Here is a 56958-nt window from a genome sequence, read left to right on the forward strand (position 1 = left end):
ATTTTCTTTGCTTTGGTATTGTCCATCGTTTTATTTTTTGGTCCCACTTTCTGTGAGAATTCCTGAACTTTATCTTCTATTTATTTATTTATTTTTTTGATTTCTACAAGCTCCTTCTTGTTCTATTGCTCCTCTTACAATAATATTCTGTTCTTGTTTTATGGGCCCAACACTATCTTTTTTCTCTTAGAGGACATGAATTATAATTCTTTTTTTGTTTGTTTGTTTTTGGCTGTGCCATGCAGCTTGCGGGATATTAGTTCCCTGACCAGGGATTGAACCCACGCCCTCAGCAGTGAGAGCACCGAGTCCTAACCACTGGGTTATAATTCTTTTGACATTAATTCCCTGAATTTCCTGAATTATAATTCTTTGGATGTTAATTCACGCATTATTTTTATTCCTCCAACTTCTTTTCTTCTGTGTTTGTTTTGGTCCCTGCCTTCTGTATGAGATGATTTCCTGAAACATATGTTGACCCTTGTCTTTTTGTTCACATTTCAGAGCACAGTACCAAACTGTTGATTTGTGACTTTGTGTGCTTGTGCAGGACTTTTCTGCCAGTGGGATTGATCATGATGTAATCAGGCTGGGATTTTAGGCTCTCCACTTTTTTTGCTGGGGTCTCCTAAAAGTTAGAATCCAGAAATTTTTCTCTAGAGCCATTCAGATTTTCCAGAGAAGTGCCACTCTTATGCCTGGATGCAGGGCAGGGAGAAGGGATCTGGGGCTCATCCTTCAGAATGGAGACTTTAACTCTCCTGGTTTTATCTACTTGCCCCATCCCTACCCTTTGCCATGCTGGATGCCTCTAGATCCTGAGCTTTCCTAAGGTTCTGTGGCCTTTTATGACATTTATGTCTATGTTAATTTAGGCTGTAAACTTTCTCTACTGTTAGCCAGTTACTTACCTTCCATATGCTTTTTATCTATTGAAAATGTGATGACATTGCCCACCTGTTGTTGTCTTTTTTCCCCCTTTACTGTTGTTTTAAAGAGATGAAATAAAAATAATCACATGTTCTATCTGCTATGTTTAACCAGAAGTTTTAATAAGACTTATTTTTTATACAACATACTAGAAGATACTTCAGAATGCATATTTCTTTTCTTGAGGGATAGTCTACTTAGTTTAACCAAGCTGCCTTTGAATAGTGGAGAAGATAATTCTGAATATGGAAAAATACTTCTAGTTATGAATGAAAATTATTTCTCTGGAAGAGTCAAGCTGAGTAAATGTTGATCTTAATCTGGAACTTGGATAGAAGGCATTACGTATGAGTAGTGGTAAGAAATGTTGACCTAAAGCAAATAGACTGCTAGATATTTCTCCAGGAAAGATGAGTTTATTGGGGTCAGCAGAAAATGGCAATTCCGGGTCTGCAACCATGGCGAGCCATATGAAAGTCCCCACATGGCAAGGGAAGGAGAACACTTTTATACTGGGGAAAAGGAAGATGGGACGGCGATAGTAAAAAAAGAGTCCATGGCTTTTCATTGACTGAGTCCTTACCAGGAAAGAAGAGGAGTCTTTCTTCTTCCTGTTGGGCTCTGCTAAGGACAAGAGAGCTCCCCTTCCTGGTTTCCCAACTCTACTTAATTGAGGTTTCTATCTATTAATTTTTTCTTTTTATAGAAACATATGCAGAAGAGAAGGAAATTGGATGTGGACTCAAGTTCCAAAGTGGACTCTGGAGAACTGTCTCAATTACAGAGGTGTCAGGTAGTCAGATGACTACCATTCAAGAAGTTTGCCACTGTACTGCGGCTCTCTAACCATCAGAAAATACTTTACTTCTGGAGAGGACTGATTTGAGCAACTTTGTGCAAAAGCATTCAGAGGAGGGCTGAGCACCAATTAGAGGGGAAGTAACTATGTACAATTTAGATGAGGGACAAAAATTCAGTTCCATCCATCCATCTATCCATCCATCCTCCTATCCATCTTCAGTTGTTTGGTTGCTTGATTAATTCAACATGTATTTATTGAACCCTTATTTTGTACCAGATTTGAGCTAGATGCTGGGGAAATAATGGAGGCCAAAACAGATATGGTCTCTGTCTTTCTGGCACTTACACTCTAATGGATATGATAAAGGTTAATTAACTAATGGTTATAAATGTGTAATTACAAATTGTGAGAAGGGTTCTGAAGCAAAGGCACACAATACTATAAGAAAAAATAATAGGAGACTTGACCTAACCTGGGGAACAGGGCATCTCCCCTGATGAACAGGTGTTTCAGTTGTGTCCAGGTTGATGGGTTGAAATCACCATGGTGGGGGTGTTTATACTGTGAGAATCTACAATCACTACATTTTCTTTAGACATTTGCCAGCATCCCCTTGGGAGAAGGGGAAGGTGATGTATGCACTAATCACCTACTAGGACTCAGACACTATATATATATATATATATATATATATATATATATATATATATCTAGGAATATAGCTTAGGTAGCTTTATTCCTAGATATTTTATTCTTTTATTCATTTCTTTTTCATTTATTTCTGATCTGATTTTTATGATTTCTTTCCTTCTGCTAACTTTGGGGTTTTCTTGTTCTTTCTCTAATTGCTTTAGGTGAGAGGTTAGGTTGTTTATTCGAGATGTTTCCTGTTTCTTAAGGTAGGATTGTATTGCTATAAACTTCCCTCTTAGAACTGCTTTTGCTGCATACCATAGGTTTTGGGTCGTCATGTCTCCATTGTCATCTGTTTCTAGGTATTTTTAAATTTCCTCTTTGATTTCTTCAGTGATCACTTCGTTATTAAGTAGCGTATTGTTTAGCCTCCATGTGTTTGTATTTTTTACAGATTTTTTCCTGTAATTGATATCTAGTCTCATAGCGTTGTGGTCAGAAAAGATACCTGATACAATTTCAATTTTCTTAAATTTACCAAGGCTATATTTGTGACCCAAGATATGATCTATCCTCAAGATTTTTCCATGAGCACTTGAGAAAAATGTGTATTCTGTTGTTTTTGGATGGAATGTCCTATAAATATCAATTAAGTCCATCTTGTTTAATGTATCATTTAAATCTTGTGTTTCCTTATTTATTTTCATTTTGGATGATCTGTCCATTGGTGAACGTGGGGTGTTAAAGTCCCCTACTATGAATGTGTTACTGTCGATTTCCCCTTTTACGGCTGTTAGTATTTGCCTTATGTATTGAGGTGCTCCTATGTTGGGTGCATAAATATTTACAATTTTATATCTTCTTCTTGGATTGATCCCTTGATCATTATGTAGTGTCCTTCTTTGTCTCTTCTAATAGTCTTTATTTTAAAGTCTATTTTGTCTGATATGAGAATTGCTACTCCAGCTTTCTTTTGGTTTTCATTTGCATGAAATATCATTTTCCATCCCCTTACTTTCAGTCTGTATGTGTCTGTAGCTCTGAAGTGGGTCTCTTGCAGACAGCAAATATATGGGTCTTGTTTTTGTATCCATTTAGCCCATCTGTGTCTTTTGGTGGGAGCATTTAGTCCATTTACATTTAAGGTAATTATCGATATGTATGTTCCTATTCCCATTTTCTTAATTGTTTTGGGTTAGTTATTGTAGGTCTTTTCCTTCTCTTGTGTTTCTTGCCTAGAGAAGTTCCTTTAGCATTTGTTGTAAAGCTGGTTTGGTGGTGCTGAACTCTCTCAGCTTTTGCTTGTCTGTAAAGGTTTTAATTTCTCCATCAAATCTGAATGAAATCCTTGCTGGGTAGAGTAATCTTGGTGGCAGGTTTTTCTCCTTCATCACTTTAAATATGTCCTGCCAGTCCCTTCTGCCTTGCAGAGTTTCTGCTGAAAGATCAGCTGTTAACGTTATGGGGATTCCCTTGTGTGTTATTTGTTGTTTTTCCCTTGCTGCTTTTAATATGTTTTCTTTGTATTTAATTTTTGATAGTTTGATTAATATGTGTCTTGGCGTATTTCTCCTTGGATTTATCCTGTATGGGACTCTCTGTGCTTCCTGGACTTGATTAACTATTTCCTTTCCCATATTAGGGAAGTTTTCAACTATAATCTCTTCAAATATTTTCTCAGTCCCTTTCTTTTTCTCGAACCCCTATAATTCGAATGTTGGTGCATTTATTGTTGTCCCAGAGGTTTCTGAGACTGTCTTCAGTTCTTTTCATTCTTTTTTCTTTATTCTGCACTACAGTAGTTATTTCCACTATTTTATATTCCAGGTCACTTATCCGCTCTTCTGCCTCTGTTATTCTGCTATTGATCCCTTCTAGAGTATTTTTAATTTCATTTATTGTGTTGTTCATCATTGCTTGTTTCCTCTTTAGTTCTTCTAGGTCCTTGTTAAATGTTTCTTACATTTTGTCTATTCTATTTCCAAGATTTTGGATCATCTTTACCATCATTATTCTGAATTCTTTTTCAGGTAGACTGCCTATTTCCTCTTCATTTGTTAGGTGTGGTGGGTTTTTATCTTGCTCCTTCATCTGCTGTGTGTTTTTCTGTCTTCTCATTTTGCTTATCTTACTGTGTTTGGGGTCTCCTTTTTGTAGGCTGCAGGTTCGTAGTTCCCGTTGTTTTTGGTGTCTTTCCTCAGTGGCTAAGGTTGGTTCAGTGGGTTGTGTAGGCTTCCTGGTGGAGGGGACTAGTGCCTGTGTTCTGGTGGATGAGGCTGGATCTTGTCTTTCTGGTGGGCAGGTCCACGTCTGGTGGTGTGTTTTGGGGTGTCTGTGGACTTATCATGATTTTAGGCAGCCTCTCTGCTAATGGGTGGGGTTGTGTTCCTGTCTTGCTAGTTGTTTGGCATAGGGTGTCCAGCACTGTAGCTTGCTGGTCGTTGAGTGAAGCTGGGTGCTGGTGTTGAGATGGAGATCTCTGGGAGATTTTCGCCATTTGATATTATGTGCAGCTGGGAGGTGTCTTGTGGACCAGTGTCCTGAAGTTGGCTCTCCCAAGTCAGAGGCACAGCACTGACTCCTGGCTGCAGCACCAAGAGCCTTTCATGCACACGGCTCAGAATAAAAGGGAGAAAAAGTAGAAAGAAAGAATTATTAGAAGTAGAAAGAAAGAAAGAAAGAAAGGAGGGAGGGAGGGAGGGAGACAGGGAAGGAGGAAGGAAGGAAGGAAAAAAGAAAGAAAGAAGATAAAGTAAAATAAAATAAAGTAAGATAAAATATAATAAAGTTATTAAAATAAAAAATAATTATTAAGAGAAAAGAAAAAAATTAAAAAAACAAGAAAACAAAAAAACAACAACAAAAAATGGATGGATAGAACCCTAGGACAAATGGTGGAAGCAAAGCTATACAGACAAAATCTCACACAGAAGCATATACATACACACTCACAAAAAGAGGAAAAGGGGGAAAAAATCATATATCTTGCTCTCAAAGTCCACCACCTCAATTTGGGATGATTTTTTGTCTATTCATGTATTCCACAGATGCAGGGTGCATCAAGTTGATTGTGGAGCTTTAATCCGCTGCTTCTGAGGCTGCTGGGAGAGATCTCCCTTTCTCTTCTTTGTTCTCACAGCTCCCAGGGGCTCAGCTTTGGATTTGGCCCCGCCTCTGCGTGTAAGTCGCCAGAGGGCGTCTGTTCTTCGCTCAGACAGGACGGGGTTAAAGAAGCCGCTGATTCGGGGGCTCTGGCTCACTCAGGCCAGGGGGAGGGAGGGGCATGGAGTGCGGGGTGCGCCTGCGGCGGCCGGCGTGACATTGCACCAGCTTGAGGCGCACCGTGCGTTCTCCCTGGGGAGTTGCCCGTGGATCACAGGACCCTGGCAGTGGCGGGCTGCACAGGCTCCCCGGAAGGGGGGTGTGGATAGTGACCTGTGCTCGCACACAGGCTTCTTGGTGGCGGCAGCAGCAGCCTTAGCGTCTCATGCCTGTCTCTGGAGTCTGCGCTTTTAGCCGCGACTCGCGCCCGTCTCTGGAGCTCCTTTAAGCAGCGCTCTTAATCCCCTCTCCTCGTGCACCAGGAAACAAAGAGGGAAGAAAAAGTCTCTTGCCTCTTCGGCAGGTCCAGACTTTTCCCCGGACTCCCTCCCGGCTAGCCGCGGTGCACTAACGCCCTGCAGGCTGTGTTCACGCCGCCAACGCCAGTCCTCTCCCGGCGCTCCGACTGAAGCCCGAGCCTCAACTCCAGGCCCCGCCCGCCCTGGCGGGTGAGCAGACAAGCCTCTTGGGCTGGTGAGTGCCGGTCGGCCGTGATCCTGTGTGTGGGAATCTCTCGTCTTTGCCCTCCGCACCCCTGTTGCTGTGCTCTCCTCCACGGCTCCGAAGCTTTCCCCCTCCGCCACCCGCAGTCTCCGCCTGCGAAGGGGCTTCCTAGTGCGTGGAAAGCTTTCCTCCTTCACAGCTCCCTCCCGCTGGTGCAGGTCCCGTCCCTATCCTTTTGTCTCTGTTTATTCTTTTTTCTTTTGCCCTACTCAGGTACATGGGGAGTTTCTTGCCTTTTGGGAGGTCTGAGGGCTTCTGCCAGCGTTCAGTAGGTGTTCTGTAGGAGTTGTTCCACGTGTAGATGTATTTCTGGTGTATCTGTGGGGATGAAGATGATCTCCGCGTCTTACCCTTCCGCCATCTTCCCGGAAGCCCTCTTCCGCCATCTTCCCGGAAGCCCAATAATAATATTTATAAATGTTATAGGATTATGAATCATCCTTGGGACCTGTGTTTCACTCTCAACCGAGGAGAGACTCCTCGCCGCCCCTTCTGAGGGAGACTGTTTCAGCATCAGCTGCAACCATGACCATTTTAAAGGCCCAAGTCCGAGCCCTAGCTGGATTTTCCAACCTCTCCCATTGAACTGCAGCACAACAGGTCAGTCACTTGATTGGTCGTTCCTTCCCTGTGTGTGAGATCTGATCAGAAATACTTGATCGGGAATGGTCAGACTAGAGCTGGGCTGAGTTTCTTAAAGCAGATCCCAGTATCTCCACTATCAGGATTTGAGGATTCCTGAAATTAAATTCCATGTACACTGTTGTGAGAATGTATGAGGTGGAGGATGTTTTATTTGCTGTTATGTGAATTTTCAGATAATGAGGTAATTCCCATTCGTACAGAGTTGCAATTATAATTAAAATTTGGTTCAATAAGAGACAAAGCAAACATTTTCATAATCTGTTTCATTTCTCAAGTTGACATATTTTTCTTTTTTATAAATTTATTTATTTATTTTTGGCTACGTCGGGTCTTCGTTGCTGCGCGCAGGCTTTCTCTAGTTGCGGCGAGAGCGGGCTACTCTTCGTTGCGGTGCGCGGGCTTCTCATTGCGGTGGCTTCTCTTGTTGTGGAGCATGGGCTGTAGGCACGGGGACTTCAGTAGTTGTGGCACACGGACTCAGTAGTTGTGGCTCATGGACTCTAGAGTACAGGCTCAGTAGTTGTGGCACACAGGTTAAGTTGCTCTGCGGTATGTGGGATGTTCCCGGACCAGGGATTGAACCTGTGTCCCCTGCATTGGCAGGCGATTCCCAACCACTGTGCCACCAGAGAAGCCCCTCAAGTTGATATCTTGATAAAACCTGATATTTCCCCAACTATTTACCATGAAAATATGATTCCCAGTTAAAATGATTCCTATGCAGTAGCCTTTTCCTGGTATCACTTGTTCTTTGAGAACTGGGACAATGTTTAGAAGTATATTCAAGGTGTAGAGGAAGGAAAACAGCAGGAAGACAAAGGCTTCCTGAAGGAGGAGGTGTCCAGCTTTGGGCTTCGTCGACAAGCAAACTGAGGTGGCAAGAGGCAAATAGAGGAGTTGCTTCCCAAGGCAAGTAGCGAGGCAGCCTGGGCTTTAGTGTTACCTCTATGTGGGTTCAAATCCCTGTTCTGCCTCTACTTGCTGTGTGAATCAGGGCAAATTACTTAACTTCTGTGAGTCTTTGATTTCTCATCTAAAGATCACTACATGGAAAAAGATAGCAACACTAAAAATAATGAGGTAATAAAGACATCTAAGTTTTGTTTTCTCCTTCAAGAACTTGGGTATAGATAGCTTAAGTATGATACGTGTATGGCTGTTAGCCAGAACTGGTGTCATCTTGGGCCCTTACAATTTCTCCTGTCCTTTCACTGACCCTACCCAGGACTGTACTGTGCAGTGAATCACTTCTCTGTTGTCAAGGGCTTTGTAGTTAATAGATATTGTTTAATAATCACTAGGACCAGGTGGCCTCTATGCTCCGTTAGTCCCCAAACAATAAGGAAAACCTTCCCTGACATATTCTGGTGCTCATGAGACTAGTTAGCCTGTTCATAAATCTTAGCTTAGGAATGCATGTCCCTTATCTAAGCACGTACCCCCCTAAACCCTAGGTTAACTGTAAAATTGTTCCAAAGGCCCCTTGGTGGTATGGAGTGCAGCTGTGAATGCTTCCGGATCGTTGTCTGCCTGATTCAGATCCCACCCTGTGAGTAAGTTACCCCATAATAAACTGATCCATTGATTATACGGAGCCACCTGCCATATTTTTCAGTCTCAAGATGCCTTCTCAGTTTGGTGGGCACTGTTTCCTCCATCCTCCAGCAACACTGCTCCTGTTGGACAGCTTTAGCTTGTTTTGAAGATTTGGAATTAGGTGCTTCTCTGACTGGGGTTGTTGCCAATAAAAACCTAGAGACACATCAACAAGTTATATCAGGAGGTCCACTCTTTTTATTATTATTATTATTTTTTAACATCTTCATTAGAGTATAATTGCTTTACAGTGATGTGTCAGTTTCTGCTGTATAACAAAGTGAATCAGTTATACATATACATATGTTCCCATATCTCTTCCCTCTTGTGTCTCCCTCCCTCCCACCCTCCCTATCCCACCCCTCTAGGTGGACACAAAGCACCGAGCTGATCTCCCTGTGCTATGAGGCTGCTCCCTACTAGCTATCTATTTTACGTTTGGTAGTGTATATATGTCCATGCCACTCTCTCACTTTGTCCCAGTTTACCCTTCCCCCCTCCCCATATCCTCAAGTCCATGCTTTAGTAGGTCTGTGTCTTTATTCCCGTCTTGCCCCTAGGTTCTTCTGACAGGAGGTCCACTCTTGATGATTGAGAATAATTCTTCCTTTGCTATTATTTGCTTACTGCATCCTGGAAGGTCCATCTGAGAAGCTTGAGGGTGGTGCGGTGATAGTGGCAGCGATGGTGGTGGCAGCACACCTCAGGGTTTGGGTGGGGGTGGGGCACAAGGACAAAAGAGTAATGGTAGTTGGAAAGTGCTACCAGACAATCCACAGAGAGCAAAGGCCATACTCTCTGATTAGGCAACAGGCAATCATTTTCAAATCCTTTAATTCAGAGAATTAAAAATGTCTTCAGACTCCTCAGCTGTTAATAGGTAATTTACTGTGTAAGTAACACACTATATTGTTAAGTAAACTTAATGTTTACTTTTGAGGTAGGTGATACTATTCTTTTCTCCTCATTTTCCAGCTGAGGACTTGAGGCTCAGAGAGGCTAAGTAGTTCGGCCAAGGCCTTACAGCTAATGGAAGAGCTGGGATTATAATCCAGGTTGAATACTAGAGTTAGCACTTTGAACCAGTACACCTGGCTCCCAGTTATGGATTAGTTAGTTGTATTTACTCTGATTGCCACAAAGACTGTCTGTGAAATAGGTGTTGGTGGACTGTCATTGTTCATTTGCAGAGCTGAGGTAATCTGAGGTAATTTATCAAGTTGGCAGAAGAAAAGAATGTGGGTAGAAGAGGAGAGACAAGGAACGTCAGCCAGTGAGGTCACTGTTCAGTCATCAAATATTTATTTTGCAGTCTTTTTATCAGGCAGTGTTTTAGCTGAACATGGTTCCTCTCAAGAACTCACCATTCATTAGGAGACAGACAGAAAAAGAAAATTATACTATAGCAAGAACAGAACAATGACAGAGTAGTACATGAGGCACAATCATTACGAAGGGTCAGTCAACTCTGCTTTGGGGAATCAGGGAAGGCTTCACAGAGGGTGAAGATCAAGCTCTCTCTAGAAAGACAGTCAGGTATGGATTCGAGGGGCTGGAAGAGGCAACAGCTTGTGCCAAAGTGAGGGGGTACAGCACAGTCCGTAGTCTGGTAGTACTAGATGGCAGGGTTTGAAGTGGAGGGGTAGCTGCAGGACAGGATTCTGGTGACCTAGGCAAAGGGACTCAGGTCATGAAGAGTCTCCTCTTCCAGGCTAAGGAATTTATTATCTCTAATCAAGGGACAAACTTTGAAGGATTTTTACATTGGAAAGCAACGTGTCTGCTCTGGATCCTTTCTGGTTGCCCTTTCCTATACACTCCCCATCATCTTTGCTTTGCTCTGTGGCTTAGGAGGCTCACCTCCTAACACGTCAGTTGGTGTATTGGTAACCTAGGATTGCCATAGCAAAGTACCACAGAGTGGGTGGCTTATTCTTTCACAGTTCTGGAGGCTAGGAGTCCGGAATTGTTGGCAGGGTTGCTCCCTCTGGAGCTTTTGAGGGAGAATCTGATCTGTGCCTCTCTCTTACCTTCCAGTGTTTGCTTGCTTGGCGATCCTTAGATGCATCACTCCAATCTCTGCCTGTCTTCACGTGGCATTCTCCACTGTGACTGTGTCTCTGTGTGTCTTATCCTCTTTTTATAAGGATCCTCTTTTTATAGTGGATCTAGCTCACCCTACTTCAGTATGATCTCATCTTAACTTATATACATTTGCAAAGATCCTACTTCCAAGTAAGGTCACATTCACAGGTACCAGGGGTTACGACTTGAATATATCTTTTGGTGTGTGTGGGGGTGCAATTAAATCCACAATAGTCGGTAACCTTGCCCTCTAAATTTTGGTTGGGTTAGGCCACTGGGGAGCACGGGCAGCGGGATGGAAGAGCCTATGATTCGGCAATTAATTTCCCTAGTACTTTTGGAGTCACCATGGACTGCCTTCATTGGTCAGCTGGAGGTCATAGTTCTTGAGAGGCGGCCCTCTGTACATAATCTCTCTCTCTCTCATTCATAATTGTTTTCTCCCCTTTCCTCATTAGGCCTACGGACGGTAGAAGCACCTCATTGTTACTAGTGTGGCAGAATTTCATTCTACTTATGATTTCCCTACACTCTGCCCAAACCACTTGACATAATCTTTATATTAAATTACCTAATTTGAGTTCTATCTTATTCCTGCCAGGATCTTGATAGAAACAATGACAATATTTTTTATTTTAGAATAATTGCTTAGGTAGGAGGCAAAAAAAAGGGGATACTGAGACTAGAGAGAAAGATAGTACAATAATTCAGATAAGAGATGATTAGACCTAACCTTGGATGATAACAGTTATGATGGAGAAGAGAAGTGAAAAACACAAGATATTTGGGAATAGAATTAATATGACTTGGTACAACCCTCATAACCAAGCAGATTTATCCTCGCCAAATACTTATTAAGTAAGGAGAAATTCTGTCCCATAGTTTTTCTGGCACCAATTTCATAAAAAAGTGAAGATTTACAGATCAGTAGAAGGGAGGCGAGCAGGATAGGTGCCCCCCAAGCTTTCAAATAACGTGACATGGAGGCAGGCTTGGAGGAATCAGGAACTATTCGAGTTTTTAAGGGTTTCAGTGTCCTGTCCCACTGGGTCAGGATGGCATTTCTGGCTCCATCCCATTTTCCAGGGCCCATTAGGCGATACTGGTAAGGAGTACATGGTCCAAAGAAAACTTCCCAAGCTAGTCTGGGATCCTTGAGGAACAGAAGTGGGACATTGGGCTTCGTGCCTATGCAGGCAGCAAGTTCATCCATGTAGGAAATGTAGTCAAGTTTGTCTCCACTGGTATCTTTCATCAAACCCCTGATAGGAAAGAAGATGGATCACTTTTGATTTTCAAGTTATGAGTTACCCCACCTCCCACCATTTTGTTTCTTTCTATTGGAGTCAAACCATGTCAGGAATGTTTTTCTGTGTTGAAGAGAAAAAAATAAGAGGAGTTTATTTGCATAGGGTATTTGTGAGCATAATTAATTTTGTTAAAGGAGATGGTAGAAGGAGGCAATTGGAAGAGGAGATTTAAATAATGTTTTAGGTTCTTGAATTTGATAGGAGGATAAAATCAGATCAGTTAAAATATCTTATTTGTTGAATAAATAAACATGATAAGAAAGCATCACATATATAGCTACCTAAATTATTTTTATTGATGTTAATTGTGAGTTGAGAGGACCGTAATTGGCGTAGCAGTACTGAACATGATACAGATATAAGTACAGTTGACCCTTGAACAACGAGAGAGTTAGGGGCACCAACCCACCATGTAGTTGAAAATCCACATGAAACTTTTGATTCCCCTCAAACTTAACTACTAATAAATTATTAGTAGTTAACTGGAGGCCATACTGACAGCATAAACAGTAGATTAACACATACTTTGTATGTTGTATGATTCTACACTGTATTCTTATAATAGAGTGAGTAAGCTAGAGAAAAGAAAATGTTATTAAGAAAATCATAAGGAAGAGAAAATATATTTACAGTACTGTACTGTACTCATCAATACCATGAGTTTATGTCATCTGTTTATAAGATGAATTGTCAATTGGTAACTATATCAATATTGTCTTATATGATACAAAATACTGTAGATGTTGTTTGTATCCCAAACACTAGACATCATTTTCATTTTCATCAAAAATGAAAAGATAATGTGAAAAAGAAATTCATATTTATTTACAAGTATAATGAATCATACATTGATAATGAAAAAGCAGCAGCAATGTGATTATTTCATGGAACCCTAGCCTATATACTAATGAATGAATCATTATAAAATTTTTATGGTATACAGCATTACAGTCATATTCATAGTACAGTATTGGAAACATTGTTACATTAAAAAAACCCACTTACCTGTGATGATAGGCTGATAGACAGTTTCTCCAAATATGAGAGAAAGAGGCATACTGTACAGTAATGTAATTCTTTGAAAGCAAAGTTAGAAAATAGTAAGAAAACTAACACATTATTAATTTTATATTACTGTAAATATCACTCACTTTATACCTATGTAAGGATGGGCTATCCACTTTCAGTACAAGTCTTACACACGATGTTCTACATGACAGATACTTAAGCAACGATGACGATGATGACACAAAAACTTCTCATACAATTCTTGCCGTGCAGTTTTTAGATTTTCACATGAAGACAGACGCACAAACACAACAGATAAATCTATTGACAGTAAGGGCATGATGATTATTTACTATTCATTAAGGGGAAGTGGGTCATCATAAAGGTCTTCATCGTCATCTCCACATTGAGTGGGCTGAGGAGGCAGAGGAAGAGGAAGCTTGGTCCTGCTGTCTTGGGGGTGGCAGAGGCAGAAGAGGTGGAGGAGATGAAGGGGAGGCTGAAGAGGCAGGTACATGTAGTGTGACTTTATGGAAACACACTGTAATTTCTGTCTGACTTTTTTGCTTTTTCATTTCTCTAAAAATGTTTCTATAAGGTACCAATTCTTCTTCCATCATTTGCTTTGGTTTCAGTGCCTGTATCATAGAAGGGTCCATGTTATAAAATAAGTCAAAATCAGTCTTAAATAATTGGAGCCCTTCTGCCAGATTGTCTGATGTCACTTTGTTTTCTGGCACTGCTTCTTCTATGTCTTCTTCCTCATCATCTTGCACTGGTTCAGAAGCACTCATCTCCATCAAGTTGTCTTCTGTTAATTCCTCTGGTATGGTTTCTATTAGCTCTTTTGTGTGTGTGTGTGTGTGTGTGTGTGTGTGTGTGTGTGTGTGTGTGGCCGCGCTGTGCGTGACATGCAGGATCTTAGTTCCCAGACCAGGGATCGAACCCTTGCCCTCTGCAGTGGAAGCACAGAGTCCTAACCATTGGATGGCCAGGGAATTCCCTCTGTTAAGCTTTTTTTTTTTTTTGCCTGTGTTGGGTCTTCCTCTAGTTGCGGCGAGCGGGGGCTACTCTTCATTGCGGTGTGTAGGCTTCTCATTACGGTGGCTTCTCTTGTTGTGGAGCACGGGCTCTAGGTATGCGGGCTTCAGTAGTTGTGGCACGTGGGCTCAGTAGTTGTGGCTCGTGAGCTCTAGAGCGGAGGCTCAGTAGTTCTGGCAGACGGGTTTAGTTGCTCTGCAGCATGTGGGACCTTCCTGGACCAGGGCTCGAACCAGTGTCCCCTGCATTGGTGGTGGATTCTTAACCACTGTGCCACCGGCGAAGCCCTCTCTCTTAGCTCCTGAATTTCTCCAAGATCTTTATCTTGAAACCCTTCACCCCCTGCTTTTTATTTTTATTTTTTTTGCCATATCTACAATCTCTTTCATGGTTTTCTTAATTGGCTCTGTCATAAATCCTGTGAAGTCACGCGCAAGATCTGGACACAGTCTTCTCCAGCAGGAGTTTATTGTTTCAGACTTGATGGCTTTCACGGCTTTTCCTATAACAACAATGGCATCTTCAATGGTGTAATCCTTCCAGACTTTCCCGATGTTCTGTTTTCTTCCATAGCACTAACAATTCCTTCCATAGAGCACTTCAGCGCTTTGTGTTGAAATCATGGGTTCTGGGTGGCCAGGGGCATTATCCAATATCAAAAGAACTTTAAAAGACAGTCCCTTACTGGCAAGGAACTTCCTGATTTTAGGGACAAGGCATGGAAGGAACCAATCCAGAAAAAGGGTTCTCATTGTCCAGGCCTTCTTGTTGTACACCCAAAAGACTGGCAGCTGGTATTTATCTTTTCCATTCAAGGCTTGAGGTTAGCAGCTTTATAGATAAGGCAGTCCTAATCATAAACCTGACTGCATTTACACACAACAGTAGAGTTAGCCTACGCCTTCCTGCCTTAAATTCTGGTGCTTAGTTCTCTTCTTTACTAATAAATGTCCTTTGTGGCCTTTTTTTCCCCTCTAGAATAGGGCACTTTTGTTTGCATTAAACACCTGTTCAAGCAGGTATCCTTCTCTTAATGGTGTCTTGGAAATTTGTCTGCTGCCTCTTGGTCAGCAGAAGCTGCTCCTCCCATTATCTTGACATTAAAAAAAAATTAATCAATTAATTAATTAATTTTTGGCTCCATTGGGTCTTCGTTGCTGCGCACGGGCTTTCTCTAGTTAACGGTGAGTGGGGGCTACTCTTCATTGTGCTGTGCGGGCTTCTTATTGCAGTGGTTTCTCTTGTTGCAGAGCACAGGCCCTAGGCGCGCAGGCTTCAGTAGTTGTGGCACGTGGGCTCAGTAGTTGTGGCTCGCGGGCTCTAGAGCACAGGCTCAGTAGTTGTGGCGCGTGGGCTTAGTAGCTCCGTGGTATGTGGGATCTTCCCGGACCAGGGCTTGAACCCGTGTCCCCTGCATTGGCAGGTGGATTCTTAACTACTGCGCCATGAGAGGAGTCCCTATCTTGACGTTTTAAAAGACAAATCTCTTTCTAAAGTTATCAAACCATCCTTCTCTGGCATTACAATCTTCCTCACTTTTCTTTTGCTTTAAGTTGTTGTGTAATGACTTCACTTTTTCTCAAGCCATGTTAGTCTATAACTATGCCTTTCTTACAGTAATTCTGCACACATATAAAAGCTGCATTTTCAATACAAGATTAAAAGGTATTTCACAAAAAGTGCAAGGTTTTCATGCCTGCTGGCATAGCTACAGCGAATGCTTCACAAATTTTCTTTTTTAAAATAACAGTCCTTATGCTGGATTCATTTATCTTGAAAAGACAGGCAACTGCAGCTAGCAAACCTCAATCTATTGTACATATCAACTTTTTCTTGTAATGTCATGACTTTTTTCTCCTCCTTGGGAGCATTTCTAGCATCACTAGTGACACTTTTGTATGGGTCCTGTGGTATTATTCAAGGTTTACTAAACACGATGGAAAATACGTGATAACTGCAAGAGATCACTTTTTACTGAGACACGAAATTTACTGGAGAGATGAACTGCTCTTGCAGAGATGATTAGCATCACATGACATATTAAGCTGATAGTTGAAACACCTGAGCTGATCACAATAGCAATAGGAGGTGGCTATGAAGTTATTGCAGTAGTACAGTATATACTACAGTTAAGTTTCTGCTGTTATGATTTAATACTGCATCTTTACATTTATTTACATTTCTCTTGATTGTGAATGGTGCCATGCATGGTCTGTGTTTATGTGTGCAAGTTTTGATAAATTTTAAAATAGATTTTTGTATATTTGATGGTAGTAAATAATAAAATAGACTAGTATTTACATATATTTTGCGCATTCATAACATACCTAAATTTTCTTAATTTTTTCAGTATTTCTAGGCTTTGTGATTCATCTGTGAGTTTTTTCAAATTGTCACAAACCTCCCCCAATTTTTCCAATATATTGAAAAAATTCTACACGTAAGTGGACCCACGCAGTTCAAACCTGTGTTGTTCAAGGGTCAACTGTATAGTGTATATGAAGGCTCTGTTCCCACTTATTTCTGTTGTTAGTAAACCTTCATGATGTGCCAATGTCATTCTTTCAATTATTCATTCTTTCCTTCAATTAATCAATCAGTCTTAAGTGTGTATCACATGACAGGCACCATCCTAGGTGCTGGGAGTTCAACAGTGAGTAAAACAAAGTCCTTGCTATCAAGGAACTTACATTCTAACAGGGAAAATCATCAGGCTGTAGAAAAAAAACCCCAGCCAAATAGATATAGAATATATCAAGCGGTAATAGGAATTATGAAGAAATATAAAGGAGGGTAAAGGGGAAGAGGCAATGATGAGACTGAGTGGTTTGCCATTTTATACAGTGTTCTCAGCGAAGGCTTCTCTCTTATGAGGTGATATTTGAGCAGAGTGAACCTACAGGTACGGGGTGGGGGCAGAACATTCCAGGCAGAGGGAACAGTAAGTGCAAAGGTTCTGAGGGGTCTATGCTTGGCATGTTGGAAGAGCAGGGAGCTGTCTGGAGTGACTGGAGCAGTATGGGTGAGGTGGGAGAACGGGAGGCCATGAGGGCATAGAGGTAGCTGGTTGCCTATAGGGGTGCAGAGCTGCAGGGAAGTTTCTGGGACTGAAATGGGAAGCAGTCAGAGGGTTTTCAACAGAAGAGCAATGTTAGCATTGGTCACTCTTGTGCAACGTCAAGGTTAGACTGTAGAATAGCAGACGGGAGGTACAGAGACCAGATAAGAGGTGACAGCAAGTGTCCTGGTGAGAGATGATAGTGGCCTGTTCTGGGGTGGTAGCAGCCAGGGTCGTGAGAAGGGTCTGGATTCTGAATTTATTTGAAGGTAAGAGTTGACAGTATTTGCTGAGGATGTGAGAGAAAGAGAGGAAAAAAGATCATTCCAAAGTTTTTGACTGTTCAACTGGAATAAGTAGCCATTGACTGAGAAGGGGAAAGTCTCAGAGCAGCCCACGTGCAGGTGGAGGTCGAGGGTTAGTTTTTAGACATATTAAATTTCAAACACCTATTACATATCTAAGTGGAGCTATCTAGAGGGAGTTGGATTAAGAGTTGGAGTTCCGAGGAGAGATTTGGGCTAGAGATCCAAGTTTGGGAGCCATGAGTGTATGATGGCATTTAAAGCCACAGGCCTGGTGAGGCCACTTAGGAGTGAGTGTTAATAGAAGTGAGAAGAGGTCTGAGGATTAAGGCTGGGATTCACCATTTTTCAGGAGTGAGGAAGAGGAGACACCTGTAAATGCCTAGAAAGAGCAGCCTGAGAAGTAGGAGGAGAACAAAGAGAACAGGGCTTTGGGGGCAAGTGAACAAAGGGTTGCCATCTGTCCTGGGCCAGACTCAGTGGAGTGACCTGGTCCCTCCATTGGACACATCTAAGGCCACAAATCTAGTTGGTGGAAAAGTAGGGACTGAAAACATATTCTTCTGACTCATAATGCAATTATTTCCATCCTACCACATTGCTTCTCTAGGAATGGCTTTTATATTGAAAATCTTTTTTTTTTTTGTAATGGAATATATTGGTAGCAGGCTATATTTCATACCTTTCTATGAGCTGCTCCTTTTTCGTAGCCTCAGCCATCAATTTTTGAGATGGAGGTATCTTACAGAGTCCTGTAAGGAAAGTCAGAAACAACAGTAAAGTCACATGTGCCTCTTCCGTTGAGTTCTCCTCCCCCTGATTTCTGGCCCCCCACTGCTCCAACCTCAAAACATGTGGTCATCAAAGCTTAGAATGGAATTAGAGTGCAGAGGGTAATTTTTTGGAGGTAAATTCCCCCTCTGAATTCACTTAAGCAGGGTACTGTACTGCTGGAATTGTGAGGACAGATGCCCCGTGGCTGAGCCTGCACTGCACTGGTCATCAGGACCTGCCCCTCTTCATCTGCTTGCACTTTACATATATTGACATATAATATTATTTACATTATATTGTATATATACCTCCACATTATATTTGTGTGTATGCATTAAAACTATTAGCTGGTTAACTGTAAACACTTAAAATGACCCCATTCTTATAACCCTGCTTTGGTATGTCTTCATTTTGTTACATGGGGAGGCTCAGGCATGGAAGGGGCCAGGCAGTCTCTCAATCTCACAAAGGCTCTGTCTGCTTGAGCTGTTGTGAGGATGTGCTTGTTCTCAATAATCCACCTAGACACGGACAGTCTCTCTTTTCTGGCCAGTCCTGCCCTTGTCAGTTGCCAAGTTGCTGACCCCAGGGTGTGGGGTTACTAACCTACATGAGAAAGGTCTGACTTAGCTCTGTAGTATACTTGCCACTAGGATCATTTTATCCTGTATAAAGCTGGAAAGACTTCACTTGGTGGTTCCCAGACTGCCTCTTGGAGGCTTTCTGGAGAGGCTTGCAATCACTGCTATGGTGTGATCTAATCAAGTTTTGTTTTCTCAGCTCTGTCATTCCTTTTTTTTTTTTTCTGAACGGGGGAGGGGGAAGGGCTGAGCTCTGTCATTCTGATAAGCATTTTTGAGCTCATTATAAAATACCTAAAAAATCCAGGTACTTAAGAGTCTTCTGTGTTGTTTTTGTTTTGGGATTGTCTTTTTTTTTTATTGAACATAACATGAGATCTGCCCTCTTAACAAAATTTCTGGTGTGTAATACAGTATTGTTAAGTATAGTCACTGTGCTGTACAGCAGATCTGTAGAGCATATTCATCTAGCATAACTGAAACTTTATACTCATCAAACAACAACTCCCCATTCCCCTTCCCGCAGTCCCTGCTAACCACCTTTCTAATCTCTGCTTCTATGAGCTTGACTATTTCAGATTCCTCATATAAGTGGGATCATGCAGCATTTGTCCTTCTGTGACTTATTTCATTTAGCATAATGTTCTCCAGATTCATCTATGTTGTCACAGATGGCAGGATTTTTTTTTTTAAGGTTGAGTAATATTTCATTGTCTGTATATTCTTTACCCATTTATTCACTGATGGACAGTTAAGTTGTTTCCATATCTTGACTATTGGGAACAATGCTTCCATGAATATGGCAGTGCAGATATCTCCTTATGATGCTGACTTCAATTCTTTTGGATATATACCCAGGAGTGAGACGGCTGGGTCATATGGTACTTCTAATTTTAATTTCTTAGCCACCTCCATACTATATTCCATAGTGGCTGCACTATTGCATTCCCACAAATAGTGTAGAAGGGTTCCAATTTTTCCACATTCTTGTCAACACAGGTTATCTTTTGTTTTTTTGATAATAGCCATTCTTATAGGTATGAGGCGATATTTCATTGTGGCTTTTTTAAAAAATTAGTTACCTATTTCATACATATTAATGTATATATGTCAATCTCAGTCTCCCAATTCATCCTACCCCCTGCCCCCACTTTCTCCCCTTGGTGTCCATAAGTTTGTTCTCTACATCTGTGTCTCAATTTCTGCCTTGCAAACTGGTTCATCTGTACCATTTTTCTAGGTTTCACATATATGCGTTAATATACAATATTTGTTTTTCTCTTTCTGACTTACTTCACTCTGTATGACAGTCTCTAGATTCATCCACGTCTCTACAAATGATCCAATTTCGTTCCGTTTTATGACTAATATTCCATTGTATATATGTACCACATCTTCTTTATCTATTCTTCTGTCGCCAGGTATTTAGGTTGCTTCCATGACCTGGCTATTGTAAATAGTGCTGCAATGAACATTGGGGTGCATGTGTCTTTTTGAAATATGGTTTTCTCTGGGTATATGCCCAGTAGTGGGATTACTGGGTCATATGGTAATTCTATTTTTAGTTTTTTAAGGAACCTCCATACTGTTCTCCATGGAGGCTGTATCAATTTACATTCCCACCAACAGTGCAAGAGGGTTCCTTTTCTCCACACCCTCTCTAGCATTTGTTGTTCGTAGATTTTCTGATGATGCCCATTCTGACTGGTGTGAGGTGATATACCTCATTGTAATTTTGATTTGCATTTCTCTAATAATTAGTGATGTTGAGCAGCTTTTCATGTACCTCTTGGCCATCTGTATGTCTTCTTTGGAGACATGTCTATTTAGGTCTTCTGCCCGTTTTTTGATTGGGTGCATGAGCACTCCAAGTTTATATATCTTGGAGATTAATCCTTTGTTGATTTGTTTGCAAATATTTTCTCCCATTCTGAGGGTTGTCTTTTCATCTTGTTTGTAGTTTCCTTTGCTGTGCGAAAAGTTTTAAGTTTCATTAGGTCCCATTTGTTTATTTTTGTTTTTATTTCCATTACTCTAGGAGGTGGGTCAGAAAAGATCTTGCTGTGATTTATGTCACAGAGTGTTCTTCCTGTTTTCCTCTAAGATTTGTATAGTGTCTGGTCTTACATTTAGGTCTCTAATCCATTTTGAGTTTGCTTTTGTGTATGGTGTTAGGGAGTGTTCTAATTTCATTCTTTTCCATGTAGCTGTCCAGTTTTCCCAGCACCACTTATTGAAGAGACTGTCTTTTCTCCATTGTATATCCTTGCCTCCTTTGTCATAGATTAGTTGACCACAGGTGCATGGCTTTATCTCTGGGCTTTCTATCCTGTTCCATTGATCTACATTTCTGTTTTTGTGCCAGTACCATTTTGTCTTGATTACTGTAGCTTTGTAGTATAGTCTGAAGTCAGGGAGTCTGATTCCTCCAGCTCCGTTTTTTTCCCTCAAGACTGCTTTGGCTATTCGGGGTCCTTTGTGTCACCGTACAAATTTTAAGATTTTTTGTTCTAGTTCTCTAAAAGATGCCCCTGGTAATTTAATAGGGATTGCATTGAATCTGTAGATTGCATTGAGTAGTATAGCCATTTTCAAAATATTGATTCTTCCAATCCAAGAATGTGGTATATCTCTCCATCTGTTTGTGTCATCTTTGATTTCTTTAATCAGTGTCTTATAGTTTTCTGAGTACAGGGCTTTTACGTCCTTAGGTAGGTTTATTCATAGGTAGTTCATTCTTTTTGTTGCAATGGTGAATGGGATTGTTTCCTTAATTTCTATTTCTGGTATTTCGTTGTTAGTGTATAGGAATGCAAGACATTTCTGTGCATTAATTTTGTATCCTGCAACTTTACCAGATTCATTGATTAGCTCTAGTAGTTTTCTGGTGGCATCTTTAGGATTCTCTATGTATAGTATCATGTCATCTGCAAACAGTGACAGTTTTACTTCTTCTTTTCCAATTTGTATTCCTTTTATTTCTTTTTCTTCTCTGATTGCCATGGCTAGGACTTCCAAAACTATGTTGAATAAGAGTGGTGAGGGTGGACATCCTTGTCTTGTTCCTGATCTTAGAGGAAATGTTTTCAGCTTTTCACCATTGAGAATGATGTTTGCTGTGGGTTTGTCATACATGGCCTTTATTATGTTGAGGTAGGTTCCCTCTATGCCCACTTTCTGGAGAGTTTTTATCATAAATGGGTGTTGAATTTTGTCAAAAGCTTTTTCTGCATCTATTGAGATGATCATGTTGTTTTTATTCTTCAATTTGTTAATATGGTGTATCACATTGATTGATTGGCGTATATTGAAGAATCCTTGCATCCCTGGGATTAATCCCACTTGATCATGGTGTATGATCCTTGTAATGTGTTGTTGGATTCTGTTTGCTAGTATTTTGTTGAGGATTTTTGCATCTATATTCATCATTGATATTGGTCTGTAATTTTCTTTTTTTGTAGTATCTTTGTCTGGTTTTGGTATCAGGGTGATGGTGGCCTCGCAGAGTGAGTTTGGGAGTGCTCCTTCCTCTGCAATTTTTGGGAAGAGTTTGAGAAGGATGGGTGTTAGCTCTTCTCTAAATGTTTGATAGAATTCACCTGTGTAGCCATCGGGTCCTGGACTTTTGTTTGTTGGAAGATTTTTAATCACAGTTTCAATTTCATTACTTGGGATTGGTCTGTTCATATTTTCTATTTCTTCCTGGTTCAGTCTTGGAAGGTTATACCTTTCTAAGAATTTGTCCATTTCTTCCAGGTTGTCCATTTTATTGGTATAGTGTTGCTTGTAGTAATCTCTTATGATGCTTTGTATTTCTGCGGTGTCCGTTGTAACTTTTCCTTTTTCACTTCTAATTTTACTGATTTGAGTCCTCTCCCTCTTTTTCTTGATGAGCCTGGCTAATAGTTTATCAATTTTGTTTATCTTCTCAAAGAACCAGCTTTTAGTTTTATTGATCTTTGCTATTGTTTTAATATAATTGGAAAATGCTGTGAAAGCACTTTAATTAGCCTTAAGTAAACATTTGTAATAATTTAATCACAAATGCCATGGCATTTTTTCTGTAATACAAATAAATGAGATTTCCTAATCACCTTCTCCTCCCCTCCACTCCTCACCCTCCCAGTTAAAATATCATGTTTGTCAATTTAGGAGAACATTTTAAAGTATGGTTGATATCTAATACATTTTTACAGTGTGACAGAAATCAATATTACCTAATATTGTGTTATATGCTATTTATTAATTATTGGTGATTGTTTCTATTCATTAAGGGTATAATTCTGCTAAAGGACAGCTGGTTGGCTCAACTGTGATTGCTGTTTATATTTTTACAAATGCAATAATACAGTTACAAATGGAATTCTTTAAAATGCTTATGAATCTAAAACTTGCCCTACTTTACAGAGGTATGATAATAATAGCAATAGTAAGAACAACAGCTATAAGTTAATGAGCATTTACTCTGTGCCAAGAACTGTGCTAATTGCTTTGTAGACGTTATTCATTTTACAAAACCTTTGTGAAACAGGTTTTATTCTCATTTTACAGAAAAAGGGACTGAGATTTAAAGAGGTCCTTGCAAAGCTAATGAGTTGGGATTGGACCCCAGTAGCCCTGACTCTATCACCTCTGCTCTTACAGTAATAACTGATAGCAATCTGTGTCCAGTGTCTACAGTGTTTTTATGGGCATTGCTTAAAAGTCACTATCTCCTTAGACCTCAACTTTATTCACAGCGTGTATTATTTCAGTGTCTTTCTTAGGAAGCGATATAAAACTCTACTGATAGTCATAAATGGAAAGACTTAGGAGTAAATGGACTAAACTAGACTTGATTTGACTAGAGTAGTATAAAACAGGATCCTGAAGCTTCTAATATTTTCAGTTACTCTGAGAAATGTGATTTTATTTTGTTGTCCAAATTTATTCTATCCACAGAGTCAAAGCCTCTTTTTCCACTCAGTCACATTAATGACATAAGCACACCCACCATAATATAACACATATATAAAATTAATTCTTCACTAAAATTTTTTTGGATGTTTTATGTTACTTTAACTCACATTTGTTTGATTTTAGCTAAATCTCAGGGGACTGGTTTCAAGACTCATTTGTTCACATAGGGCTTTAAATAGAGTCCAGGTACCTTTGAATACTCTTGTGGCCCATCGTGCTTGGAGCTCCGTGCCTGCTAAGATGGATCCTGTAAGGCTGATGAAGCCAATCATAGCCAGTGTTGTCCTCTCTAGGTTTGAGGGAAAGACCAGCTTATACAGGAATGTCTTCTTTGTACAAAGGCTTTTGAGAGGTTCTTCCAGAAAGGGAAAAGAAAAGGTGTATCCTGTAGTGAAGATCACAACATCGATGTTTTCTTCCACTGTCCCGTCTTCAAAGAGAGCAGAGGTTTCTGTAAACTCCTTCACGCTGGTTTTCATAGTGACTGTCCCACAGAGGATACAGGTTGGCAGCTCATCATTCACAATTGTTTTTGGTTTTTTCCTTTGACACAGAGGAGAAAATTATTCACTGTGGTTATATTTATAAGACACTCAGCAAATGATTTATTTAGTCAATTCAAAATATCTGCCACGTCAAGGGAGTAAATTGACCAATGTCTAATTCAGAGCTGTCTATCTGACTTACTGTTTCTATAACATCTTTTGTTTTCCTGCTCCCGGTAGAAGGCATGTAGAAAATGACTAAACCTACTCTTTCCTGTGGGGTTTAAAATTCTCTGTCTCTTGGGTCTAATTTCTGGAGCAATGTCAGGATCAAGTACACAACAATCCATTTGATAGTCAGTTTTGGGTCCACATCACCCAGGCCTCAAAGGATTGGCATTTGGCAAAGAGGAAATTACAAAAAAATTTTTGGATTAAAAAAATTGAATCTACTGATAGATTTTCATAATAAATATTTTCATTATGAACATCATTCTACCTAATTGCAGCAGACATAATGTCTATAAAATTTACATATTGAATCATTCGTTGTTATTAATTTTCTTCGTAAGTTGAAAGCCATCTTACCCAAGAAAAAATATTTGGGTCATGCATATAATAAAAATCACATTTAATGACTTTACATGCATTTCAGTTTTCCTTTTCCTTGCCAATGTGTAGCTCTATATAGATGTGTATTAAAATATATAACTCTAGGAATTTCTATTGGAAATTCATACCTCTAATCATTCAGGCAGAGTAGACATTTATTAAAGGTTAGTGAGAGCTGGCCATCTGCACTCACTGTTGCTGCAAATATTCTATTTGTGGATGGCAGCCATCCTGTGAACCCTCAAGGCCAATTTAAATTTCGTAATTTTCAAACTGGAAATAAAGTTTCCATCCTTCATTTTCTTCTAGCCTCATCAGTTACTATTTTGCTACCAGACAGAGAGTACTCCTGTTTCAAGAACTTCTGTGGTACTGATAGACATTGTCTTAAAAGAATAAGCTTGGATAAACAAAGGCAATGTCACAATTATTGAACATTTTGAGTTCTGAATAAAATAGAATGAGAAATATTGATTAAATAACTTTACCATTAAATAAAAATATAAGTACCCCTTAGTAATATTTAGTCCATAATTCGTATGATCAAATCTTTTATTCAAGCCCCTCTCTCGACTCCACTTTAGTACACATGAAGGCAGAACTTGTGCAGTAAAATTGTGGCGTCTTGTATCCATCATATTAAATGGGTAGCCCCCATTTGAAGAGCGGCTGACGACCCAGGTACCCGTTCTAGTACTGAGAAGAACCTAAAAAGTAAGGCAAGAAGGATAAATACATGTGCATCATTTTTGTAGTATTTTTCTTCAATATGTTTCAAACGATTTATAACATTCTGGTCTTATAACAACAGAGGACTGGTGAAGTTGTACCTAGATCTCCAAATGACTAGGTGTTCCCCCGCTGTCATTATTTTCATAAATCACTTTGACCTGACCTATGTATCGGTTAAGTATTTTCATCATGTTTAAAGTAAAGAATTATAGTACTAGCAGACATGTGCTATTGAGCTGGCAATGTTTTACATGTAAATAATATAGGATTTAAAGTGAGGTTTTGAGCAAGCAATTTTTGAGTTAGCAATTTTAACTAAATTAAATAAAAATCTATTATTTCTAAATCTAATCATTGTCCTATAATTTATGATAAAGTGGAATAGATTTCTAATTTGTGGATCTATGCTTGGAATTTCTAAAATCATTATGCATACTTCTTGGGCAAAGTAACGGGTGCTTTTACCTCAAAACGAAGTACAAATCTGACTCCTAATTGAAAACTTGGAGATGTTCAGAAAACAACCTCCCCTTTCTCTTTTTACATGGATTTTCTTTCCAGAATTACAGAGAGAGAGTGTGAAAGAAAGACAGTTGGCATGGGTAGAACAATTTGCTCATTTGATCTTGTTCCAGGGGTACCTCTGAAAAATACTTAGTGGTCTGGCATTCACACAATTTTCTTAGACCCTTCTTGGACATCTCTTGGACATCTTTTCAGTTCTGTAAAGCGTGTGTTATGAGAGGCTTTAGGGATTTTCAAGATTTTTTTTTCACTTACCCTGTGTCCACATAATTTAGCGATTGGCCGGTGTGTTTTATAATCTTGAATACCACTCTCCAGATACCAGAAATGATGCTGGGGGTGGGAGTGCAGATTCAGAGATGGTGTACCTGAGCTGCGGTTCGACTGAGCTCCACTGCAATGTCCCCTCCAGTGTTCCCAAGACCGATCACTAAGACGCGTTTGTCCTGAAAGCCTGTTGGGATCTTGTACTCTTGACTGTGCAGGATCTGGCCTTTAAACTTATGGATTCCTGAAGGGACAGAGGGATCAGAAATATCTAGAGTTGTAACTCCTTCGTTGGCAGGCACAGGGTCTGTGGGAAAAGGCAAGTCCCAGAAATATGGCAGCCCTTTGTTCTTGCTCCCAATTGCAGGCAGTAGAACCAGCATATCATCCCCTATCCCACTGGATGCTGTAAGCTCAGATACTGATTTAGTATAACATGCCTTGTTAAAAACATAGGAGAACTTATATTTCATGCATGTTCCGTTTTAAAGCAATTACTTAGGGAAATCAAGCTTACTGCAGACAATAATAAGAAACATCTCATGCATGACCTGAACATCCTAGACAAGAAGTAGCCTGTTGATGCATGTTATTTTACCCAATAGATATATTCTATCAGAATGTGATTTATGTATATAACATGTTTACAAATTGAATTAAGAAATTTTCTTTTTTACAAAAAGAAATTGTGTGGCATGTTCTCATGTAAATAATTATTCTTGTGATTTAGGCTTGTTACTTCATGCTTATTTTACTTTGTGTCTTATTATACGCTTAATGTCTTATTATACTGTATGCTTATTTATACTTTATTCTTTTGTTATTTATATTTGTATTTCTGACTGATCTTTCAAGCTCCTAACACTCTGTCAATGGAAGTATCACTATTACGATATTGATATACTATATATGAAAAGGGCTACCAAATATTTCTCCTCTTGATTTTGTTTTTGGTAATTATCTCCTTGGCATATATAACAGACATAAACCATGGATTCGTATAAACTAGGAATGGTAGTAACAGTGGAAGCAGAGCTATTTACAGTGGTGGCTGTGTCACTGGCAAAGTCCATTAACAATTCCCTGGAAATAAAAGTAGAAACTGGGTAATAAAGTCTAACCTTTTTCTTTTCCTTTGTACTTAGTCTAGTTTCACCTGCTCATAGGATACCATGTGAAGAGGCCTTGTACCCAGCATTTCAGACCAGAGTTCCTAGTGTGAAATGGCTGTGCCTGACACTTCAGCTCAGCAGACCGTGTGCAGAAGTGCATTCAGGAAATGCCTCTGAATCTATACTACCACCCACCCTGAGTCATTGGGAGGGAGTGCCAGATAGATGAAGAATGATGGGGCCAGGGGGCTGCTAAGCTGGCACACCAATTGACCCCTAGGAGCCCCAGCTAATATTGGACATGGGGGGAAAGCCTGTTGAATTCTTAGTTGACACTCATGCCACTTACTCAGTTCTGAACACCAGATCAGGTAAACTCAGTCACAAGAGTTGTAAAATTATGGGGGTCTCAGGGAAGGTCCAAGAACGAGCATTCATAGAACCATCAGAATGTAAACTGGACAAACATAGGCTCACCCATTCCTTCCTGCATGTTCCCGAGTGCCCCGTACCTCTGCTAGGAAGAGATATCTTGGGAGCTACTATACACCTAATGGGAGACAAATTGGAGACTGGTGTCCCCTTAGACAAAGGGCACAAGATGATAATGTTAATGGCTGAGGACAAACCTCCCCAGACAGAGCAAGTTGATCTCCCTGGAATAAATGCCAAGGTCTGGGCCCAGGGATGGATGGGATGAGCTGTAGGAGCCAGTCCCATGATAGTCCATCTAAAATCTGTACATACATGGCCCAATAGAAAACAGTACCCACTCTGCTGGGAGGTCTTGTTGGGAACTGCCCGTGTCACAGGGCCTAACTGACCAGGGCCTTATTAGACCATGTCAGTCAGCCTGTAATACCTCCATTCCCCCTGTAAAGAAACCCAATGGGAAATACCAAATGGTACAGGACCTCAGGGCAGTCAATGAAGCCACTGAAGATATACACCCAGTAGTGTCTAATCCTACACCCTGCTGGCCGCTCTACTGTCCACCAGGACCTGGGACTCTGTATCAGATTTAAAAGATGTCTTCCTCTGTATTCCATTAACCACAGAGCCACAAGAAAGTTTTGCTTTTGCGTGGCAGGACCCAAACATGCAACAAAAACAACAATACTGCTGGACAGTCCTGCCTCAAGGGTTCAAAAATTCTCCCACCATCTTTGGGGAAACTTTAGCTAAAGACCTAAAAGATCTACATCTGGAGGAGGGAACCCTCCTCAAGTATGTAGACGAAATTCTGATTGCCAGCCTTACTAAGGAGGCCTCTGACAAAAATACTATAACCACCCTGAACAACCTAGCAGATAAAGGATATACGGTATCCAAGAAAAAGGTTCAAACACCACAAACTAGGGTGACCTACCTAGGCTTCGTTCTCACAGAAGGCAAGAGAAGCATACCCCAGGAAAGGAAAGAAGTCATTTGCTGCCTTACCCCTCCTGAAACTAAAAGACCGCTTAGGGGTTTCCTGGGGATGGCCAGGTTTTGCCACATCTGGATCCCTAACTATGGTTTAATAGCTGGGACTCTGTATGAAAAGTTGAAAAGAAAAGATAATGATCCTTTTGAATGGAATTCAGAATGTGAAGGGGCCTTTGAAGAACTGAAAAAGCAGTTACTTCAGACTCCTCTCCTGGCCCTCCAAAATTTAGCTAAACCCTTTGACCTTTATATTCATAAAAGAAAGGGAATCGCCCTTGGGGTATTAGCTCAAAAAATGGGACCCCTTACTCAGGTGGTTGCTTATTTCTCCAAACAATTAGATCAAACTACTAAGGGATGGCCTTCTTGTCTAACAGCAATAGCAGTTACTACAACCCTGCTAAAGGAGGCTGAAAAGTTAACATTTGGTCAGCCAATCACTATACGGACTCCACACCGGGTTCAGGCTTCAGTTAAGTTGTAAGGGAACAGAATGGCTAACCTCCAGAAAGTCGATTCAAGTTCAGGCTATGCCTTTAGACAACCCAGTTGTTACCATAAAAAAACTGTCACAGGCTAAATCCTGCTACCCTGCTACCCACAGAAATAGGGCCCTTGGAGCATGATTATATAGAAGCCATAGACACGATCTATTCCAGTCGCCTTGACCTAGGAAGTGACCTCTCCCAAACACTGAAGAGGAATGATTCACAGATGGGAGCAGTTTTATGAGAGAAGGAAAAAGGCTGGCAGGATAGGCAGTGACCTCCCAGACCTAAGTCATGGAAGCAAGAAGCCTACCCCCAGGGACTTCTGTCCAAAAGGCCTAGTTGATAGTCTTCACCTGAGTCTTAGACAGGGAAGATTTTACACAGATATTTACACAGATTCCCAGGATATGCCATCCTTCACACACAGGGCTACCTGGAAGGAAAGAAGTATGCCTGCTGTGGAGAATAAACAGGTGAAACATGGCTTAAAAATACTGAAGCTCTTAGAAGCAGTACAGCTTCCAAAAAAGGTGAGTGATTCATTGTAGGGGTCACCAAGAGAAGGATGCAGAGGTAATAAAGGGAAATGACAAGGCCAATGCAACTGCTGAAAGGGCAGCCCTAGAACCAGTAACTTGGCAACTACCCCTCATACCTCAAAGGCCAGATCCATCCAATTGTTCCTCAATCTGCACAGAGGAAGAATTAAACAGAGCCTGAAAATGGGGCTTCGACAGAGATCTAGGAGGCCATGGGTGGCTAGTTAGTGAACACGGGCAATACTTCTTCACCCAAACTGCAGCTTGTCAAGCCATCAGGGAGGCTCATCAAGGAACTCACTACAGGTATATAATTGGCTAGTTGAGGTCATGGTAACTCCTGGCATGAAAAGTATAATCAGTCGGATAGTTGAGACATGCCCCATCTGCACAATGAACAACTCCAACACCAGACCCCCTAGAGGCCCCCAGGTGAGGCCCATTCAGACCAGAGGGACATATCCTGGGGAAGATTAGCAGACATTTTACTGGCATGGCGAGAGTACCTGGCAATTTCAGGTATCTCTTGGTGCTAGTTAACTCTTTTTCTGGGTGTATAGAAACGTTACTAAAAGAAATAATTCCCAGGTTTGGGCTTCCAGGGTCCCTACAAAGTAATAATGGTCCAGCATTTGTGTCTCAAGTGATGAAGGGGATAACGGGCACTGTGGGTGGACTTTGCACTCAGCCTAGAGACCTCAGTTGTTGGGGAGAGTAGAAAGCTCCAATCAGACTTTGAAATGGGCCTTAGCCAAGCTATGTCCAGAAACTCAAGAAGACTGGATGAAGTTGCTTCCAGTTGCCCTGCTCCGCATGTGATTAGCCCCAAGGGATAAGTGAAAGTTAAGTGCATTTGAACTCATCTATGGTACAGCCACTACCTGAGCCCGAGAGAAGGGACGCCTTAACTTGAAATGGAACAACTCAAGTGTGCCCTCCAGGGAAGAGAAACTATGAAAGCTTTCATGGAATATGGTAACCAGGTGCTGCCTGCATCCACCAACCTGGCCCTCCACCCATTCTGGCCAGGAGACTGGGGACACCTAAAAACCTGGAAAACCAGCAGCCTGCAAGACCAGCTCAGTCCTAAGAGGAACGGACCCCACTCAGTGACCCTAACCACCTACTCTGCCCTGACGTTGCAGGGATCGCTCTGTGGGCACATCACCCTTGAGTGAAGAGGACCCTAAACACTACCTCTGGAGAGACAACCTGGGGCCATGGACCCCCCCTGACTCATGTGAACCTCTCTCTGACCTGAAGCTTTTCTTCCAAAAAAACAACAAAGTGTGACCAGGGATACTTAGGCCACTGCAGTGAGCCTCCATATCAGGGCACGTTTGCCTACAGGCAAAAGACCTAGATACCTGCATTTTTAGGAAAAACTTGCTCTTGCTAATATTTGGACCATGTATCTTAAATTATCTGGTGTCCTTTGTCTCCAAAGGGTTAGATAAATGATGGTAGCTCAGCAATACGAACAGTTAGTGTTGAGGCCTGGTGACCATCAAACGCATCTAAAAGGCATCTGGGAAGAAGTCTGGTCCTCTTCCAGGGGGGTACAAAAGATGGACCTGCGCCCCCTAGCGCCCCTCAAGAATGAGGAGAAGGACAAAAGAGAGGAGGGATTTGTCACCAGCAGAGCCTAGTCTGGGTAATAAGATAAAGTTTAACCTTTTTGTCTTTTCCTTTGTGCTTAGTCTAGTGTCACTTGCTCACAGGGTTCTGCGTGCAGAGGCCTCGCTTCTGGCCCTTCAGACCTGAGTTCCTAGTGTGAAACGGCTGCGCTGATGCCTCAGCTCAGGGGAGTGTGCAGAAGCGCAGTACGTGACCCTCAGTTGAAGGTGGTGGCGGTGATGGGCTGTGTGCAGAGTCTCTGGGTCCAAACTTCGATCTGGAGTGTGAGCCTGTGCCTGTCTCTGCCCCCTCCCTGCTGACAGAACCCTGCAAAGCAGCCCCACCACGTCCTGGGGGTCGCCTGCTCTAGAGCCAGGTCTCGCACCTGTCCACTCTCTGATCAAAGAATAAAGCTTTCCTCTGCTTCTGAACCAAATTTGGCCTCTTGGCTCGAACAGCACCGGGCAGGAGGACCCTCGTTGGGGACCAGCTCGAAAGGGTCGGTGGTAACAGCTTCAGCAATGAGAGGTGGCAGAGGAAATAAACAGCGATGGGGCCAGCCACCTTCAGACCCCGTGACCTGTGAGATGAAGCACTGACAATGAATCGGAAAGGGAGGCGCTTCACTTTAGAGGGTTCCTCAGCCTCTCACCCCAATGCTTCAAGTACTTTTGCAATTTTAATGTAAAAAGATGAAACTGTCTCCTGGAACCTATCATTCTCCTACCAGACAGTCACTGATTCATTCATTTACTCAATAACATTTATTGAAGAGCTACTATGTATAACACAATGTTTTAATAGGAGTCTTTGCCTGCTGAGGCCCCCAAAGCTGAAAACTAAATGCACTAAATATGGCAACAAATAGTTGCCACATTCCTAGGGAGGTGCTAAACCCACTAGGCAGAATTTGCAAAGAAGGTGTATGCAGACCGGTTTTGTGATCCTTTGCCTCTCACTTTCAGGGATTGAAGTCAAAGTGGCCAGAGGTTGGAAATTGGAGACTTTCAGGAAAGGATTTTAAAGTGCTGTTGCATTTTTTGTCTCCTTGACACGAAGCAATATTCAAGGGGCTTCTGGGAGACCCCTGCGAGACCTCGACCCTTGGAGTCTATGGAGCACAGAGACTGGTGTGTGACCCACGCTTGAAAGGCTGTGACTGGAACTGCCTGCAAGGCGTGGCTGCACCAGTAGCAAGTTTTTCATCTATTACTGCTGACAGTGTGGAATACATGTCTCATGTGGACCAGATGAAAGCCATGTAGGAGAGAGCCTGTCTGATGCCAATTTAAAGGCACTTTGCACAAGGTAGCCATCTGGACTGGCAACGAGACCTTAATAGATAGTCTATGGAAATGACCTGGGGAGGAGCTAGGGTTTAGGGACTTGTAAAGTGGCCAGTCTGAGAGTGCTTGGTCTGTAGCAACAGGGGCTGCACGGAACGATCCCTAGTCATGGGGCGTCTCTCTGGAGGAGAGCCTAGGAAAGCACCCCCCAAAGCATGGATCTTAAACACCCCCAAGGCCTGAGAGAACTAGCACCTGGTTGGTGCCAGTGAAGAAAGACTTTTCCTGCCCCCTTACTTCTTCTTGTCCTTGCCCTGACTCCAATTCTGGAAGGGCCAGAGACTGCAGCTGGTGAGTGAAAGGTTTGGAGGAGGAACTGGCAGAGGAAGAGAGCAGCCAAGCGCACCATCTCTTCTCACTGCTGCTGTCAGCACAAAGCAGGAGCCGGCTGGGGGAGGGGAGAAGCTTCATCATTACAGGTAATTGCCAGTTTTTACTATTACACGAGACAGAACATTTCAGCTATAAAAATGAGAAGTTGGGGGACTTCCCTGGCAGTCCGGACAGTGGTTAGGACTCTCTGCTTCCACTGCAGGGGGCACGGGTTCCATCCCTGGTCAGGGAACTAAGATCCTACATGCTGCATGGCGTGGCCAAAAAAAAAAAAAAAAAAGATGACAGAGGGGGACTTTTCATTATTTGAGAGTGAGCAGAAAAGCGGTGGGAATGGCCTGAAATTGCAACCAAGGGCAGGAGAAGGACAAGCCCCACAGATGAGACCTGCAGGGACATTACAAGAAAAAGTACAGTTGGTTAATAACTCTATATTACATGACCTGCACTTTCAACATTGTATAGCCCAAGGCACTGTTTCAGGTTTTAGGTTTAGGAGATGTGAGAATAAAAGGCAGTCTCTACCCTTAAAGAGTTCATCCTCGAGTGAGAAATAGGTAATCAGACAAGAGCTAACTAACGCTTATTCAGACCTTACTAGCAAGTCCTAGACATTCTTCTAAGGATTTTATACATATTAATTAATTTAAACCTCACAACAACCCCATAGGGTGAACAATATTATGATGCAATTTTACTAATGCTGAGAGTGGAGGCACAGAGAGATTAAGCAACTTGCCCAAGCCCATACAGTAAGTAGCAGAGCCAGACGGGAAGTCAGGTCATCTGACTCTGGGCTCAGCTGTCAAGCATGATACTATGCTGCCCCCCAGAACAGGAGGTGTTACGATGCCTTCAGTGGGGCATCAGCCTAGACTGAGTCAAGGAAGTCATCCTGGAGGAGGTGATTTTTTTTTTTCCAAAGAATGACATTAGAAAGATGATTAGGAATTTGAAAAGCGAAGCCCTAAGAGGGTTTCAAGAAGGGGGAAGAACACGTGCCTCGAATGCATTAGAGAGTGGGGCTTCAACCTATTCACTGAGGTTTGGCTGGAGAGAAGCTTCCTGAGGGCTCAACCTTGGTTCATAGATTTTGTATGTAGCTAACACAATGCTTTTCAAATAATAGGTTCTCCATAATTGCATATTTGAGCAGGGGACCCAAGAAAAAGTATGGAATGCATAGGTAGTTCTGAATCAATGATACGTCAATAATGCCTTGCCCCCTCCCCTGCCCCAAAGGAATCTATTTGGTAAATCAAAACTACTAATTCAGAAAAAAAAAACGGTCTGCTAGGAGGCACAGGGCCTAGTTTGCCTTGTCAGCAAATATCTCTGGAATAGTTTGCTATTGTGGTTTCTTCATCTTATACTTATTCCCCTACTGTTATGTGTTGAAAAATGCTTAGCAACTACCTTAGGAGAAGGAAGACCAGAAGCTTGAAGTCCATGCACAACGCTCACAGAGTTTAAGAACATTTGTTAATAATTGATCAAATATAATTAGGCATTTGCGACCACTAATCTGTAACTAATGATTACAACTGATGTGTGTTTAGAGAGTCACGTTTACACAACTTCTTGGTGTGGGAGAGAGAAGAATCAAGAGGGGTGACCTGCAGAACTGCACTTTGTGCCACCCATCCCGTGATTCCTGTATGGGCTCTGGGGGGATCCAGCACTGAGATGGAATGGCTGCTGAGGCTTATAACTGGGGTTATAACTTAACTAAGAGGGAGAAATACTTCTTCGTCTGGGGGACGCATCTGCTTCTTAGGAAGCAGGTTCTTCCAAGCAATTCTCAGCTGGTGGATAATAGCTTACTAAAGGTCACGATTCATAACAGTAGTAGCTATTGTTTATAGAGTGCTTACTGTGTGCTCTGTACTATACTAAGTATTTTACATGATGATCTCATTTAATCCTCATCACTACTCTGAGATGGGAACTTATATTTCCACTTTGCTGAGGCTTAGAGAGGTTATGTTCATCCAAGATTAAGCAACTAGCACAGGGTCTGGATCCAGAGCTTTGTTCATAACCATTATGCTAAATGCTACTTATCCAGGGCCATTGCCTGCAGGGAACTGTAGCAGACCAGAACTTCTGGAAAGTTTACATCGTATCCACTCACCAAGATACCTCACTCTGGAAACACAGAGGAAATTGGGATTATCTGTACTGCTGTCCCCCATAACGGATTCTTCTAAAGTCTGGTCATAAACCAAGACCCCCTCAGGGGGAGCCTCTAAAATCTACGTGTGTGGGTTTCTTCCTTCTCCAATATCTGGGTTTTAGGGCAAAAGAAAGCGGCACCTCAATATTTCTACTACAGTTATTCCTCCCCCACCTCCCTGAGGTCATTAAAGTATGTAGAAATGTCTGCTCTCAAGATGATCCAAAACTATGTTGCTACTCTATGTTTAGCCAGTCTCTTTCCTTGGGCCCACTTCTGCCAGTCTGGACACTGCATGCTGCCACAAAGATCATCACCTCTCAGCCCCTGATTGCTCTTCTGCAGCAGTGTTCTTTAGTTATAGTCGCAGTGGGACTGAAGGTAGTTAGGAGTAAAGGATTAGCCACCTCAAACCTGACAAGACACTTAATTCCCAAAGCATCTCTTATTTGACACTTGTGACACATTTCCTCATAGAAACATTGTTATAGAGGCAGTTATATATTCCTTTGGTACTATGTGATTATGTATTTAGCCCATAGACTAGCAGCAAGCCTGAAGCTGACCCACCATTTACAATATTGCTTCTTTGTAAAATTATGTACTGAATTCTCCCTTGGTCCCTAACACATTTTGAAAATAGAATATTTTGTTAATTTGAGATTACGTTTTAAGATTTATATTTCATTTTTTATTGTCTAAGGTTTGCAGACTTTCTTCTTCACATCTTCGTTTCTTAAAGGTTCTTTTAATTCCTAAAAGAAGTTTCAAAACTTCATACTCAATTGCCTTTAGGGCCACTTATGAGTAACGGAAGAAGAGTAGCTTCACTACATTTTAGTAATCCTCACTTGACTTCAAAAGATGGAGATTTGCCAATTGTGAGTATATTAAAAAGAATGTGCCATTGGATCCAAAGCATTTCCAAAGGGGAATTTCTAAAACTCCTTTGTGTGGATAGCCCTGCTTTAAGAGGTGGATGGATTATTATTGTGATGACTATTTTGAAGGGTGACAATATTTCTTTGTATGTATAATTTCTGGTCTATTTCTTAAAAAAAATCCTGTCAAGTTTCCTTGTATTCTCACTTCCTTTAAGTTATTGAATTACAGGTCACTCCTGATTCAAATGACCTGTAATTTAATGACGAAATTCAAAGCCTATATTTTTTCATGACCGATCTGATAGTTTTGAGCCTTCTGTGATCACTGAGCTTGAATCAGACAGGCATGATAAAACTTAAATGATAACGTCAGCATTTATATTAATAAGTAAATAATAAAATCTGACACCTCTATAGTGTTTTATAACTTTCAAAGTTATTTTGTACATATTATTTCTGAGGGTAAACATAAAGTTGTCTATAATCACGAGGAAGTATTTCCAATTACAAATCAGTAACTTCTAGAAGAACCCAGAAGAGTAGGCATGGTTTTAGGCAGAAATGACTCACCAGGAAATGACTCCAAAGGTAAACGGGGATTCAGGAAGTGTCCAGTGCAAACCATGACAGCATCAAAGATAGCTCTGTCCAGCTCCCCCTCTGTCTCTGTGACAACATCCCACTGACCAGTTTCGGAGAAGTCAGGACGCTTTGTTACGCTGCACACTGTGGTCTGAAAGCAAAAGACAAACACTCGCTTTCCATCAGTCATCTTGGGACCTCATACAATGACCGTACGGTAACCATGTCTGTTATTTCAAGTGGGCCAAGTCAGTCCCACGATAGGAGGTCTGTTAACATTGGCTTATCTTTTCCCTAGAGAAGTTAAATAACTTGTGCCAAGTCTCAAAAGTGGTCATATAGATTAGGACCCAAAACATCTGAATGCCTTCACTGCAAGGAAGAAACATTCAGTTTTTATTCCTGGTGAGAAGGAGATGAATTAAAACACCGAATGTTGAAAAAATTTAGGAAAATGAGTTTTGACCCATTCTAATATCTGTGGTTCAGACTTCTAGTCATTTCTTCCCAATGGGTTTCATGAACTAAATCCATTTTTCCTTTCCTCTCAAAAACATTCTAAATTTTATTCTGAATGAGAGTCTGGATTTAGAGGAAGAACCAGCAAATTCAGTATTTTAGTGACTTATTTGAGTAAAACATGACCAGCAGGATTATTATCTGCCTTATTCATATAGAGAGAAAGTCAAGAAGAAGTTTACTTAAGTATCCCATTTCCATCAGATTGGTGAATGGGCCAGCCCCTACTCATTAACCTTCCATAACCCAAGGTATCTTACTCTAAACCGAATGTATTTCAGAAGGTCAAAGTGCTCAGCAAACTCTTGGAGGTAGTCCCAAAATTTTTCTTGCTTCATGAAATTGGGATAATCTTCTTGGAAGGGGAAGTCGCTGTAACATGACATTTCTTTGCAGACGTTTGTCACTAATGACTTGTAGACCCTGGTCATCCCATCTTCAGAAGTTTCCTGTGGTGAAAGCACAGTTAGCTTGATGGGGTGGTGGGGGGATAGGAGGAAGAGAACAGAGACCATCAGCAGTTAGCGTTCCACTTGTAATTCCAAAGAGTTCCTGGAAAAGTTAGCATTGGGTCCCCATGCTATAGTTATCAGAAATCATTGGTGGGGTTGGAATTGTTAAATACTATATCTTTCTCAATCTACAAAGAAGCTAACAACATTTAATAGGGCTCTCCAAGAATGACACTGCCCTTAAAATATTCCATGAACACAGGCCCACGGTCTATCTTGCTTATCTTCTTCTTCCCTTGCCATGATTATTCCGTCCACTCATGCTCTGCACCTCTTCCTCTTGCCTTTGTTTAAGGAACTCCTCACTAATTTTTCTATTTATTGTCTATGGATATTTTCAACCGCTCTCTTTTTATTGGCTCCTTCCCATCCACACTTAAAATACTGAAGACTCAAATTTTCAAAACAAAACAAAACTCCCTTTCAACCTGTATCCCCTTCCAGCCTTGTCTCTCTCTGTCTTATCTCAGTCGTCATGAAAGAATCATCACATACTGGCAGCCTGTGTTTTCTCCTGGACTCCTCAACTTGTTGTCTTGTCTCGATCTCTGTCACTCAAAAACAAAACAACAAAACAAAAAGATCTATATTAAAGGCACCGGTGAACTTCTCGTGGCCGAAGTTTTCTTCTTCAAGTCTCTTCCTTCACCATCATGTTCTCTAAGAAGCCTTCCATGACCCAACAGATCTTCACAAGGTAGCTATTGTGCCCTGCCCCAGCACACTGTACTTTGAGCACAGAACCAATCACACTGCATTGTAGTGATCTGTTTACTGTTTCTGTTCCCCACCAGACAGTAAGGAGGGCTGGGTCCTTGTCCATCTTGTTTCCCATAGGTCCTGGTAGAGGGACAACACGAGTACTTGTTGAATGGATGAAAATGAATACTACAATTGCATTTTTGAAAAAAAAAGTATTTGTATGACTGGAAAAAATTACATCAAAATTTTGTTAGTGCTGCTGACTCATGAGAATTGATATTATATTTAATTTGTATTTTTCTTTTGTTTAACTCAGTACTGTTTTCTAAAATTAATCTGTATCACTTTACAATAGGAGAAGGAAACCAAACGAACCATGGGGTCAAACAGCAGACCTAATACTTTCTTCCACATTGACATTTGGTGGCTTGAAGAGGCCCATAGTACACCAGAAAAAAATTATTTTTCCCCAGTATGCTATAATCCTAGGGTTGTGATCATTTACATGTATTTGCTTATTCTGTTTTCTTCACCATCCATCAAAGACTGGCAAATGCTGCCTACTCCAAGAAGGCTTCCCTCATTCATACCAGTTTGAAGCACCCTCCCCAACCTTGAGCTCCCACTAAAGGCTGCTCTTCTCTCCCCAACCAAAGCATTTAGTACTTGGGCCTCCCATCTTCTGACACCTTATACCCTACCACTGGGGCAGGTCCCTTTATTCCCTCTGAAGGCCCTGCTATTCCCAGTAACCAGGACCAATTTTGGCCAGAGGCAGGGGGTATTTAGTCATTTCCAGCCCCACTTCCTGATGCTCAAGTCACCTAATAGCTGGCCTAGCCTTGAGCATACCCCACTAGGCTGCATATTACACTCCTAAGAAGGGTGGATTAGTGCCTGTGTTCTTTTTCTTCTGATAATGTGAAAAATACCCCCTAGACCTTTCAAGGTCTGGATTCTTGCCTCACCCTTGCCAATTCTCTTCCCAAAGACCTGAACAATGCCTGGGGGCTGGGGCTCCACTCCCTGATGCCAGCTTCTGTCCTTCCTAAAGTGTCATCTGCTCCATATTCACCAATGCCATTCAGCTACCCAATGTGACATGCTGCTACTTTGTCTTACAATGTCCCTGCTCCGGAAATCATTGTAACTTCCAATACTATGTTTGTGTATTAGACTTAACTCTTTCTTCCTCTCTCCTCCAACTGTCTCTTGTCCCTACCCTGCCAGTTGTCCAAGTTCATCCTATCAGACTGCATCCTGCCTGGGGTCAGCACAACACCATAACAAACTTGTGCTGCTGCAGTGAGCTGCTCCCGTAATGATCACCAAGGTAGGCTAAAGCGACCATGCCTCGGCAGGGACAAAGCAAACGGCCAGATTATGATTGGTGGAAGTGGGAGGGTATGAACTACGCACGGTAAACTTCCACAGTCCCCCGATGTCATTACTTCTTTCAAAGCAGGTAGGCTCCAGGTCTTCATCCAAGCAGCATTTGATGGAGGACAGGCCACTCACACCAGCTCCAATCACTGCAACTCGCTTGGCCATGGTGTGTTCTGTATGAGATAGGTTGAGCAGAGCATCTTTATATGACAAAGCTAGAAGGGAACCCTTGTCATAGAAGTCAACTTTTACAGTGATCCTTTCATCTTTGAGCTGAGGCAGAATCACATTTTGTTTAAAGATGAGGACTCTGAAATCATACTGGTTTGGTTTGAATCCTCGCTTCATTTATTTACAGTATGACCTTAGGCTAGTTGTTTATCCTCTCTGTGCCTCAGTTTTCTCATCAGCACAATGGGAGTGGAAATAATAATACCAATTTAAAATATTTGTTATGAAATTAAATGACTGAGATATGTTGGAAGGGTGATAGAAGTGTGTCTGCTACATAGTAAGTGCTCAATTAAATTTTGCTCTTATTATTAGCTAGTGTAGCCAGGACCTTGATCCCCTTAAGACTTTAGATCCTCTCAGTATTAAAAGGACTCTTTGCTAACACCTAGTCCCTCTGAAATGCTAGGAATTGCAACAAGCAAAAATGTTAGTTTTTATTCAAAGCTTCTAAAGTTCTAAAGAATAGCTAGTCATGGACCATGTTCTGCCAGCAAAAAAGATATTACATGCATTTAGGGGAGGTTCTTAACTTTGCACAGAGAAAGGTTGACTCACCATAATACAGAACTGTGGTCATATGGTCATATGGAAATGGGGATGCCATGTTGTCAGGAAAGATTGGAGGAAGTGTGAATGTGTCATGGGGATTTATAACCAGTTTTTCTTGATTTTATGTTTTGGGCTTCTGCAAACATCAACATAGCTTTTGCTTTGATCAGATGGGCTAACCACCGAGTTGATTTCAGCAAATCAGGTTTATGTCACACGGAAGACTTTGAAGTGTCAGGTGTCCTCACTCTCAAGTGCTACCTTTCCCTCAACCCTCGTGGCCAGTCTGAGAAACACACAAAGAGTAGTTGAGACCTCAAAGTATTTGCTTTATAAAATATACTTAACTGATTTGACTTTGCCTATGAAGACAAGGTACTTTTTGAGGAGAGGTCTTGCTGTATAACTCTTATGTGACTTTTGTAGTGTCATGACACTTACCATAGTGGTGTTTGCCTTGAGGAACCTAGGGAGAACATATTTATTGAGCCCTGAATACCAGTAAATGGGAAAACATATAGCATCATCACTGAACACGACTTAAGGCCACTCTGCTAATAAGAGGTTGAGTCTGGAGAGACTTTGGGTATCTGAGTATGAGCCTGGATGTGCACATCTCATTGGTCTGAAAGCCTGAAGTGTCCTGTGATTCCTGCTACTAAGCCTCTTCCCTCACCTGAGCTCAGGTTTGCTGCCACACCTTCTGGTTGGGCTTGGGGGATTTTGTCCTTTTGGTTTTGTAGTTTGCCTCCTAGCCAGATCAGAACCCCCAGGCACAAAACCAAAGTGAAGTTACTGACTTTACAGAGGGCAGAAGATGACTGCTGAGCCCTTGGACCCTTCGGACTCACCTGGTTCCAGAGGAGGATCTAGGCAGGGACTTGCAACAAGGATCAGAGGGATTTCTCAGAGCTGCCTGTTTCCAAATCTTACCTGCCACTCTACCCTTTGTAAGGTTGAGACCTTCATGCCTGGCTTCATTATTTATAGCAAAATTTACACTTTTCCCCCTGAGACTTTTTGTTTATTTAGAAGTCTCTTTTGATTTGGAAGAGTTGGGCAGGCTGCAATAAGAATGGACTTTGGAGGCAGCAGAACTGGGTTTGAACTCTGTCTCTGCCACTGACTAGGCATGTGACCCCAAACAACCCGCTTACACACCTTAAGATTTACTGTTTGCAAATAAGAAAAATAGCCATATTGAAGGATTGTTTGGGTCTTAAACAGTGATAATAATTACACAGAACTGCCTAGCACCAAATATTTACTCAGCATTCATTTCCCACCTCCCTAACTGACTCCCTCCTCTCCTCTCTTCCCGGAAAAGACAGCTCATGCAGATAAAATTTATCAACAAGTTTGGAAACATATAGGCAAACATACCTATGACTTCCTTTGGATTGAGTAAAAGGTTTAGGTGGCTTTTAATCAGAAATAAATGGCCTCCACCAATAAGAACACTTAAACTTCCAGGGCACTAGGTAGAGGTCTGGAATTGGCAGATCCCTCTGTGCTGTGTTTTTGCAATAATAATATGAAAGAAATAGTTGTTAATTGACCTGGTTAAAATGCAAAATGTGCTGCAGTGAATAGACTGGCAGCAAATTAATTCACTCAACAGATGCACCCTGTGTACCTCTACGGGCAGGTACTGAGCCAAGCGTGGGGACCCCCAAGATGATTAAGAGCCAGTGACTTAAATAATAGTAATAAATATAGACCCAGTGACTGTCCACAGGAAGATGCCACTATATGGAGAGAGGCTGACACACATGATATCATGTGGTACGTCCTGTAATAGCAGTGTGCTCTGGGTACAAATGCTTGTAGACACTCTTGGGCTGCTTAGCTATGCCTGGAGATCTAGTTAGAGACACATAGTAGGCTGTATTTTTCCTGGGCAAAAACACCTTGTCCTTTACAGACTGACTTAGAGACTGTTTAAGTGCCAAATAATTGGTGTCCAAAGTAGATGTGAATTGAAAGGCAGGAGAGAAGACTGCAGGCTTGAAGGGGCGGGAGGACATAAGGTGTGTTAAGCTCTTTGTAAACTGTAAAGTGGGCTATAAACATAAGGTCCATTGTAGGTCAAAAGGTTGCTGACATTTAGTTCCTTAATCGAAAGAAGCTCTAAACTACTGAACTGGACTTTTTTTTTTTTTTTTTTGCATTACGTGGGCCTTTCACTGTTGTGGCCTCTCCTGTTGCGGAGCACAGGCTCCAGACGCACAGGCTCAGCGGCCATGGCTCACGGGCCCAGCCGCTCCGCGGCATGTGGGATCCTCCCGACCGGGGCACGAACCCGTGTCCCCCGCATCGGCAGGCGGACTCTCAACCACTGCGCCACCAGGGAAGCCCTGAACTGCACTTTTGAACAACATGAAAACCCCATCCCATACCTGACAGACCAGAAAATGCAGGAATCATTTTTGAGACATGGAGAGACTTGGATGATTAGCAAATTATGTAGCTGATTATGATTTATATTAGTTTGGACTTGGATCTATTTATATTTCTTATTATCACTCTACCAGTGCTCTTCCTTTGCTATGGTATTTCCTAGCATAACACTTGTGGAGTATTTTGTGTTTCCCAGTGCCTCACAATTCCATCTCATCCAAAAGATGAAATCAGAAGTGAGCCTGGAATCACAGACAGTCCCATGATTCTGTTATTCTCACCCACACCTTCCTTCAGGGTGGTTTTCCCCTACAACATAAATTTGTTTCCTTAGCACGTTCCTTTGCTTCCTGGTTTTCTCTTATTCTGCTGCTTTAACCCTAATCAAGAGGCTCTCGAAGAAGATCACATTCATTTTTAAGGAGTGTACTCACCATGGAAAGTATTCATCCTCTGTGAAAGCAGCTTCTGGAAACATTTCCTCATAAAAAAAAAAAAAAAAAAAATCCAGGACACTTACCTTGTTGGCATAGAGCAGATATTTTGACAAATTATTTCTCACAGCCCAAAGCCAAAGATAGTGTTTGTCTTAAAAAAAAAAATTCCAAACACAAACTCCTTGTTCTAAAAGAAAAATAAAAAATAAACTAATGCTGACTTTAATCAAAGTACTCTCGGTTTAAAACAAAAACCATCCGTTTTTCCTGTCATGCTAGTGACAGCAGAAAGTATACTCACCGAGGAAAAAAAAGTTGTGTAGGGCACCAGCTTGATACTTCCGTGTTCTCGAAGGAGGGCTAAATGACGAGTTAGAATAAAGCCGTCAGATTCGAAGGCCACAAACGACTTCTGCCCCTTCCCCCACCCTCCTAAACGTCACAGTTCCGACGGAGCCCTAAACTTAAAGGGGAGCACTTGGTAAGCGACTGCTCTTCTCATTGTAGCCTTTAGAGGGCGCCAAGTCACTCCAAACCACGATCCCCAGTGAAACAGACGTTCTACGTACTAAATTCTGACTCTTGAATTAGTCCCTTGAACCATCATAGGAACTGTCCATAGGAGAAAGTCAATTAGGTGACTATCACGTCATCAAGTTCTCCCAAGTCTAGAGTTCCCTAACCCCAGAAGTGTGATTTCAAAATTCAGAACTTATAAGGAATTTAAGCTGTTTCATCCTTTTGGAAAGGGTTAGCAGAGGGAGCTGGTAAAACCTGTTTGAAAACCTGTTTGAAAAAGCGTAAAATTGGTTTTAGGTATTAGCCTAGGGCTAATATCTCAGAAGAGGAATAATTACAGAAGTAAGCACTGGGAATAATAATAATAGGCAACATCTTTTTTTTTTTTTTTTTCTTCTCCATTGAGTGCTTGGAAACAAGCATAAAATACCGTCTTAAGCTCATTAAACAGTTTCCAGACCAGGGGATCAAATGCAGATGCCCACAGGGGTCATGAAGGTAACCCAAATGAGGGAAGAGGGCCGAGATAAGATCTGACTGGAAAGCACATCCCCCACCTATTAGGTTCAGCTAAATGGTGTAATTTGAGAGCATAAGCCCCAAATTGCAAGGTTTTAGGCTCCTTTCAATAGAAACTGCAAATTCAGATTTTTATATAAAATCTTCTATTGGCAACAAATTAATTTTTCTTTTGAAAAATATTAAGCCCACAGAAAAGTTGAAAGAACAATTTTATTAATGCACACTAATGTATCCTTCACCCATTTCATCAACTAGCAACCACTTAACACATTGAAATTGTCTTCCCCCTCTCTTTCTTCCTCCACACGTACAGACACACACACACACACACACACACACACACACACCCCTGTACACACACATCTGAAAGTAGTTTTCAAACATCAGGATGCCATCAGGATAGTTCAGCACATATTTCACAAGAGTAAGGGCATTCTCCCTTTCTATACTAAGAAAGTCAGTATAAATTCAATAACATCATCCAACATACAGTCCAAATTTCTCCAATTGTCCCCAAAATGTTCTTATCTAGTGGTGTACTGGAGCTGGCTTGCAGAGTGAGAATATGCATCTCTTCCAAGTTCAGTGATAGCTTGGCATTACACACAGTAATGCTCTACACAATAGCTTGACATTGTTCATGGTGGGGGTATTTACATCATGGAAACAGGCAAACACTACAAATCTGTGATCTCCCCACACCCCCAGCCATTTTTTTTTTTTTTTTTTGTGGTACGCGGGCCTCTCACTGTTGTGGCCTCTCCCATTGCAGAGCACAGGCTCCGGACGCGCAGGCTCAGCGGCCATGGCTCACGGGCCCAGCCGCTCTGCAGCATGTGGGATCTTCCCGGACTGGGGCACGAACCCGTGTCCCCTGCACCGGCAGGCGGACTCTCAACCACTGTGCCACCAGGGAAGCCCTCCCCACCCATTTTTAAAACATTTATCTGTATACCAGTCATTTTAGGTTCAATGGCTTTATTGAGGTATAATTGATATACAAAAAATCTGCATATATTTAATGTATATAATCTAATGAGCTAGGACATATTCATACATCTGTGAAACCATCACCCCTCAAGGTAATAGACACATTCATTACCTCCAAAAGTTTCCTCATGCCCCTTTGTTTTTGGTAAGAATACTTGACATGAGATATACCCTCTTAATAAATTTTTAAAATGCACAAGATATTGTTAACTACTGGTACTACGTTGAACCGCAGATCTCTAGAATTTATTCATCTTGAATAACTGAAACTTTATATCCATTGAACAAGGACTCTCCCTTTCCCTCTCCCCCCGGTCTCTGGCAACCACCATTCTACTGTCTGCTTCTATGAGTTTAACAATTTTGAATACCTCATATAAATAGAATAATACAGATTTGTATTTTTGTGACTGTCTTATTTCACTTACAGTAATGTCTCTAGGTTCATCAATGTTGTCACCCATGGCAGGATTTCCTTTTTTTTTAAGGCTGAATGATATTTCATTGTATGTATATAACACATTTTCTTTATTCATTCATCATGGACATTTAGGTTGTTTCCATATCTTGGCTATTGTCAATAATGCTGTGATGAACCTGGTAGTGCAAATATCTTCTTGAGATCCTGATTCAATTCTTTTGTACAAATACCCAGAATTAGGATTGCTGGATGATATGGTAGTTCTAGTTTTAATTGAAAAAAAAATTTTATTTGCAGTATAGTTGATTTACAATGTTGTGTTAGTTTCAGGTGTACAGCAAAGTGAATCAGTTATATATATACATATATCCACTCTTTTTTTTAAAAGTTTCTTTTCCATATAGGCCATTACAGAGTATTGAGTAGAGTTCTCTGTGCTATATACAGCAGGTTCTTATTATATATATAGTAGTGTGTATATGTCAGTCCCAATCTCCCAATTTATCACTCCCCCCCATCCCCTGGTAACCATAGGTTTATTTTCTACATCCGTGACTCTACTTCTGTTTTGTAAGTAAGTTCATTTGTACCCTTTTTTTAGATTCCACATATAAGCGATATCATATTAGTTTTAATTTTTTGAGGAACCTCCATACTATTTTCTACAGCAGCTGTACTATTTTACATTCCCACCAACAGAGTAGAAGGGTTCTAATTTCTTCATATCCTCTCTAATATCTTTTATTTTGCTTTTGATAATAGCCATCTTAATAGGTGTGAGGTGATAATCTCATTGTGGTCTTGATTCACATTTCCTTCATAATTAGTGAAACTGAGTACTTTTTAGTATACCTGTTGGCCATTTGTATGTCTTCTTTAGAGAAATGTCCATTCAAGTTCTTTGCGCATTTTTAAATTGGGTTATTTGTTTTTTGCTATTGAGTTGTAGGAGTCCCTTTTGTATTTTGGTTGTTAACCCCTAATCAGATGTATGGTTTGCAAACATTTTCCCTTTCTGTAGGTTGCCTTTTCATTCTGTTGTTTCCTTTGCTGTGCAGAAGCCTTTTAGTTTGATGAAATCCCACTTGTCTATTTTTGTTTATGTTGCCTGTGCCTTTGGTGTCATATTCAAGAAATCATTGCTAAGAACAATGTCAAGGAACCTCCATACTGTTCTCCATAGTGGCTGTATCAATTTACATTCCCACCAACAGTGCAAGAGGGTTTCCTTTTCTCCACACCCTCTCCAGCATTTATTGTTTGTAGATTTTTTGATGATGACCATTCAGACTGGTGTGAGGTGATATCTCATTGTAGTTTTGATTTGCATTTCTCTAATGATAAGTGATGTTGAGCATCCTTTCATGTGTTTGTTGGCAATCTGTATATCTTCTTTGGAGAAATGTCTATTTAGGTCTTCTGCCCATTTTTGGATTGGGTTGTTTGTTTTTTTGATATTGAGCTGCATGAGCTGCTTAAAAAACTAAAAATAGAACTACCATACGACCCAGCAATCCCACGACTGGGCATATACTCTGAGAAAACCATAATTCAAAAAGAGTCATGTACCACAATGTTCATTACAGCTCTATTTACAATAGCCAGGACATGGAAGCAACCTAAGTGTCCATCAACAGATGAATGGATAAAGAAGATGTGGCACATATATACAATGGAATAGTACTCAGCCATAGAAAGAAATGAAATTGAGTTATTTGTAGTGAGGTGGATGAACCTAGAGTCTGTCATACAGAGAGAAGTAAGTCAGAAAGAGAAAAACAACTACCTTATGCTAACACAAATATATGGAATCTAAAAAAAAAAAAGGTTCTGAAGAACCTAGGGGCAGGACAGGAATAAAGACACAGACATAGAGAATGGACTTGAGGACACAGGGAGGGGGAAGGGTAAGGTGGGACGAAGTGAGAGAGTGGCATGGACATATATACACTACCAAATGTAAAATAGATAGCTAGTAGGAAGCAGCCGCATAGCACAGGGAGATCAGCTTGGTGCTTTGTGACCACCTAGAAGGGTGGGATAGGGAGGGTGGGAGGGAGGGAGGTGTAATAGGGAAGAGATATGGGGACATATGTATAGGTACAGGTGATTCACGTTGTTATAAAGCAGAAACTAACACACCATTGTAAAGCAATTATACTCTAATAAAGATGTTAAAAAAAATTAAGCTGATTTTAAGGAACCGATTTCAAGTTGCATTCTCCTAACAGGGCATTTTAAACATTATTTTCTTCCCTAATTTAACAAGGTTAGCATTAAAAGCAGGTGAAAAAAAAAAAGAACAATGTCAAAAAGCTTCTCCAATATGTTATTTCTTGGGAGTTTTATAGTTGCAGTTCTTAAATTTAAGACTTTAATATATTTTGAGTTGATTTTTTGGCATGGTATAAGAAAAGGGTCCAGTTTTATTACTTTGCATGTGGATATCTGATTTTCCCAACACCATTTGTTGAAGAGACTCTCTTTACCCTCTTGTGTGATCTTGGCAGTTTTGTCAAATATCAACTGACTGTATATGTGTGCGTTTAATTCTGGACTGTCTATTCTGTTACATTGGTCTCTATGTCTGTCTTTATGCCAGTACCATACTGTTCTAAAACACCATAGCTGTTTATTCGTTCTAACTTCGTTTTGTGTGTGGCGTCTTTAAGGTTTTCTATATGTAATTCATGTCATTTGCAAACAGATAATTTTACTTCTTCCTTTCTGATTTTAATACTTTCATTTCTTTTTGTAGCCTAATTACTCTGGCTAGAACTTTTAGTACTATATTGAATATAAGTAGCAAGAGTGAACATTCTTGTCTTCTTCCTCATCCTAGAGGAAAAACTTTCAGTTTTTCACAATTGAGTATGATGTTAGCTGTGGGCTTGCCATATATAACCTTTATTATGTTGAAGTAAATTCCATCTACATCTAGTTTGTTGAGAGTTTTAATCATGAAACTGTTGAATTTTGTCAGATGATTTTTCTGCATCTATTGAGATGATCATGTGATTTTTATCCTTTATTTTGTTAGTGTGGTGTATCACATTAATTGATTTGCATACATTGAACCACACGCCACTTTTTATGGTTATATTTCTCCTGATTAAAGAGCCAATTGAGGGACTTCCCTGGTGGTGCAGTGGTTAAGACTCTGCGCTTCCAATGCAGGGGGTCTGAGTTCAATCCCTGGTCAGGGAACTAGATCCCACATGAATGCTGCAACTAAAAGTTCGCATGCCTCAACTAAGGAGCCAGTGGACCACAACTAAGAAGCCCACATGTCACAACTAAGGAGCCCTCATGCTGCAACTAAGGAGCTGGTGAACCACAACTAAGGAGCCCGCAAGCCTCAACCTAGGAGCCCGCCTGCTGCAACTAAGACCCAGAGCAACTAACTAACTAACTAACTAAATAAATAAATAAACATTAAAAAAATAGCCAATCAAAGTTTATAAATTGCATTTAGCTGTTAGGTCTCTTTAGCTTGTCCTATTCTGTGATAGTTTTCCAGCCTCCAAAGGGTCCTGTTTTAAGAATGATCAACATTATTGAGTTTACTACTGCTGGAACTAGTGTCCTGAAATAGCCTTTTAATTAGGTTTCTTACTTGCATTTTCTCCCCTATAATCCATTCTCCAGAACTATCTTTCTAAATCATAAATCAGATCATGTTACTCTGATGTATAAAAGCGTTTGCTGAAAGAGATGTGTGGTTTGGGAGGGTTTTTAAAAAACAGGAATAGTAAGGCATTTTTATGTACTGTGGAGAATGACCCAGTAGAAAGGGAAAACTCAACAATTTGGGAGAGAAGTTGGTGGAAATCTGTCAAAGTTATCTGCTAATTGCTACTATTTTCTCATCTGAGAGAGAGGTGAGAAGGAAATGGTAGAGGTTTGTAGTGAGAAGGGATGATATAGAATAGTCATCTTGGAGATGAGATTGAGGTGTGAAGGAAGTAGAAAAATCTAGCAGGATTTGGGGGGCAGTAGGGTAAGCATGAGTTGAAGAGTGATCAGTTAGGGTGCTGAGCATTTTTCCTCTACTTAAGGTTAAGTGCTCAGGTGGAGTTTGAAGTAGGTGGAGAGTTGGATTTTGGCTAGAGTTGGAGTCCTGCCTTCCAAGTGTGAATGAATGGAGTTGAGAGTGTATGCAAATGTGATGTTATAAGATCATGAACTCTAAGCTGGGCAATGAGGGAGATGAGAAATAAAGGAAGGTGGGACAGTGAAAGATGATAGAGTGTTTGGATTGCAAGTCCCAGGAGTTTGAAGAGAATATTGCATTGGAAGAGTTATCTGGAAGAATATGATGATGTTGGTGGAGAGTAGGATGTTTGTAATTCAGATCGTGGAGAATTACACTTGTTGAGAATAACACAGTCAAGATCTGCACTGTCTAATGCAATAGCCACTAGCCATATGTAGCTTTTTAAAATTAGATTTAAATTACTTAATGTTAAATAAAGTTAAAAATTCATTTCTTCTTTGGCACTAGTCACATTTCAAGTGCTTGACAGCCACACGTGGCTAGTGACTACTGCATTGGAGACTGAAGATCGGATGTTTCCATGATGGCAGAAGGTTCTATGGGGCAGCACTGGTCTAGCATATGAACGTAGTAGTAGGTGGATGAGACAGGTGGAGGATAAGATTGTGTGAGAGAGAGAGGGCTAAGGAGCTGAGAGGACATGGCATGGAAGGATTGTATTGTTGATTTTGAAATCACTGAGAATTGGGTTTCCCTGGTGACGCAGTGGTTAAGAATCTGCCTGCCAATGCAGCGGACACAGGTTCGAGCCCTGGTCCGGGAAGATCCCACATGCTGTGGAGCAACTAAACCCTGCGCCGCCACTACTGAGAGCCTGCGAGCCACAACTACTGAAGCCTGCATACCTAGAGCCTGTGCTCCACAACAAGAGAAGCCACCACAATGAGAAGCCGATGCACCGCAACAAAGAGTAGCCCCTGCTCGCCTCAACTAGAGAAAGCCTGTGTGCAGCAACGAAGACCCAATGCAGCCAAAAATAAATAAATAAAATTAAAAAATAAATAAAATCTATCTTAAAAAAAAAAGAAACCACTGAGAATTATGACAGGAGTAATGGGGAAGAGAGAGAAATTGAGTTAGAGGTCGATTCATGCCTTCTCCATGCAGCTCTGAGCCTCTCAGAGACAGCTGACCCCAACCCCAGCTCCATGTGTGGGTCTTTTGGTCAAAGGAGAATCCCAACCCCCTAGCACATGATTGCCTTAGAAGCAGGCTTTGATTCAATTTATATATGAGGACTTGAGACACGAGGGGAGATTCACTGGAGATTTTAAGATATTTCTATTAGCGTAAAAGGGAAGCTGATGTGACAGAGATGCCTAAATACAGTGGAATAAATAAGACAAAATTTTATTTCTCTGTCGTGCAACAATTTGACCACTCTAGGCTGGTAAGGAAGCTTTCTTGCCTGGGTCTCTCATAGAACCTTGTTGCTTCTATCTTGTTACTCTGTTATCTCTGAGGACTTTGTCCTTTGCATGGTTGAAGCTGGGTTGCTGCCATGAACACGATACAACTTGCAGAAAGGAGAAAGTGAGGAAATCCAGAGTAAGCAATTTCCTTTTAAGTAAATGAAGGAGGAATTACACATATTATTTCCATTCACTTTCCATTCGCAAGAAAGTGATCACGTGGCCACACCAGCTGCAGGAAAGACTGGGAAAGGTTGTCCCTAGCTAGGTGGCCATGTGACCAGGAAGAAGGGGTAAACAGACTTTTTAAATACAGGTTGCTGTCTGCCATGATCTGCTTCTGGAAGAATTCTGGAAGTGATTCTTTGTCTACACGTTGTAGCCTAGAATTGCAACAACTATTCTCTTCACAAGCTGAGGATGATGTTGGTCCCAGCAGAAGGGCAAATCCAAGGGAACTGTGGAGAAATGGCACTGAAGCCACTGGATTAGGCAACCCCGAAGCCCATCTTACCACTGGACTCCCAATTATATGAGCCACAATGTTTCCTTGTTATGCCAGTTAGTTGAGTCTCTGTTTCTTAAAGTTAGGATGTTTCACAAATTATTTAACCATTCCACTGCTAACACTATTTCCCTTTGTTGTTGTTGTAAGCAGTGCAATAAACAACTTTGTACACATAACTATGTCTATAGGATAGAGTCTAAGATGTATCCCTGCTGTGCCAGAGGATATGTGCATTTAACATTTTGGTGAACACCACCAAATTGCCCCAATCTGCGTTTAGTAACATTTTCCTTCTACAATCACCACCCTCCTTCTCTAATGTTCTGGAATGTCTCCCTTTGACTCCTTTTATGTCTTGATTTTGTAGAATAGCGTGTTGGTGACATGTGTTCTCCTCTGCTGACGTTGAGGCTTAGTTTCTTTCTCCATCCACATGTTGCCCTTGCTCCTTCTCTGTTTACTAACCTGGCCATAACTAATCACAGTCACACTCTTTATAAAGGCTGCTGGCACTTCCATGAAAACAGATGTCAGAAATAAAAACGTTGCATAGTTAAATAGTATAACTTTTACTCCGTAGGAAAATGTGCTCAATAGTCTTAGCCTATTGATACAAGCTAATTGTCTCATTATATTTTTCCTTTTGGCTTAGAGTTTTTAGGTCTATTTTAAAATCACTAATCAAATTTTTCTTAAGAGAACAAACTAAGTGTAGACTTAAAATAAAATCAAAATGTTCTGAAGTTAGAGACTGTTTGAAAATAATAATGTATCTTATCAAGGACAGGACAACCGTAAAGGGTGTTGTTTTTCTCGGTTGTCTACAGCTTACATGTAAAACTTTCTAAACTGGGAAGCAGTGATTGGGAGTGAGCCCTAGGACTGGGAGAATATAGAAGCTCTTAAGCTTATCTCCTCTTACAATGACCACTACAGGGAATGGGAAGACCCTCACATTATTCTGTGGGGGAGGATGGAGAAGTGAGGGGAGATGGGGCCAGGGGGACAAGTGGAACAGGAATCAGTGACCTAGACAGGAAATGAAATGGGCCTGAACTAGCCAGTGAGGAAGGGGGGAGGGTAAGAGACAGACAAGTCTGTGAGATTTAATAATAGTTACCTTTAGGTGAGTATTTACTGTACACTAGGTACTGGGCTAAATGCTTTACAGGCAGTTCCCCGTGATCCCTTCTCTGAACTAGAAACACACTTGATCGAATTGTTGACTGTTAGATGTGGGGTGTGAGGGTCAGAGCGTCAAGGTGACTTTTGTGTTTCAGTGGAAGACTGTGGATGAATAGTATTGTTATTCCTTGAGAGAGGTATTAAAAGATAATTTTCAAAGGAGGCAAAATCATGCCTCTTATACAAATATAAAGTGAACACAGTTTAAAGATTTTATTTAACTTGCTGTTAAAGAGGGAATTGGTAAGATGTTACCACTAGTTCAAAAGAAGCTCACATTTACAGATCAGGAATATTAAAATGAACATGGGAATGAAGGCAAAACTAATGTTTTTCACAGTGGGGAATGCCACTTAAACCTCTATTGGATATAATTTACATGTCTATAGACAAGAATTATTTTGCATTGCTATTAATTGTCTATAATTTACAGTTTCAAAATAGCTCTCAGAATCAAAATAAGATAACCCCGAAAGGAGTGCTCTCAACAATGCTTGTTTATTTATTTGACTGTGAAAGAAGGAAACAAATATTTATTAAGTACCATTTATTTTTAAACTGTGCAATGTTACATAATTACTTACTGAAACACATTTTTTCCCTGCAGAGGATAAGGAGGATGATATCAGGGACTGAGTAAGGGAGCTTTTGGGGAAGATAATGAGGTTAACTTTGTACATATTGCATTTGAGAAGCTCATGGCATATTCTGTTTGAAATGTCCATTGAGGCACTAGGTCTGTGGCTCAGAAAAAATAAGGCAAGCAATAAAATGTGCATCCTGCTTAGGTAATGATAGTAATAATAGCTGTCAGTTATTAAATACTTACTAGGAATTACGCTAAGTACTTTACGTGGATTACACTATTTAATCCTTATAACACCCTACGAGGTAGGATGTGTTATAATTTCTCTGCAGTAGAAAAGAAAACTGTAGCTTTGGAAAAGTACATAACGTGCTGAAGTTCACACAGCTAGTAAGTGGCAGAACTTCTGCACTGGTTTCAGTTCTCTATGCAACCCCCCCCAGGGGGGCATGTTGAAAGACCTGGAGTGTTGGACTGTAAAAAAAGTTAGGCCCAGTAGGTGGTACTATTTGTATACACTAAAAAGAATTTCTGAAAATGTAAAATTACTCTTAAGTTGAAATGCCTTAGAAGTCCTTCTGATTTAAAGGATGAGCAAGAGGCCAAAGTGTGTAATAAGTTTTCTCTTTTGCTAGGTTTCTGGGACATAACTAAATTCATTTATCTTTATGAATGGGATAAAACTGTCTCCCAGTATGATTTATGGAATAATTCCAAGGTGAGGAATGAGAGCCCCTTTTTTCTATTGAATCTGTTCTACACTATGGCCCGAGAGTACATCTGGAATAGTCATGGTCAGAGAAGAGGGAGGGATAAACACGGAAAAAGATGCATGTGGAGATTCAGAAACTAGTGGTCTACATGATGGAAAAGAGTTTCAAAATCCCAGACAAAGCAGGAAAGATGTGTGTGGATAGAGAGGCAGGTCCATACACACTCATAGGGTGAGAAAGGGAGACACACGGATGCTTTCATGGAGCAATATCCTTGCAATATGACTTTCACGATATCACTGTTAAGACTTCTGAAGCCATTTATTTGAACATTGGAAACCACAGGCTTAAATGGTGAAGTTAAGAGCCCTGGATGTATGTTCTGCAGATCTATGTCCTGACTCGGCCACTTATGAGCTCTTCTACCTTGGACTAATCAATTGATGTTTCCTTGCCTGTTTCTTATTTGTTAAATTTGTAGTACAGCCTTCCCCATGAAGACACAGCATGCTATAGCAAGAAACTCAGCTACCATCACTAGCATTTGGCAGAGATTTAAAGGCAGGCAGAGGAGTTTTTTTTAAGAGTGACAAAAGGGGAATGATTCACTCTTATTGGAGGTTGTTGGCATGGGGAAGGTGGAGGCGGGCTAATGAGAAGCAAGTCATCACATGTGACTGGTTTGGGGAGTATATTTGATTTTCTTTGTTGGTCCTGGGTTGGAGTGGGGACCACAGTTAGAGAAGCTGGCACTCATTGACCACGTGCTGGTCCTGAGTGTTCTAATCTGATTGCTGCAGAAGTTACGGGTCAGAGTTCTTTTGTTGTAGATGGTTTGGCCATAGTCTGTATATTTAGTCTCTTGGCACAATGTATTCAGTACTTGAGATTAGGTTCAGGCTCCAGCTTGAGTCCTCGTGGTTTGCCTCTGTGGCTGCCTGGGTAGTTTACCTTGCCATGTTTCACCCTGGGCACTGAACCTCCCCAGCCAGCTTCATGAGGAACGCTAAAGTGTCAACTCTGCTTCACGGGAGAGAAAAGCATTTCAAGAAGTCATTCAGATTATATTCAGTGGAGCAGTTTTTCCTTATGAGTTCCTACGTTAAGTGTTCTCCCAATTCCAGCATGTGTGTGGGCTTTCCCCCCACACTGTCGAGCAGTTCTTGGAGACCAGCAGGGTGTCCTACAGTTGAACTCAATTCTGATACTAACTACCCAGAGATGGCATCAGATTCCACAAGTTAAGGGCTCGGTCCTACAAGACTGCCTTCCCTCTCAATTCAGTTGTCAATTGTGAGCCCAGTTTGTCACCTGTGCTTCTGAGAACCAGCTATAGACCAGAAGTTCCAATGTTCCCCCTCCTTGGGTTCAATTAATTTGCTAAAAATAATCAGTAGCTTTGTGAACTAATTTGGCTCACAGAACTCAGAGAAGCATTTTATTTACTAGATTACTAGTTTATTATAAAAGGATGATATCACTCAGGAAGAGCCAGATGGAAGAGAAGCACAGGGCAAGGTAGGTGGGAAGGGAGTGGAGTTTCCATGTCCTTTCCAAGGGCACCATTCTTCCTGAGCCTTTATGTGTTCACCAACTGGGAAGCTCTCTGAACCCCATCCTTTCCTTCTGTTTTTACAGAAGTTTCATTACATAGACATGATTGATTAAATCATTGGCCATTGGTGATTGATTCAACAGACCTGAGTGGATGAGTCGTTACCTGCATCTCTACTTACCTATAGAGCTCACTCTCTCCTGATTCCATAGTTTTTGAATCCCCTCCATTATGCAAATCATGGACCTCTCTGTGAGGTGAAGTTTCCCATCAAAGCCCAGCAGTGAGGTGAAGTGAAGGCAAAACCTTTTCTGGCTGAGTCACATCCTCACATGTGCAACTGTGAGAGAGAATCCAGGGTTGGTGTAGTTTGGTCAAAAACTGCTTCTGACATGATGTTTGCTTTTGCTCTTCATTTTCTGACTTTTCTTTCTTATTATCTCTCTATTAAAGACTTCTTAGCTGTGTCTTTTCTGTAATGAATTCCAGTTGGATTTCATTGACTCTTAGAAGAGGCAGCTGTTTGCCTCTTTAAGCAAAGTTGTAAAGGTGTATGTGAGCAGGAGGTGTTTTTCCTTTGGGTGCTGGAGGCCGGCTCCAAGAGCAGGTGGAGATGGGTGTTTTCTGTGGAGTAGATCTGACTGTGGTTGTTATTACGCCAGCTGGAGGCCCTGTTTTGTTGCAGAGTGCATTCTAGTGGAATGAGTACTCCCAGGCAAGTACATTCCTTTACAAACACTCCAACGAAGTCATCGAACCCTCCCATCCTTTTATGGCCCTTATTAATAGGCTCCTTATCCCCTTCTCTCTTTCCCCCAATTCTTAAAAAGAGAATAAAAGACCACTTGAAATAATTCTAGGCTGTTTCTTTCTTTTTATTTTTAATCAGCTGATATCATAAGAGCACCATTTTAGTACAACCAAATCTTTTGTGAAATAGGGAGTTTTAGTTGAGATCTGTGAAAATAGAAAAGAGGTCTAAATGCTCAGAGTGTTGTCTGGGACAACTCTGTCTTCTAAAATGAAACTTGAACCTTCCAGCAGCCTTCAAATGCACAGAAACCTTGGTT

At 41.1% G+C, this 56958-nt stretch overlaps 1 protein-coding gene across 1 annotated transcript; it reads right to left on the reverse strand.

Annotated features, from left to right (window-relative positions):
• Positions 1 to 9748: 9748 nt before the first annotated feature.
• On the reverse strand, positions 9749 to 43843 carry FMO4 (flavin containing dimethylaniline monoxygenase 4). Its single transcript, XM_030875497.3, is given in 10 exon segments — positions 9749 to 11422; positions 11424 to 11778; positions 17921 to 17990; positions 23743 to 24095; positions 25160 to 25356; positions 26275 to 26417; positions 36670 to 36832; positions 37461 to 37649; positions 39834 to 39973; positions 43722 to 43843. Coding segments are annotated over 9 exon segments (1674 nt in total). The 5' UTR covers positions 39966 to 39973; positions 43722 to 43843; the 3' UTR covers positions 9749 to 11350.
• Between the last annotated feature and the right edge of the window lie 13115 nt (positions 43844 to 56958).

Source organism: Globicephala melas, chromosome 1 (genome assembly GCF_963455315.2).
Source record: "Globicephala melas chromosome 1, mGloMel1.2, whole genome shotgun sequence".
NCBI lineage: Eukaryota > Metazoa > Chordata > Mammalia > Artiodactyla > Delphinidae > Globicephala > Globicephala melas.